This window comes from Chaetodon trifascialis, chromosome 5 (genome assembly GCF_039877785.1).
Source record: "Chaetodon trifascialis isolate fChaTrf1 chromosome 5, fChaTrf1.hap1, whole genome shotgun sequence".
Taxonomy (NCBI): Eukaryota; Metazoa; Chordata; class Actinopteri; order Chaetodontiformes; family Chaetodontidae; genus Chaetodon; species Chaetodon trifascialis.
In genome coordinates, this window is record NC_092060.1 from 19,138,314 (window position 1) to 19,191,026 (window position 52,713).

General features: G+C 43.9%; 5 protein-coding genes across 7 annotated transcripts; 1 reads left to right on the plus strand and 4 right to left on the minus strand.

Moving 5' to 3' along the window:
* Positions 1–369: 369 nt before the first annotated feature.
* On the minus strand, positions 370–14,406 carry ehd1a (EH-domain containing 1a). Its single transcript, XM_070962770.1, has 6 exons — positions 13,622–14,406; positions 8,226–8,323; positions 3,574–3,815; positions 2,869–3,039; positions 1,786–1,950; positions 370–1,506 (listed from the first exon to the last, which is right to left on the minus strand). The coding sequence occupies exons 1-6, from the start codon at positions 14,008–14,010 to the stop codon at positions 973–975; spliced, it is 1,599 nt and encodes a 532-aa protein (XP_070818871.1). The 5' UTR covers positions 14,011–14,406; the 3' UTR covers positions 370–972.
* A 5,638-nt stretch (positions 14,407–20,044) lies between these two features.
* Positions 20,045–24,147, plus strand: ubxn1 (UBX domain protein 1). Of its 2 annotated transcripts, none has more exons than XM_070963360.1 (10): positions 20,045–20,110; positions 20,665–20,729; positions 20,828–20,881; positions 20,970–21,100; positions 21,423–21,510; positions 21,720–21,911; positions 22,152–22,203; positions 22,324–22,446; positions 23,167–23,350; positions 23,494–24,147. In XM_070963360.1, exons 2-10 carry the CDS (start codon positions 20,671–20,673, stop codon positions 23,532–23,534), a joined length of 924 nt encoding a protein of 307 aa, XP_070819461.1. In that variant the 5' UTR covers positions 20,045–20,110; positions 20,665–20,670; the 3' UTR covers positions 23,535–24,147. The 2 variants fall into 2 exon arrangements, with proteins under 2 accessions (XP_070819461.1, XP_070819462.1); XM_070963361.1 differs by having other exon boundaries at positions 20,096–20,520.
* Positions 24,148–25,786: 1,639 nt separating this feature from the next.
* On the minus strand, positions 25,787–32,302 carry LOC139331776 (pre-mRNA-processing factor 39). Its single transcript, XM_070963402.1, has 15 exons — positions 32,235–32,302; positions 30,747–31,006; positions 30,437–30,562; positions 30,185–30,303; positions 29,872–30,039; positions 29,551–29,731; positions 29,360–29,464; positions 28,715–28,832; positions 28,451–28,608; positions 28,146–28,272; positions 27,790–28,061; positions 27,275–27,459; positions 27,088–27,162; positions 26,517–26,688; positions 25,787–26,409 (listed from the first exon to the last, which is right to left on the minus strand). Exons 1-15 carry the CDS (start codon positions 32,290–32,292, stop codon positions 26,338–26,340), a joined length of 2,196 nt encoding a protein of 731 aa, XP_070819503.1. The 5' UTR covers positions 32,293–32,302; the 3' UTR covers positions 25,787–26,337.
* A 400-nt stretch (positions 32,303–32,702) lies between these two features.
* Positions 32,703–45,482, minus strand: ganabb (glucosidase II alpha subunit b). Of its 2 annotated transcripts, XM_070962421.1 has the most exons (25): positions 45,434–45,482; positions 44,463–44,564; positions 44,226–44,334; positions 43,794–43,921; positions 43,086–43,265; positions 42,857–42,922; positions 40,636–40,693; positions 40,437–40,518; positions 40,180–40,276; positions 39,896–40,076; positions 39,619–39,772; positions 39,059–39,294; positions 38,779–38,905; positions 38,487–38,566; positions 38,033–38,173; positions 37,803–37,899; positions 37,577–37,678; positions 36,613–36,856; positions 36,354–36,418; positions 35,907–35,983; positions 35,695–35,769; positions 35,440–35,553; positions 35,242–35,351; positions 34,961–35,061; positions 32,703–34,298 (listed from the first exon to the last, which is right to left on the minus strand). In XM_070962421.1, the coding sequence occupies exons 1-25, from the start codon at positions 45,451–45,453 to the stop codon at positions 34,189–34,191; spliced, it is 2,856 nt and encodes a 951-aa protein (XP_070818522.1). In that variant the 5' UTR covers positions 45,454–45,482; the 3' UTR covers positions 32,703–34,188. The 2 variants fall into 2 exon arrangements, with proteins under 2 accessions (XP_070818522.1, XP_070818524.1); XM_070962423.1 differs by lacking the exon at positions 42,857–42,922.
* Positions 45,483–46,316: 834 nt separating this feature from the next.
* Positions 46,317–51,522, minus strand: ints5 (integrator complex subunit 5). Its single transcript, XM_070961925.1, has 4 exons — positions 51,278–51,522; positions 49,920–50,172; positions 47,721–49,697; positions 46,317–47,480 (listed from the first exon to the last, which is right to left on the minus strand). Exons 1-4 carry the CDS (start codon positions 51,370–51,372, stop codon positions 46,761–46,763), a joined length of 3,045 nt encoding a protein of 1,014 aa, XP_070818026.1. The 5' UTR covers positions 51,373–51,522; the 3' UTR covers positions 46,317–46,760.
* Between the last annotated feature and the right edge of the window lie 1,191 nt (positions 51,523–52,713).

The following is a 52,713-nucleotide window of genomic DNA, read 5'->3' on the forward strand; positions in this document are numbered from 1 at the left end:
AGGCGACTTGTTTCATGGGCAGATGGCCTTTTAAGTCCTGTGTCAGTGCTGACAATGAGTCTTTCTGTCCTGCAGGGGACAGTAGAGTGCATTGGAAATTATGAAAATGAGGGCATTTCAAAATAAAAGCCAGTCTGTGGACAACCTCTGGGTGGCACAGACCTTGATGTGACCCTCAATGACAAATAACTACAAATTAAAAGCACACAGGTCTAATTCTGTTCAAAGTTATGGAGAAAATGTAACTTATTTTAATGTTTTTAATTAGCAGCAGACCTTCTTCTCCAAAGTCAAACATCTAATGAACTCAAATTAGTGTCAAATGCGCCATAGAAAAAGACTGCATAAGAATCCACATAAGCCACAAGTCAGATGGTACAGTATTCCTTTTTATTTATCTGGCAAAATAATAAAAAGGGGAGCATTTGGAAAGAGTCAAAGTTAACAGTCAGGAAATACAAAAATATAGATAAAACAATTCAAACAGCTGTTTTGATTTATTTCCTCTTTCTCTCTCCAAATGGGAAAAACTATATTTCTTTGGATCAACATATAATAATATGGACTGTATACTCATAAGACATCTTTTACACAGGATGCACAAAGCCATGTTCAGCCACATCATGCAACCTGCAACTACCCATCAGTTCACGATCCAGTAATGTCCTTTCATCGCCTTGCAAATTAACCCTTCGCCCCCCTGTTTATTTCAAATAGATATCTCAACATTAACCCTAATTCACAAACACTGACGTCTCCTCCCACCCACCCCCGCCCCTGATCCCCTCCAGTCTCTCTCTGGTGAAACAGATCACAGCGATTGCTCCTCGTGGTGTGTTGGGAAGCCTGGAGACTCGCAGCTTGAAGGACGATGATGCTGTTCATGCCTGTGGTTGGACTTTCGTCTGGAGAGTCCTAAACACGATGCAAAGCGTTGACATGGCTGGTCTCCACAGGCTGCTCCGCCCTCCTCTATTCCTCCAGGTCTGTCCCGCGTTTGGACGGGGGCACCAGGTGATAGGGCAGCGTGGGTGGCAGCTCGTGGCCCTCCAGCTTCACCTTGATGAGGTGGTTGGCCAGGGCGAACTCCTCGTCATCGAGGAGGCCATCTTTATCCACATCTGCTAGCTTCCAGATCTTTCCCAGGACCGTGTTGGGCAGCTTGGACTTCAGCATCTCCTTCTTGGCTGCGGCGCCGGACACTTTGCCGTTGATGGGAGAGAGGGTGTAGAAGATCTCATCATATGAAGGCTTGTCGCGGCCCACCACCCACTCCAGCTCGTCGATGCCTTCGCTGGCGCCCTCTCCATAGCCGTGACCAAAGGGACCGCTCATGGTTCCCTCAAAGGCTCCACCCTTGACGGACTGGCTGGGCATGGCGGCCTCTTCCTGGCGCACCATGGCCATGAGACGGGCGATGTCGTTGGCGAGCATGTCCTCCACTGCCTCAAGCAGCTTGGGCTTCAGTGCTGCAAACTTGGAGAAGTCTTGGCCATTCAGCAGCTCCTGAAGGGATGGGGGGGTTGAGAGAAAACAGGAATTGGTGATAGAAATAGATCAGTCGTCAATGGCTACCAATGGGAGCAGCATACAAGAAGCAGGATTTCCTGACGAACCAGGAAAAATAAATCTCATCCCCGTCCTGGCCCATCCTGGAGGGCAAGGGCAGGAAAGAAGGGCAAAGATGTGAAGAGAGTAAAGGTTGGGAGGTCATTCTACTCTGAACCTTTGTCTCTAACCATTTATAAAAGACACCAAAACATCAGGTGGGCAGATTTATCTCACCTGCATCTTGGCGAGGTTGGGGAAGTCTCCAGGTGAAATCTGGTGCTCCTTCTCGATCTTATGGTAGATCTCTCCCAGGTTGGCTATCAGCTCCTTCTTCTTGGAATCCTTTCCAAACACACTCGGCATTTCCTTTTTCAGAGAGCTGATAATGTACGCTTGTACCTGGACGCCATAAAAGAAATAGGACAGACATGATTTCAGTTATTATTCAACTGTGCTTTTGCGGTAAGGCTGGGGAGTTGGACTGTTTATATTTTTTTCATTTTCACTTCTTTCTTCAAAGTAAATGTTGAGTGTACTGAGACGGAGAGAGGCCCGGCTGGAATATGAACATCTAAATCTGAGGCTTTCGGACATTTCCAAGAAAAACGTCCCGTCTCCTTTCAGTCAAGAGAGTTTGGATGTTTGAGCTTCACTGTGCAGAATGATGAACATGCAAAGTTTGACACTAAAAGTCTGCTTTCACATTCATCTGCTGAACTGGGAAATTTTCAACTTACACAAGTGTGATGTGGACATGTGAAACCTCCAGTATACATAGAGAATGAGGAATCTCGTGTTTGAGGGGGAATAGATGCAATTTTAAGAATTGCCTTTTTGTGGAAAAACCACATCAGACACAAATAATTATTCAAAGCAGAGTTTTTTCATGTGTCCTAAAACTGTCTGGAGGGGATGTTTTTTTTTTGACAGCAGGAATAACAAATAATCCATCTTCACTTCTTGTGTTACAAGGTTAGTGGTTTATCAAATTGCTATAATCTTCAGACATCCTCTATCATTGTACTCACTTCTGCCTTTGCTTGCTTAAATTAAACATGAACAAAGCTGCATAAAACAAAACTGCCTTTTGTGTAATCCTCCCGCTGTGGGGCTGGAGGACAGGGGGTAGTGGTGAGAGAATGAGGAAGAAAGAGAGTGAAAATGAGATGCGTCGATTCAGTATTTTTAATCTGGTGTTTTTTAGGCACTCTGGCAGCTTGGTATGTTAGCCTACTGACATTAGCCTTTAGCTCAAAGCACTGTTACGCTTCACAGAGCCGCTAGCATGGCTGTGTCTTAGTCTTGGTTAACACTGACCTTGGCGAGGCGTGCTCGTTTGATGAGGTCATTGAGTTTGCGTAGTGCTGCGTTACGCGGCAAAGACTGGATGTCCAGGAACAGGTCTTGCTCCTCTGCTTCAAACAGCTTCCTGTTGTCTGGGACCAACAGGGGCTGAGCCCAGAATGACCCAATGTATACGCGCACCACCTGGAAAAAAGTTTGCACCGGTTAATCTCCATTGTTCATCAGGTTAGACTTTACTGCCCACACCCACACAAGAGAAGTTCTTTGACAGGTCACACACATGACACTGCAAGCTGGCTAGAACGTGTAAACGGACACAAAAAAGCATTTGTATATACTGAAAAAACATATAGGATGGGTGACAATACAATTCAGTGCAGTGAGGTTGACAGCGATGCAATAATGCAAATTTTAAATGCGTGTGTGTGTCCTGTGCTTCAAAGCCTATCACAATACATTGCACTTTCAAAGTCAATGAATAATTGTCTACATGATCCAAAGGTTTCTTGTGAATCGGTTTATGACTATGGCCCCCTGATCAAACATTAACTACAGAGTCAGGGAAAAATCATAAGACAAGCTGGGTCACACAGTATCAGGCAGTACATAGCGTTTGAGACAGATGGTATAAAAAGCTGTCCAGACACACCGAAGATAGAATGGGATTGAAATGCTGTTCATTGAAATACACAAATGTCAAAAACAAATGCTTTTTACCTCTGGCGTGTTGATGATTTTTCCCAAAGACCACATCAGCGCTCCGTACACTCTCATCAGCTGCTGAGTGCTGATCTGGTCCGCTTTGTTCAACACCACACGCATTTTGTCCTCGTGGTTCTTCAGAGCTCGGATCACCTCGGAGAACTCGTCAGAGATGTCCAGCTTGTGTGCGTCGAACAGGAGGATGATGCGGTCCACGCGCTCTGCAAACCACTCCAGCACCGCGGCGAAATCATAACCTGGAGAGTGAAAAGGAAAGGAGATGGGCTGATTTAAGCTGTGCCCACAATGACTTGCACTACTGCTGGCTTTGTTTACAGTCGATTCACAGAATTTCTTCCCCACTCTGAAGTGACTGACTGACACAAGTTCCGAATAACATGAAATCTTGTATGCATTTAAAATGGAAACAACTATCTGACATTAGCTTGTCTGCAATAAGCTAATATTGACCAGTATATCAATAAAATCCCTTGTGTCAGGTCATCAGAGATCCAGGGTTTTGTCTTTAACTCTGTGAGTTCTGAGGGGAGCGTACATGCATCAGCAATCGGGAAAGAATATGTGTGAGAAAAATGAAGAAAAGCTAAATCAGGGTCTGAGGCTGGAACAAGGTCACTGAAAAGGTAAAATCTCTTCACAGAATAAAGTTAAAAGTTTCCTTAAGTGATCACTCTTAATGCAGGTTATTGCACAGTGTTCACTGAAATCTATTTTAATCTTAGGCCAACAGGTCTGCACATGTAAGGACAATTTGTCAATGTAAGATGTCTCTGTGTGCAGTGTAATGGAGTCCTTATATCAAGACTTGTTGGCTTGGTAATGAGCTGAGTGAGCTTTAATTCAAAACAGAGCTTTTAGTTTATTAGACCTGTTACAGATCCTGTCAGTCTCAAGATCATCCACAATAAGAAGTGCCTCACATATGGGGGGCAATAAATCCCTACTATGATCCAATGAGAGTCACCAGTGAAACATACAGGAAGATATTCATAACTGCTGAGAGCAATACACACTGAGGCCTTCAAGCATGTGTACTAAAATACAATGGAATAGTAAACAAAGCACTAGTGTGGAGAAACACAACAGGTCAACATGATAAAGCGCTCACTGGCTCCAGTCAGTCCATTAATTGTGTGTTGGAGCAGGTTTAATTGTGGGTTCTCTGTTAATATTCCAGTGTCATGTTGATCCAATAATGTTTACATAAGGGCTTTCAAGAGGGAGTGCTTTCTCCCCTGGTTACCTATTAACAAGCTTTACCGAGAGAGCAGGAGAGGCGTGTGAAGGTAAAGAAAGTTTGGGCCTAAGTGCTTTTGGAAAAACCTAACTTGTCAATCGACAGCATGTATTAACCGTAGGCACAGAACGACCTCTGTAGCTTTTCAGCAATGTGCCCTATAAACAACAAGCTTGCCTGCCAGTAATTACACATAAAAGAGGAAGTAAGAAAGCAAACATTTGAGATACGCAGCAAATATGAGGGGTAAGATAAAATGCTATACAGAGTCAGTTATGGGGATAACGCCAAAAAAATGTCATCTGAGCTGCGTTGTGCTACAAATACATTTCTATCATTGCGAGAGTACAGAAACTCACTGTACTACTTCCTTTGGCTTTTTGAGAAACAAGGGGACAAACCTAAATTACATAAAACAGGCCTTTCTTTCTGAGCTCTCCTTTGCCTCGAGGAGCTAAGGAAGCGAGAATTATGGTTTCGATTAGTGTCTGTGTGTCATCTGATCAGAGAAGAATGCAGTTGCTCTAAAACCTCATCTCGGCTGTCGCACAATCAGCGCCAGATCTGCTGCACATGCATTCCAACGTGGCCGGCTTTTGTCTGTGTTGAAGCACATGGATACAAAAGAGGGACAGAGAGATAGCGTCAGTAGATGAAGACTTGGACAAAATGAGAGTGATACAGAAAGCTGAAGAGGGCGGTGGGGAGGGAAAAAAAGAACAGGGAAAGGGTGAGAAGGACGGGGGAATAAAAGTGAAAGTAAAAGCAATGTAATAAGAGATGGACATGGAGGTTGAACACAGGACAACATCTTGGACTGGAAGGAGTCTGTGCCTGTTTGTGTGCATCACAGCATGTGAAAGTAAAAGGGGACGCAAGGGGAATATTTAAAGTCCAAAATCCCTGTGGGAGCCAGCTGAGGACATTTGCTCATTCTTTCTTAAGTCTGTTTTTAAACACGCATGACATCAGACAGAGGGACAGCTGCTCAGGCGGAGACTTACTTATAGCACATAGCATCACCAACTGCTATGTCTCTACCATAGGCATGGACATGCAGTGAGCCACCCACACTCACTGAAGACAAATTTGGACAGGCCTCAAAATCATCTGCCAATCATTGACAGAGAAGTGGGAGGACCAGGCTGAAGAGTCATTTTTCTGGACACATTAGAAAACACGTTTTCGATCAAATCTCCTGGATAATTAAAGGAATAGTTTGGCATTTTGGCAAACATGTTTTTTGCTCTCTTTCTGACAGACAGACAGACAGACAGACAGACAGACAGACAGACAGACAGACAGACAGACAGACAGACAGAGACAGATAGATGAGATCAATACCGCTCTCATGTCAGTTTTGCTTGGTGGCTAGCTGTTTAGCCTTGTTTCAAGTCATAATGCTAAGCTAAGCTATCTTCTCTGGTGGTAGATTCATATTTAGCGTACATAACATAAAAGTGGTATTAATATTCTCATCTAACCGTGGCAAGAAGGCATATTTACCAAAATGTCGAATCATTCCTTCAAACAAACCTTACGTTAAGGCCACATGCACTAAAAGTTTCACCTAAGCTTCAGATATTTGCTTTTCTGTCAGCCTAATCTGCTGAATCGCATTAAACATGTCAGTATTCATGTTAAGTCATCAGCGAGGACTATGAAAAAGATGGCAACCAGTTCTGCAAAATCAGTTTCATTATAGTTTTTGTCACTTCATGGTTCACAAAGGAAGACGCGCTTGCTGACTTCATCAAAAATGAATCCACAATCAAAGTATTATGCAATGAAAGGGCTTAACTTCCATGACTGTTTCTGAGCACAAAGCTCTTTCACCCCCATAGTAGACCTTCAGACCATACTGGTTGATTGAGCCAGTATGCTGAGCACTGACACACACGCATGCACGCACACGCGCCCGTCCGTCCGTCACACTTCAGCTGCACAATCCAATCAGCCCTGTTTTTATATGACATACTACAGTATTTCTGGGTAGTACAGTATCGTATCCGTGTTTATACAGAAACAGTTGAGAGGATAACGTGTGTGAGAGAGTGCGTGTGAGCTTGACAGAGAGAGAGTGTGAACGTGTGTGTCTCTGAGGCTAAGAATGTATAAGTATGTATGTACAGAAACAAAACTGTCTGAGGTACGAGGCATCACATTTTGTCTGCTCCTGCTCACCCGGACATGAGCCGGTCCTTTCATTCAGACAATCACTCCTGTTGGTTTATCAGATGCCACGAATTTACGCTGGCATGTTTACAGTCGCGTCTTTGGCCTTTTCGATGACTTTGCCAACCATCCGTACCGTTTCTGTCTGTCCGACTGTTTCATGTTACGCTGTAACTAAAAATACTTTCAGTGTTGATGAAATGTCAAAAAACGGTGAAAATTGCCAATAAAGATTTCCAAAAACCTAAAGCAATGTCTGGATTTCTTGTTTTGTGGATCCATAAGATCCATAGAAAAAAGCCACTGGTGGTGAGAGGGGGCACTCTTGGGAAACTCTCTGCTATGCTGGCCATTTTACTCCACATCCTTTCTCTAGAGTACACAAAAACTCTTCTGCTTGTGTGTGTGCTTCCTCTTAAAGGGGCTCAGATCAGGTAGAAAAAGCAGAAGCTGTGTTCAGCTGCACTGTTATCTTCTGCCCGCATTCTGTCAAATCATCAAAAGTAAAACTGTGTATGTGGCGTTTCTGAAGTGACCCTGTAGGTCACAGAATTGTTGGAGAAATGGATAAAAATATGAATTGATTTATTTCCACAGAGCACAGGGAAATGACTCAGATATAAAGTGATGAATGCCACAGCATAGGACAAATAGAGAGGGCACACAGCTACATAGAGGAAATATTTTCTGACTACTGCTGTTAACTTAATCTTTTAATATAAATCCAGCTGCAGGCTGAACTGATAACAGAAAGAAAAACATAAAAAGAGGGAAGGATGTGAAAGAAGATGGTGCTGCAGAAAACCGCAGGTACAGGGACAGGAAATTAACTTCAAAGTGCCTTCTAGGTGCCTGCTTGTCTCTTTGCTACTGTGAGCTGTAAAGGCCTCCATCAGATTCATATGACCTGTTTGGCTAAGCTTTGACCTTAGGGTGTAAACAGTTAAATACAGGTTTGACAGCACTATGAGCCAAGCTGCGGGAGTTGACTTTGTAGAGCACGTACCAAACAAAACACCACAAAGATGCTGTAGGGCAGGAAGGGTATGTAGGTTGCTTAAGCTTCCTTTTTATAGTTGAACCTTTTGCTTCCTGTGGGTTAATTATGCATGTCAGTAAGGCTCTCTGTTGTTCACTTATTTGAGCAGAGAGGGTGTGGTTCTGCTAAACAACTGTAGTGAGTGAATAGTTAGTGAGAGAGGGGTTAAAATGTGTGTGCTGACATCAGGCAGACCTCTGCTTATCCTCTGTTTCTCCCCAGACAGGATTCCAGGAGTATCGATGATACTGATGCTCTCCAGGACAGGGTTAGGCATCTGGGCACACATGAACCTGGATGAGAGAGGGGACAGAGGGGAAGAAGAGAAAGTAAAAGAAAACGAAAGGGAGGATAGAGAGTATGAGGCATAGGGGCGGGGGGGGGGGGGGGGGTGGAAGAGATGCAAAAAACAGTTGGGTGAGAGTGTTTATACATAAGCTTGGCATTAAACAGACATTATTCTGGAGGTTTTCAGTAACAACCACTATGCTCTCAGGAATACCCTTACTGGGAAAGATATACAGCTAAAACACAAAGTGGGTGGAAAGGAAAAATTTGGATTCAGGGTGCTGCCACTACTCCATTTTCAGAAGTCCCTGCAGTTACAAATGGTTCACATTTATATAATTAGTTGATAACAGAGGCTAACTTTTGAAACTATAATGCCAATTTTTTTTTTTCCACACTGACAAGCGTCATTTTTGATTCATCCGCCGACTCATTTCTCGATTAATGATGAATCATTTGGATTGTAAAATGTCAAAAAATAGCTAAAGATGCCTGTCAGGTTTCCTTAAGGCCAAGATGATGTCTTAAAATTGTGGGTGTTGTCTGACCAAGAGAGAAAAAAATCTAAGATATTCAGTTTTCCATGACAGGACAAAGAAAAGCAGAAAATCCTACAATTAGAGCAACAGATGGAGCCAATGAAAATTTAGCATTTTTTACTTGAAACATTACTTAGAATATTTACTTTGTATCAAAATCATTGACAATTAATCTTCTATCTGTCTATTTACTAAATTGATTGTTTCAGCTCTAGTTGACATATTACAAAAACAAACCACATGATGATACAGTCAGGTTTTTCAAACAGAGGGAGCAGCTTGCTTGTAGGAGGTCACCATTGATGTAAGAATGCCGGGGAAACACTGGGATAATACATTAAAAGCTCTGATCTGTAGGCCTGAGTCATTCCCAATGCAACATAATTCACCACACAATGGTCTCCTTGAAGCTGGGACACTGGGGTTTAAACTTTAAAAGGGGGACTTAAAAGGGGGACGTCGCTCTCTAACAGAAATGGAGCCAAGACACACACACACACACACACACACACACACACACACACACACACACACACACACACACACACACACACACACACACACACACACAAACAGATATACACAACATAAAGCAGGAGAAGATGAGTGGTTTTGCATAAACCCACAGCGTCCCACTCAGGACAAAGAAAGGGATTGTTAAGAAACCCCACAGCTCAGACTACTACTTCTCACTCTGCTGCCCTTTCACTCAATCTGAACTGATACTCCCCAACAAGAGCTTAGAGGCACCGGTCATAAGACAGGGAGAACCGTGCTTTTACATTCCTGCTGCAACCACACTGAAGGCAGGCAGACACACACACACACACACACACACACACAGACACACACACACTAACAGAGATGCCATACCTCACGCAGGGAGGAACAAGGAACAATCCAAGGACAATGAACAAGTCAAAGAAATATGAGAGAAGGGAGATCCTATGCATGGCATTACATTACAATAACAGTGACTGCAGAAAAATAACAAACATGCAGATCTTTCCACTCCCTCTCATAGATGATGCCGTATGATATCCAGTTGGAATCTTGGCAAAGGTTTTCCATTGAACTATCTACCCCTACATTTTCCACTCAGAGCTTGTAGGAAAAAATGCTCCCATGAACTTGAGCTGGAATTCGTAGAAACAGAGGACCCTGACAGGCACGGGGGCCCTACGAGCCTTAAACTGTCTAAGACCCTTCGCTGTCTGATTATGTCTCGAGAAAGTGAGAAACCCATCCTCGCTGTGAGGCCGCGGTCCTGGCACGAAGGCCTGGGTTAATACTGTACATCAGATCTCTCATGTAATTGAAGGTCTGGGTCCAGCTCATTATACAAGGTCTTCCTCTCTTGCGCCACCTCCTGACCTATGACCTTCCGTCACATCGTAATCTCAGCTTCCTGCAGAGAAGAGGAAACAGGGCGGCTCTCACCAGCACTGGGGATGTGGACAGACAGGTCACAACTGTGTCACTTTTCCACGTTTGCTTCCTCTAAAATCTCCTTGTGTGTGTAAATTATCTATATTTTATGTATCTACACCTCTTGTGTATTTGTTGTTGCTCTGTACTCTGTGAGGCTGTACATGTGTCAGCCCCTATCTCAATAAAGTGCAGAGTCAGTGTCCTTGAATAACAGGCCATGAGCAGGATGGGACAGAGTGGGACAGTGCAGGCCAGGGTGGGCCAGTGCGGAACTTAAACTTTGCTGACTAATGCTTTTACTGACTACTGGCTTACAGAGCACAAACACACTGACGCTTTCTACTGCAGTGGTATTTTCACTGGAGGGAAACAAGAGATAAAATACACGCAGGTTTATCTGGAGGTGGAAGGGAAGTTAGTTTTACAGAAGCATATGATTTAGGTATTAGTACAAATAGTGCACACATGCTGTGGGATGCAATCTGAAACCAGGCTGCTACAAAAGAGAAAAAATGGTAAAACTGTGAAAATTGGCAAGCTAGCAGAGTACACCAGCTGTTACAGTTAGCCAAATCCAAGACCAAACTGTAGGTGTGTGGATCACATGATTTCTGTTTACTCTCTTCATAAATAACTGATTATACTGAGGGTAAGTCCTATCTGAGGCTGATAGTTAAAGGCTAATCTGCAGGTTGAATGACTATGGTTAAAGAGCTACACAGTGGAACTGCAGTCATGCTGAAAAAAGCGCTGCGTGTTCCCCTGACATAGTATTTTCTCCTCTACCTTTAAATAAGCCAATTAACAATCTGATCCCCAATATCTCCTACCCTACCCTTATGAGCAAAAACCCATTCAACCAACTAACAGCTGAAGGCCAAACCAAATACTTTTGGCCTCCTGAGGGGAAAATGGAAAGCTGGCCCACTCTGAGCCAAAAACAGCCCAGTTCCAAGTGTTTGTCTGCATCTGTTTCTTCACAGACGTTTTATCAACTATAGGCCTGTTCTGGGCTATGTGCCATCACAACTGATTAATCATGAGGCCTATACATACACAGAGCTGTTCAAACAAGTCATGCACCTGCTATTGTCATATGCACATATTACGTTCCGGGTGAACATGTGACCCTTTCTCTAAGCCGATGTCTGAATGTGTTTCTGAGACAAAGATGGTTCTGTTTGAATTCAAAGAGAACCACAAGTCCCATGATACCACAGGATTGTGTCCAACCGTTTAACAAATGATGCTACAGTGGACAATAGCCTTTGTTTATACGCAACCTTATCTGGTTTCCCCTCAAGGCTGCAATAAACTCCAGAGGGGTGAATCGTGGCCTATGAAGTCTAACACCCCCCACCCTCTTAAAGTGTTATCGGAACCGCATGACTTCATTTTTCTCATTTTTTTCCGACTGATGCAGTTTGGCAGACCCTTGCACTCATTCAAGATAAAGCAAACACGCCACATAATTGAGGGAAGGGATCTCACAGGAAATAATGGGAAATAGGCCTATCAGGCTAAGTGTCAACTTGAGCGTTTGTACTAATACAGCATACGGCCAAACAACACACTTGATAATCTGAAGATAATAACAGATTAAGATCGAGACTGTCCACAAGATAGTAATTTGTGCACAGCATTTTCCCTAGGTTTCTAGAAGACCTAAGTGCACACATTTGGTGTGGGATTTAGGGGTCCTAGAGCAGATAATAAATAAAAAGCTTTAAGATAAAACTTGCTAGAATAGTCCACTGATGACCAACCACAACCATTACAGCTAAAAATCAATTAGTTAGTATTGATGCTCTCCACATTGATTTTACATTCATTCGGATGAGATGGCGCTGGCCAAAATAGCTTGGGTGCTGCACCTAAGCCTTATAATGATAGGGAAAACCATGGTACATGTGTCTGTTTGGCTGGCTACTCCTGTGGAGGGTGACACCACACTGGCCACTGTGGACAGAGGGGATATACCCACATCCTCTACAGGAAGTGACACCATCGGTGATCGGATGTTAGTCATCTGATGTCATCAAAAATCCACACACAATAGATTGGTGGAAGATGCTTCAGCTTCTGCCAAGCGTTGTCACGTTGGCTCTGACTCACAGCTTGGGCAGTCTCACCTTGCACTGGGACTGTGTTAGAGGGAGGCTTAGTTTATTATCTCAGTGACACACTGGCAGCTGTCCATTTTTGCAGTCTCTTGTTTTAAAGGCACACACCAACTAAGGTCTCTCGCTATACTATTTGTTTCACTTTCCTTTCCTGCTTTTATTTAGCTGTTGGTGTTTTTTTCAGGTGTTTGCCCCACCTGAGCAATACTGTAGCTGACTCACAGAGCTTTTGCCTCAAGAACATTTTTACATGAGGCTGAATAACAGACCTCAGTGTCAGTCTGAGTGATTCATAACACTTTAGGACATGCTCTGGGAGTTCCCTCAGAATCCCTGGATCATCAGACATGTGGATCAGACTCCAATGGGCTGAATGTGTTGACACCCTAACTATAACCTTAGTTAAACACCTGCTGACACAATGAAATGATACTAGACAGACACACCAAAAACCTTTAACCCTTTGTGATAAGATTTCACAAGGCGCACTCACAAGTCATGAAGGGAGTCGGCTCATCGGCTTCTACTGATGAAGTAACACTTATATGACCAGAGGGTACAAAACTTGTAGCACCAACATTTGAGGACAGGACAAGGTCAGCTTGTTAACTAGCAACATCACTTAGAGCTATTTCTATGCTCGGGGGTCCAGGCTGTGACACTAGGACAAAAGGATCTGTCACCGCTGACTCTGCCAGGCACTTTTCAGAAGGGCCTGGTGATGGTCAAGGTCCAGTGTTACCTGGAATAATCTGATTCAAAGTGAAAGCAAAGCATGTCAATGCAATAAGTGGATGGAAAGCACCTTCTTGCCCTTTGCTTTGGCGTACACATAGTGGCTCTTCCACATAGCTATTGACACTAAACACCCGCATTCTCTCAGGATGATGAAAGAGGGGAAACTCACACACACTTGACTGAAGCTGCTGGAAGTAGGAACATTGCGCAATAGCATACTGAGAGTTTACCTTGAAAAAAGTGTGGTACATGTAAGGACTTGCAGGGAGGGCATTTAAACCGTGGGTGATGAGTTGTTATGACACGTTTCTGAACACACAGCTGCATTACCAAATGATATTTCAAAAAGAGTATGACATTTATTAACTTATTTCACACATTAATGAATAACTGTAAGGCTCAGGCTCTATAATCCTAGCCCAGCACATTGTTCACATTGCTCAGTCTAAGCTCTTTACTGTGCCGTGTTTACCTGTTGAGGAAAGCGTTGCCAAAGGCGTTGAGCTTGCGGAAGGGCTTCTTAGGGTCGACAACCAGAGCATTACCCGGTATCACCCCATCCTGTTCACCGTGCATCACCGCGATGAAAGAGTCTGTGGTCGGCTCGGGGCCAATCCGCATACCGGGGAAGTCCTGCTCCATTAGGTGCCGGATGAAGGTGGTCTTCCCGGTGGAGTATTGACCCACCAGGAGGACCATGGGCTTGTTATCGAAGTCGGCATCTTCGAGTGCGGGAGAGTGGAAGTCGTGGAATCGATACGTGTCCTCCAGTGGGAACAGTTTGGTCCGGTAGAGCCGCCGCAGCCCCTCCGACACGTTCTGAAACAGCTCGGGGTCCTTCTTCAAGTTTTTCCTGAACATTGTTACTTTTTTATGCCCTTAGTTGACCCAACTGTGTCGGTCTCCCCTTAAATAATTATCTGGTTTAGTGGTGTGGGTCTCTCACACCGTTAACAGGGTAGCTGCCTGCTGGAATGAAGTAACGGCTGGGCGAGGTCTTGGAAGTTTTAGTCCCCACCCTCCTTTTCGCTAGCTAGCCACACACTACCAGTCAGTCATTCAGGGAAGACTCCCTCTTCAGCTGACGTTGGCTAACCTAAGATAGCCAGCTACACTCCACCATAAATACTTAGCTGTGAGTAGCTAGGTATCGTCTAATACTACACTGTTGGGACTGTAAAAACGCTACAACTCATTTAAGCTGTCGGCTAACACGCTTAGCAACCGGCTGTCTGTCGGGGAACCCCACTAGTAAGGGCTGTGTCGACACGGATACCGGAAAAAGTTACACATTTTTCACAATAAAAGCCTCAATGATTTCAGCCAAGCCACCCCTTTCGAGTCAATGGTGTATGTATATGCTCCCATCTTTAAATTCCACTGTTTGTAAGAATGGTCTTTATTTGCAATATCCCTCACATAAAAAGTACCACAGTGCTACATTCAGTCTCAGTGTTCTTTGTGTATCCAAAAAGTTTGCAGTCATACTCTGAATTGTTTGTGGGTATCAACATAACACACACACAAGAATTGACCTCTTATTATAGTAGCAGAAATAACCATGTACTAATTTTCAGTCTTAACCCAAACATCGTCTCACAAATACTTGTTTTCTATGCTGACACTGAAAAGATATTTTCCTCCCGTTCTTTAAGGTGCAATATGTCAGTATGAAAGGGCTGCATGTTTTGTTAAGCTTCTATTTAATGTACTATGTATTGACCTATAGCTTACGGACACTCAGATGAAAGCCTTCATTCATGTCTATGCAACTTCCAGTACCTTTTTACCATTACCCAAAAATGTGGCTTTCACATTCAGTTACATCCTATCAAGTTGTTTTGGTGGCCAAATTACACACTAATATGGTCATAACATACCAACATTTGTTTTCAGTTTTGTTTTTAATTCACATAGTTAATATTGTGTATTTCTCACACTGGGTAATGTGCATTTTTCACATTCTCAGTCTTCTGTTTGAGCTTAGAGTGTTAATCTTTGATTTGTCCTGTTGTTTCATGGGTATCAGCAGAATAAAACACTTAATCGACTTGTTATTAGCAGTGTAATTCATTCAAGTCATCCTCTCCTCATTTTCACTCTCAACGCTGAAAATGGAAAGATTTTTCTATGCCAGTTCTTTTAGATGCTATTATGTCAGTATGAAAGGCTGTCACGTCTAATTTGTTGGGTGTGACACGTAATACAGTACAGTTTGATATAAATGCACACATCCTCATGTTTTCTCTCACCTTCATATGTAATGTGAAGCCTGTGCTGTAAGCCCCTTGGATGACACCTGAAAAAAAGTATTTCATTCATTCATTCATTCATTCATTCATTCATTCATTCATTCATTCATTCATTCATTCATTCATTCAAACTTCCAGTAAATTCTGACCACTTATTAAACATGTAGGTGGTTTTGGGTTTGTTAAGACAGCCACTGTGTATGAAATTGCACATGCATGAAGCTCTCTCTCTCTCTCTCTCTCTCTCTCTCTCTCTCTCTCTCTCTCTCTCTCTCTCTCTCTCGCTCTCTCTCTCTCACACACACACACACACGCACGCACGCACGCACACACACACACACACACACACACACACAATGCACAAACAGCACAATATAAAGACAGGAAGACAGCTACACAGGATTGAAGGGATAAGCTTGGTTTTATTTCAAAGGGCAACCTGCACAGAAACAAGCACAAAATGGCACAGAATAGAAAAACAAGCAGAAGTCTTTACTGTACACAACACAGCAACCTTTGAAAGTCAGATATGTGAACTGTCAGCTACAGAGAGTCTCAGCAGCTTTTCGATGACAAGAGGTGTCCCTCCACAGATAACAGCAGCTCCACTGGAAGCCAGACTTTTTCCATATGGAGATGCTGTTACAGCTGGTGAGACCCACAGAAACAGCACAGCTGACAGCACATGCAGACCATGAGAACGTGGTGGTGGTACTCATTTCAACACAATTTTGGTTTGCACAGTTTTCTGCTGACATCAACCACTCAGTGACACAAATAGATGACGATTGCTGCAAGTGTTTTTATTTTTTATTTATTTATTTTTTTTAATTTATTTTCCCTTATGTGATTATGTTGATTTGACAGGAAAGATGCACATTGTGCTCCTCTGGCTGTCAACATGTGTGTTAAATGGAGTGTGTATTGTTCCAAGCAGAGGCCAGAATCATAGGATTATTATTATTATACTGCCTTTAAAAGTTTGAAATAGTGCTGCCCTCTTTTGGTCAGGCCTCACTTACTACATGATACAATTTTACTGCTTTGCTTTTTTTACCTGAACCCTTCACGTAATAATACCACCCACTCCTAATAAAGATCAAACAGGTCATTATATGCCCCGATCTTGGTTTTTACAGCTCTTAGAAACATGTAATCCTTTTGACACCAATAAAGTCAGGGTCATTCCCTCAATCAAAGTGTGCTAGGAGTCAGGAGAGAGTGCCATCCCAGCAAATAAAATTTAGCCTTTAGTCTACTAAAATTAATCTTTTACATGCAGGCATTGATATGGCTTTGAACACAAGTTGTAAACACAAGTGTGCATTATTTCCTTGTGTTTCTCTTAACTTATGCCAACTGAGCTTTGACCCTTAACACGCACACACACACACACACACACACACACACACACACACACACACACACACACACACACACACACACACACACACACACACACACACACACACACACACACACACACACACAGCTATAAAACAATTTAAGGATAGAATAAAGAGACCTTGACCCCTATTGCCGCCTTTGATTTTGCCCAGTCAGCTATATTTTCTTTTTACCAGATAATTCCAGGATTAAAGTGTTATCAGTGCATTCAGAGAATCTGTAGTGCTAAACAACACTGTTTACAATAGAAGCACCTTCATGCGAAGCCTGGAAAGAGAATCTGATCAGTACTGTGGCAGGAAGTCCAGTTTGAGCAGATATATCATGATTTAAACTTTAGACCTTTGTGATGCAGAAATGGTTCGATACTAGTACACATCTTAACTGTTACCCTCTTGAGAGGAGTCAAACTCTACCTTTTAGGTCCATGACAGAATGTATTTCAGTTTTAAGATTCCCCCTGAAACAGTTGTCATGGTTTATAGACAGATACAACAGGTACAAGAGTGAAATGTTGATTTTAACCCTATTAACAGCTGTGCAAATTGATTTTGTCGTAAACACAATCATGTTGGTTGCCTGGCAACCAATAATTCCATCTGGAGCTTAATTCAAGTTTCCACTCAATTAATGAGTTTTGTCAATCGACATTTTGGGTCTCTCTTTACAGCCATTTACTTGACTTCAAATGAGGTTGCAAAAGTGCACAAAGGATGATCTGTGATTAAAGAAAATGGATGCACCTCCAGTGACTGGTTGTTGAAGTTGCTTGTGGAATAAGTGCACAGGTAATGTTTAATCAGTGCAAAATACAAAACACATTGAGGGATAATTTTGGTGCATATGCAAAATATAACTGTCCCATATACGCTCCAACAAGGGAAATTAAAAACAGTTTCACTGATTACTAATTTTCAGTTCATTAGCTGCATTGAAATATATATATATTTAAAAAGTTATACTCACCAAGTAAATAATGCAAATGAGTCTCATTTCAGTCATTAATTCAGCAAGAAGAGTCAGAAAAGTGGAAAACAGACAAAAAAGATGAAGTGAAAGTGTGAGGAAAAGCAAGCAAAACAAACATTAATGAGGAGTGAAAAACAGGGTGAGCTTGTTTAAGAGGAGAGAAGGGAGACAGAAGTGAGCAGGCCGAGACAGAAGGCTGTCGCTGAGTAATGGTGGACTCCTGAATGAGGGCTGTTTAAGACTGCGTGGGGGAGAGAAAAATTAATCATTACTCTTACTGTAAATGTATAACAGACCCAACCTACCCATAAAAGTCAGCAAATTACATTGTGTTTGAACACCACAAACACATGAGGATTGGATATCATCATACAAGATGGAGAGCAGCCAATAAGAGACAACATCCAGCCTCAATGCGCCTCAATGCAATGCCTCAATGCAGCCTCAATCACATTTTTCCAAAAACACATACCTCTCTTATTGAGGAATTTATAATTAATTGGTTAAATAACTAAACAGACAGACATGTAATCACCACTGATGCACCCAAGAAGCACAAAAAACCCCTTCCTTTTCTTTCTTTCTTTCTTTCTTTCTGTCTTATGAGTCAACAAAGAATAATTTAGACTAAAGGTCCCTCTAAATCTGATAAAACTATAAAAACGTTTATGACATCTACTCTTTGGACCCCTTCTTGTGTACAATCAAGGTCAAGAAAACACAGTGAACACATCTATATCCACAAAACAATAAATCTACATCCCTGTGTAGTAAGAAACTGAGAGGGTGTTTGCAACTAAGTACATTTACTCAAGCACTTGCAAACAATTTCAAGGTAATTGTACTTCACCAAATTATTTACTACACTGTATTATTTACATTATTGTTCATTGTTATGCACATACAATTTTTTTTTATTAACTCTATCTCAAGTAGCGACAGAAATTAAATGCTGCCCACACATGCTTGCATCAATAATTACCCAATATAGCTGTATGGAACATACATGACACAACACACAAACACAGGTTTTAGTTCTAAATGAGTTTTTTTTTTTTTTTTGAACATTTATTAAAACAATGTCCTTGACAACAAATCTCACACAACATGATGTAGACAGAAATGACATTAGATAGTTGATTTATAAACAAGACAAAGAAGAAATCAAAATAGACGTGTAAAGACTTAAATCAAAAAGAAAAAGAAGGAGAGGGGTGTACCTTTACATTGTTAACCTTTATAATCACCCCAATTGTTCACCTTAAGTGTTTACCACACTTTCATTTTGCTAAATACGCTCTCACAGAGTCCCATTTTTCTTGATAAATGTCCATCTTCAACTGCAGTTTCGCCGTTATACACTCCATGCAATCCACTTCTCTGAGTCTTTGAGTCCACTGGTCTATGGTTGGTGGGAGGGGCTTAAGCCAGTTCATAGTAATCATTTTATGGGCAATCAACACAAGCGCCCTGAGAATATATCCATCGCCTCTCCCCATCCCCTCCAAAGGCATGTTTCCTAAAATTACTTGTTGTGGCTCCGGTGGTCTAACTAGGGGCAAAATCTTTTGAATTTCTCTCTTAACACTCTCCCAAAATGAATGTAGTTTGGGGCAGTCCCAAAAAATGTGAGAGAAGTCCCCTATCTGACCACAAATCCTCCATCAAAGAGGACTAGAAATTCTGTCATAGTTAGATATAGTTAGAGGAGTTTTAAAATATCTCATCCTCAACTTCCAGCCAAACTCTTTCCAGTTAGGACTACTTAAACATTTATGCCAGGACACCCAGGACTTCTCCCACTCATTGTCTGCAATTATTGTATTGGCCTCCAGTTCCCATTTACCTTTTACCTCTAATGTATTATCAGCTGTATCTAAGCGGATCCCCTTGTATAAACAGGATACTAGTTTTTTTATGTGTATTTCTCTCTCCACCTTGCCAATCCAGAACATTTCAAAATGAGAAAATAAATCCTTAATTTTGACCCATTCCTTGTGTGACATCAGATAGTGACGTATCTGAAAATATCTGAATAAGTCATTATGTGGAATGCCATACTTAGCCTGCAGCTGTGAGAAAGCCCTGAGTGTTGTTCCATCAAATAGTTGACTAAATGAGTTTTGTTTTTGTTTTGTTTTGTTTTGTTTTTTCTTTTATCTAGTTCAATTTTTACTCAAGAGACAGATCTGAGCGCTTCCTCCACCACTGGCAAATTAAATTCTTTGGAGTATAGAAGAAGAAGAAGAAGAAGCCATGATTTCGCTTTTTTCCATGCTGTTCCGTTTGACCTATGTGGGTTCCCGTACTGTTGAAGCGGCGTTGACCGATGTGTGAGTAGCTAACTAACGTTGTCTTCATGTGTAGATTAGCTGATATCGCCTCTAGTGTACATAAAATAAGACTTGTGTGTGAATTTGCATGTGTCATAAAAACAGACATTAATAGCTAAAGCGACGGAGCGCGTGGGAGAGCTCCTGGTCGTTTTAGCTAACGAGGCTTCACAGCTAGTTTTCAAGCTAATTTGAACGTTAGCCATATTAATGCTAATTTTAGCACTCAGCATAACGATAGTTATGGTGATATATAGCTACAACTAGCGAGCAGGGGTAAACGAGTGTTTTGTCCTGCTGTTAGTAAAGGAAAGCTTTATGTTTGTTCACGTACTGTGAAATGATAATGTAAGTGAACTCCTTCACACATGACTGAGCAAAAGAATGAGCTGCTGTGTTGACTTTAGACAGTAAGTTGGGTCCGAAGCGGGCTGGCTTCATTATTGTGCCTCGCCATCTGTTAACAGCAAATAACAATCGTGCCTCATTTTGTCAAGATGAAAGCTGAGAGATCGCTTGTTGATATAAGTGGTATATACACACATCTGTTTCAGGTCAAAATGGCAGAGCTAACAACACTGGAGAGCCTGCTGGAGATGGGCTTTGAGAGAAACAGAGCGTGAGTTACACAAATCCAAAAACCGATCCTGGTCCTGGTTCCTAGAATAGAGACTGATTTCAAAGACATGGAAGTAAACCATTATCTTATGTTTTCAGAGAGAAAGCGGTGGCCATCACAGGAAACCAGGGAATAGAACAAGCCATGGACTGGTGAGTCACACACACAGAAATGTGCTGCCTGGATTGACGTGGGCCTCTCCCTTCTCATGATCACCAAAGTGTGATGTGCCATCTGCAGGTTAATGGAACATGAGAACGACCCAGACATTGATGAGCCCTATGTGCCGCCTGTGGGGAACGTCCTGGGAGGAGGAGGAGCAGACAGCCAGTCCGCCACAGAAGAGCCAACGCTAGCAGACACCAATAAAGGTCAGCACCTTGTGCTTTTTGGGGAGGGAGGAAGGGTCCCAATCGTGTGGTGGCAGCAGACACCACCGTAAAAGTCACCTCGGGTTGTGCAGTATGACAATGTATGCCATTAGACAATATAGATCTGTCTGCCGTCAGATAGTTTGTTTATACCATGGTAGCTATCCCCTTGATGTCTCTGAGTGGACGTTGTGAGCAATATTGTTATTCTGTCAGCTTGTGATTTCTGCTTTGATTTGTGGTTGACAGTAAGACATTTCACCACGATACAACTCTTTCTCTGTTTCTTTCACTTTGTCACAAGAGTATGTTTTGGCTTCAGGGTCAGCAGATGGAGACAGCAGCTACAATGATGACGAGAATGCAAAGAGGCCGATGACAGAGGAGGAGAAACTTGAGCAAGTTAAAAGGTCAGAGTGCACACACCATTGACACCATCCCTCCAGAACTGTATGTCCAACTCACAGCTGCTTCTCCTGACATGACATGGTTACTTTAGCACATTTGGATGTAAAATATAATCTGTGACTGTTAGGTTGGTGCTCGTAGCCAAACATATCTGGAAACACTTAATTTTCTGGTAAGTAAGCTGATGCCTGTGTCGGTGTCTCTTTTTCAGGCTCGAGGAGCTGATGCGGGTGAAGCAGGCAGAGAGAAGAGCACGAGAGCGGGAGGAAGAGCTGGAGAGGGAGAAGCAGCGGAGGAGACAGGGCCAAGAGCTGCAGCAGATTCGCCAAAAGCTGCAGGAGGATGATATGAAAAAACTGGCCGAGCAGCGCAGGAGAGAGAAGATGGAGGACAAACTGGCGAGGTATGGGATCTAAAAAAAGGCAGCCAATTGATTGAATGCCATCCTTCCTCATATGTGAAATAAACTGGAAATAATTGAATCAGGGAAAGTTCAGGAGGGAATCCATAGAACGAGATGAGAAACTCATAAGACCAGAATGAAGTGACAGATTCACGTTAGACTGTCATAGTTTGCAAATCCTTTGAACTGCTGTACATTGTTCACGGCTCTCACTGTGCTGCTCGTCTTTGTTCCTGTCAGGCAAAGGGTCAAAGAAAAGATAGCGCGGGACAGAGAGGAGCGAGCACAAAAGGTAACCCAGCCATTGGTCGACTGATTTATCTGTTCACTTAATTTTTCACTTTTTTAAAAAACCACTACTGTTGGAACCAATGGGAACTTTTTTTCTTTTCCTTTTTTTAAACATGCTCAGTTTGGAGGCGGTGGACCTGCGAGCACAGCTGCATCATCCCATCCTGCCCAGCCTAGCCCCTCATCACCCACCAGTCATGGCCCTCCACCCACTAAGAAGGAGTATGATGAGTCCAGGATACAGGTAGAGGCTTCAGTTACACTCTGCTTCACTCCACTGAAGCACACGATGGAGAGGAGTGTTCCACATTGTTTGTTTTCTGTCACGAACGTGTCTGTTTCTGTATTTTGCTCGTCATATTGTGCCACACATTGTCAGTGGGAGACAGGTCTGGCCTGCAGGCAGGCCAGTCTTATATCCACACTCTCTTAGCCATGCTGGCTTAACGTGTGCAGAATGTGGCTTAGCATTGTCTTGCTGGAATAAGCTGGGACGTTCCTGAAAAAGTCATCAATTTGAAATGTGAATTCATCAGACCTCAGCGCATTTAGTCAGTCCATCTCAGCTGAGCTCAGGCTGAGAGAAGTTTCTGGATATTGATTTATGGTTTTCGCTTTGCATGGTGGAGTCTCAAATTACATGTATAGATTCAGCAACAAACTGCGTTTACCTGCAACCGAAGTGTTCCCGAGGCCACGTAATAATGTCCTTTATACAATCATGTCGGCCTTTAATGTTCCAAACAAGTGTTTTTGGAGCATTTCCCAGTCTTTTGTAGCTCCTGTCCAAACTTGCTTGAAACATGTTGCTGCATCAAATACAGAATAAGTGTATATTTCCAAAAATCAATGAAGTTGATGAGGTAGTTTGTAGTTTTCAGCAGCAACCAAAAACTCTCTCTTCCATCATTTCCCTCATCCATTGCCCACTTTGTCTCACCTCCTCCACTTCTTTACTGTAAAGGTCCGTCTGCTGGATGGCTCGACCATCACGACAGTCTTCAAGGCCCAGGAGCCGCTGGCGGCAGTGCGCGTCTACGTGCAGATGAACGGCAACACACCCGAGGGTCAGGACTTCACGCTGCTGTCGCCCTACCCCCGTCACGAATACACCGAACTGGACATGGAGAAGCCCCTCAAAGAACTGGGTGAACACTGGGCGGGGGACTACATTTAAATATAGAGCTCATTACTGTAAAATACGTACCTCAGCATATTCTCAGTGTCTTTTATTTTCTGTATGGACTTAAAACTGACCTTTTCTCGTGGCTTTCCATTCTGTCTTTTTTAGGTTTGGTGCCTTCAGCTGTGCTGGTTGTTACCAAAAAGTGAGATCAGGAGGATCTGCTCTGTGAGCCTACCTCACCACCTCCTCTACATCAACACAAGAGACACCAGAAAGAGATTGATCCAGGAACAGAGCTGCCACCCTGCAGTATCACCCATAAAGCCAGCTAACTGAACTAAAGCAGACAGATGCAGCTCCAGGCTGTCATCCGATTGTGTTAAACCACATGTAACAAGTTTTTGGACAAGTAACACTGAAAAACAGTTCGGTTAACTCACTGATTGATGTCTCATGCCATTCTGGGCTGACTGATGCCGCTTGTTACAGATTGTTTGGTGTGCAGTGAGATGGACAGTGACTTTTACAGTGTGAAGCTAGCTGGCTTCTGATGGATACTGCTTCATGGTTTTCAACAACATTTAGAAAAACCATACAGCACAAAATTGTCCAATTTTAACCTGATCCTGACAGCAAAGTACCACACAAGACCCACTTGATTGGTTCTGAAGGGGCCTTAAATGTACTCCCCATGATCTTCCTGATTTTGTGACATTCTACTTTGCCATTTTTTTTTTTATAATTTTAAATATATTGACAGTTATGTCTGCATAATCACCAAGAATCTACTTAAAATAAAGCTGACTTGGAGAATTCTGATGGTGGGCTGGATTTTCTACAAATCATGCACTTAAACTTTCCTTAAAATACGTCCACTGATATTCTATATTTTTCGTTTTGTCAAAAAAAATCTCATGAAAGGAACAAAACATGAATTGATTCAATCTGTGGAGCCTAAACCTGATTCTGTATATCTTATTCCTCTGTGCCATAGAGCTCAATTGTCCAAAAACTACAAAGTCCAGCAGTTTTAGGAAATTATTCAGCCTTTTTTTTTTTTTGGTAACGAAACTATACATTTGTGATCCCTTTGTACAGGTTTATGTCCTCAGTAGGAACAAAGACAGACATGTTTGACATTATTTGTTGGGAGTATTTTCATGTGATTTGCTGACAGTAAGAAAACTAGAATACTGGCAGCCTTATCCTTTAACACCACACACGACTACAGACAGCTGAACAAATGCACATTTAACAAGGTTGCATGGGAACTGTGGGAAGGTCCTGGGTTCACTGGTCACTGCTGAATATCTCGTTAGGATTGGTCAAACTGAGGATTGATATCAGAGGGGGGATTAATAAAACTGATGTAACATATCAAACTAAACTCTCATCCTAATTGAGCCACTGGTGAACTGCAACTCCATGACATGCAAAAAAAAGAAGTGAGATGGTAACTTCAGACATTTTGACACGTCACAGCAGGAGAAGCACGGGTATAAATAATGAACTGAATGATGGCTGCTTCAGTTTGATCCTGGTTTGTGAACGCTGGCTTAGTGAAGTCACTGGGGCACTTGGATAGAACAGAGGCATCATAAATATGAGCTTTCCCTGACAAGTCAAAATGTCTGCTGGGAAAAGGCCTATTGGTTTATTCAGTCAGCATGTTTAAGAAGCTCTAGTCTTCACCTTAATGTCAGAGTATCAGACTAATGGGCAAAAAAGAGGAAGGCTCATTTCCTTCTGAATCTCTTGCACTCCCTCAGTGCTACCAGCCTGAAGCACAAGTCCATTAAATTCACTCAAACTTTCTTCACCAGAGCCTCAAACGTCTGTGTACAAGTGAACTGTTACCGTTACGTGAATTTAACAGACATTTGCTTTTAGACAGTCTTGCACGAAAACGATTTAGGCTACGTTTACACTTAGGGAAAACACATGTTTTCATGCGGTTTGGCCTCTCGTTTTCACACAAACACGGAAAACAATCATTTTTAAAAACTCCAGCCAAAGTGGTGATTTCTGTAAACGCTGGTTATGTGTTGGCGTGTAAACAGGGTTAAACAGCGTTTTAGGTTCTGAAATGTCACAACATGCGACAGAAAATACTTAACGTCATGTGAGCGACCTTGTTTACGCTCGCGCCCATAGGTTTGGCATACTTATGATGGCGCTCAATGGCATATTTATCCAGGTTCATGTAAACGACAACATTTTTGAAAACGATGTCGTGTGCAAGATGTTATTTTTGAAAATGGAGGGGCCAAAATATCCGTTTTCGAAAATACCCTGCTACGTGTAAACGTAGGCTGAATGTAACAGGGAACCAGTCGAGCTTGCTCCTTCCTTTGTTTAGCCAATTAGCTTGATAATAAGACAGCTGACGCCCCTGAAACCTGCTGGCTATGTGGATATCCAAATTGGTTGACTTAGACACAGAGCCGAGCGCATGCTTCAGCCTTTCCTCCCTGACTGACCGGGAGTTTTCCTTTTTAATGAGCGCCACGCTTGATTATTACCTTCATTATATGGGAGCACGAGCAAACAAACACAAAACCTTTCTGTTGTGACACACTATAAAACACCTTTATATACATTAGAAAAACAACAAATATCCTACTCTGGAATGGTACAAAATGTCCATCATACACCAATGACTTTAAAACAGGAGCGAAGGGGGTCGGCTTTCAAACAAATACAAAAATATTTCTGATTAAAATGGAGAGACACTGATGTACTGAGAATGGGGTCACGGTTTCCTTTCATCGTCTTTCCACCTGTCCCTCAGAATCAATGCTGAAATGACACGACATGCTAAAACCGCTCCTGCCCCGTCTTCAAACCAATCCAGGACAGTGAGGAAACTCAGAGGAAGGACGGAGAGGAAAGGATGCTGGGATGTTACTTTAGCGGGTGGACCGGCAGGACTGTTGTTCAGCTGAGAAGTCATTCGGGGTCAAACTGCTTCCTGTGGCCTTTTTGGTGTCACAGTCGCCGTCGCCCACCTTAGCTGGGAGGATAGTAGCCCTGGTTGTAGTTCCAGGTGTTCTGGTAGCCGTAGCTGCCGTACTGCGGTTGCTGGAAAAGAATCACAACAGGTAATAAGATTCTGTGGTTCTCAGAAACAACAGCATATTTATAGACTTCATATATTCATCCTCTACTTTTAAAATCTCAAATCCTACCTGGTACCAGTTGCTGTACGACCCGTAGCCGGACTGTGCGCTCATGTCGGCGCCCATCACAGGTGGAGGGGGTGTGGTGATGGGGACATGCGGCATGGTAGGTGGGGCTTGTCCAGACACAGCAACAGCAGAGCCGTCGTCGCTTTTGCTCAGCTTCTCTGGGTCCTCATCCCTAAAAATCAAGATATTATAAACTATCTCCATAACAGCAAATGCAGACTTGATTTAGACACCAAAAACAATTTCATATGTGGACTTCAGAGTCGATTCTTCCGGTTGGGAGCGATAAAGATGTCATTAGAATTTACACATTAAACTCATGAATGGTTTATTTAGAAAATCTGATGTAGGAGCTGCCATTACGTCACTATTTTAAAAAGCTGCTCATAGAGAATAGAAGCTGAAACCATTTAACTGAATGTAATTAGAAAAGGAAGATTTGGCTTGTGGAATCAATCAATTCAATAACCTGAAACTAGTCCAACATGAAACAAGGGGCACAAACAAAACACATATTTATGTTGGAGTTTGATCATTTTCATTTTGAGTGGACTGCTCCTTCCCCTCTCACCCGTTCTCTGCTCCTCTCTTTGTTCCACCCAGCTCCCTCAGCAGTTTCTGGTGCTCCTCATACACAGACAGCACACTGCAGAGGACAGACACATGACACAGTGAACCACAAGGTGATGACTGGTTTGTTAGGTACCATCAGGGTTTTAATATCTGCCAATATCTGAAGCCCTCTGTTGAACTCTGACCTCTGGATAGAGCTGCTGTAGTCCTCTGCGAACTGCAGGCCTCTCTGCGAGAAGAGGATCTTGGTGTGTGGGGCGAGGGGAGCTGCCAGGGCTCGCGTCACACACTCCTGCACTGCTTCAGCTGAGGCCCAGGGGTCTCCAGACACCTCCAGCTCCAACAGGTTCAGGTGTAGTTTATCATTATCCTGACAGAGGACACACAGAGAGACAGAGGCAGTTAAAGAGGAGACTTACTGTGTGTCTTTTTACCTTTTTACCTCTAAAAGGTTCAAGCATGAAGATACATTTTTAGTTTGCTGGGACCAAACTGTCCGTGAGACAGAGCTGGCCTAGCTGTGTCACTGGAGCACCCCATGTAGAATTTACCTTTTAATTTATTTCTTCTTTCGTGTATAATCACAGTATGTAATATTTATAAAGTTTTATGTGATGTTGCAAACGTACATTTTTGGGGGAGGACAGGCTGAAAAGGAGATTCATGAAGAGCCTGTGATGGTGCTCATGACTTATCTCACCGGACTGATCTCCAGCGCCTCCTGTAAAACCTTGCGGGCTCTGATGGGGCTCCTGCCCAGTTTCAGCAGCAGACGAGCCAGCTTGATGGAGTAGAAAGCGTGTAACATGGGCTTCTCTTTGGATTCGGCCACCGCCTCCCGCAGCAAGGCCTCCGATTGGTCCAGCTGGCCTGCTCGTCTCTCTAAAGCCGCCCTGCGGAGACGGACCACTGCTAGCCCTGGCAGGGTTTTCTCCAGGGCTTCAAGCACTCGCCGGGCCTCGGTTAAGTCACCTGATGGAGAACATGAAGGAGTTTTCATGAATGCGGTGGCTACAAAATCTGGAAGATTAAACTACACATACACAGGCACCGTACCGTGCCTCTCCTCAAAGGTGGCCCAGTGCATGTGGATGTTGGGTTTGTGGGTCAGGTGGATCTCACAGGCTCGTTTGAAAACAGCCCGCGCCTCGTCCACACTCTGCAACTCCAGGTACTGAGTGTACTGAGCAACACACAGACGATACATGTTACGCAGACATCACACATGCACACATTGGTGATCATGTAGACACATGAACTTCTCTTTTTAATCTAGTCTCACAAGAATATATGCACACTAGACATTAACACACACTAATTCTTTCTCTAAATACAGGTTGCAAACACATCGTTCTCCTCACCCTGGTCCAGAACTCCTCATACAGGGCGCAGGCGATCAGGCAGCGCTCAAAGAGGATGCGAACCCTGTGGTCATCATGGACAACGACTGCAGCATCCTCTGATCCTTCCTGAGGCTGGGCTGTGACCTCTGACTCCTCTGTGGCTGCCTGGTTCGGATCTAGTGGGAGATAACAGTGTCAAGAATGAGGACGCTTTCAGATGTTGACACAAAACTGTGGAGTCACTGAGACGATGACAGAGGTGACAGCGGACAGCATCTTCACCTTGGTTGGGATCTTTGGTGTCCGGGTTGAGCTGAGCGATCTCCCAGTCCAGGTAGGAGTGCCAGGCCCGCAGCTGGAGGCGGTCGAGTGGCTTGACGTGGAAGTATGGACGTTTGATCTACGGATCAGAGAAAAATAAATCAGATAGAAAGTGATCAAAATGCGTAACAAGTTTAATGAATGCATATAAAAAAGACAACAAATATTTACAAGAAAATACAATCTGAATCTTTTCCTGTTAAACTGCAAACAATACTTAAAAATTACACTGGGGACAACTTAACTGAGAAGAACAGAAAGCATCAATACTTTGTTCAGCCCTGAGCACAATGGCAGAACAGAGAATTTGGTTTCAGTTGTCATAAAGTTCCAGACACAGAACCTCAAAACGATGTTTCTGTAGCACACAATAATGAAATGAGAAGTACTGACAGCTGGCATTAAATGCTGGTTCCAAGTACTTACTGTTTGATCGAAAGGTTTCAGATTTAGGCAAAGTTCTTGGACAAATTACTTGTTTTAGACCTTTTCCTGGAAAACACTTCCAATGTCGTGCCTTGATTTTGAGTTTTCAAAGACAGACAGCGGATGAATGAGAGAGGGAGGAAAGGCGCAAGATGGAGTAGAAATGAGACAAAAACTCACAGCGTCTTCAAAGTGCCATCTCTTGCGGACTTCTCCCTCGTTGTCCTGGTACACTTTGTCCCTGCGAACCAGCACTTGTTCCCTGATCTTCTGCATCAATTCCTCCTGAACGAAGAGAGCAGAAATCATTCATATAACTTCTTTCATTTATGTCTCATGAGCATATATATCCTCAGTCCGGTGTTACTGACTGTGTCTGTGTCCTCAGGTGTGGCGGGCTCTTCCTCCCCTGGCGGCCTCTCCTCCTCCTCCTCCTGGGCCTGTTCAGCGCGCTCTGCCTTCTGACTCTGGCGGCACGACGCCCTCAGCTCCTCGTACTCCTCCAGGGGAAGCACCTCTTTGGGCTCGTGGCTGTTCAGGTGTTCCTTGAACCTGACGGAGAGGGTGGAGGGGAAGATGGAGTAAGGACGTGAAATTTGATTAAAGGGAGGAGAAAGAGCGAGAAATGGAGAAAGAAAGAAAGTTTGAGCAAAAGGAGAATATTAGAAAGATCATAATGTGTGTGGTCTTACTTATCATAGTGGGTGTTATAGAGCTGGGTGGGGACGTTGAGGACTCTGTCCAGCACGGCGGTTGCATTCCTCATGTTTCCCTGCTCCTTCTCCCACTCGACATAAAGATCCCATAGCCGGTCTGAATGGAAGTCCAGACCTGCTGCCTGAACTGCATCCTCAAACACACTGTGGGTTAGAAAACAATTAAAACAGCAACTTATTTGCGTTTCCTTGATATTGTGTCTTCAATTTCTATTTTTATATCAGTGCTATGCATGAGGTGACCTGGCACAGTCTTAAAATGTGTATGTGCATGAGAACGTTCATGTACCCGCGAATCCGTGTGGGCGACTCAGGCAGATTCATGTCTAGTGTTCCCAGCAGCAGATTGATGTAGTGGATCCAGAGATCTACACTCAGAGGGATTGCCTGCAGACCCTGAATACACACCTGACACAATGTACACAACAATAAACATTATCTCATATAAACCTGTGAAAAACACTGAGGCATAAAACTATTCTTAATGGTGTGGGGAAGGAGAAAGAAGGGGAAGAATATCGAAGTCTTTCTCCTGTTTTACCTCCTCTGCTTTATTGTTGTAACCTGCGCGGCGCTCCAGATCAGCAAATTTCTTCCAGTAGCCGTAGCAGAGTGGGTAACGAACGAGGAAGGCCTCTAGTGCTCTGCGTGACGCTGTGACATGGCCCTGAACAGTTGAGAGAAAAATTAAGTCCTGTATTGTTCAAGACCAGAATGTTTTGTGGCCTAATGGGGGCGCTAGAAGTCAATATTTCACAGTTTAGGGTATTAATGCATCACTACCTTTGTGTTTTTGTTCTGAACCTCACTACTTCTCCTGTGTCTCTCCAGTCAAAACAACAAACAGTCACCTCTTGCTCGCAGTACTGCAGCAGGTCAGTCCAGGCGGTGAAGTCTTGAGGATTGTCGTGAGTGGCCTTCCACAATCGCTCAAAGTCTGCAGGCAGTTCTCCCTCTTCATCTTCTGCAGCTGGGGGCATGGAGAAGGAAGCAGGGTCGGGGTCTACAGGGGCCTCGGTGGCCTCGGGGGCCTCTGCAGCACTGCCATTCTCGTCCGACATCTCAACCATCTCAGTCGGAGGAAATGCAGGAACCTCAGCAGCCTCCATAGCTAAAGAGGAGGAAGATCAAAGGTAAAGAGGCCCAAAAAATTTCCATTTACATAACCGAAGGGCATTATACAGGTATGCCCTCCTTGTTTGACACAACCATTCATGTGACTGACTTCATACTTGGTTGGTGTATTGCTGAGGACCCGAGAAAGTGCAGTGCCAGCTGTGCAGTTTGGATGACTGACGCTCAAGAAAACTGCAAGCAGCAATACTGGAGGCCAAACAATCAGCCCGGTATGAACAGGCAGGTTTTGAAGAGGCAATACACCGGAGATAAAAACAGGAAAAACTACTGAAGCACTGAACGTACTCTTAGTTGTTTGTTTGGGAGGGACATCATTATTTATCTCATCAAGCTTGTTCTTTGTGGAGGTTAAACACGCAAAACTACTAAAAATACAATTAAGCTCCATAGGAAAAAGGCACTAGCCACATGAATGTGATGTGATGTAATTCATGACCTTTCCAATTACTTTGTTTAGTGGACAGTTTTGTAGAAAATGGCCAACGGGTGTCCTGACAATAACAACCTCAACCATGTGTGGAAAAAAACAACAACATTTTGCTTACACACACAGAACAAATATTATTGTTACAAACTGGAAGTAAATCAGTTCAGAAACTTTAAACATTGATCTGATTTAAGCTTCTGGTCAAATCCAAACAGGCTGAGCTGTGACTGATTTACAAAATAAAATCTTTCCAGATTACACTGAGCAGTCACACCATCTGAACAAGGAAGTAAACAAACTACTACCCGCAGCCTGTGATTCACACGTGACTAACACATTCAACAAAACAAAACCAAAACGGAAGTTTTAGACTTTTATTCTGGAAACATCAGCCATCAAACGCCACAGCGGTAGGTTTCATTCATTAAAAAGCTCACTGCATTGAGTTTAGACGGGCTGGTTCTCGCTGCCTTCAGTACCTTTGAGTGCTTATGAACATAATTGCCTTAAACTGTGACAAGGGGTGACATGCATCCGCAAAACACTTAATTGAAAATATTAACGGTAAGTTTGTTAAAGTTAGTCAACAGAAAACTGTACTGTTTCGTGGAGTGTGGAAATCACGTTAGCCTAGCCTAGCATGTCACGCTTGCCCCTTAAAACAGGTTCAGTTGGAGCCTTTATTCAAAACGCTTGCAGATGAAACTAAAGCAAATGAATATTCATGAAGCGGCAAAACTGTATATTGTAAATTCAGTAATGTTAATCAAACTACCTGAAGATTCTTCAAGCTCCCCGTTGCCGCTCATCTCCTCACAGCCTTCCGCCGCCATGATGGGAAAACGTATCGTTTACGTCATTAATGCGCGACAAGACACCGACGAGGTAAATGAACTGCTGTGGAAGTAAAACCGCTTCATTTACTAATTACTTACAAACAATAACCTGTTTTTGTATCATTTTAGAAAACTTTGCAATGCAAAATGTACTTAATTAACCAGATCCAGTCTTGACATTAGTAGTTTTTGGTATCTCAGAAGTTATTAAGTTTACCAGGGCACAGGGAAGGGGAAAGACCTTGCAGTTTACATGTGGCTGAAGGAACTGATCAATAACCTGCCCTTGAAAAAATAAGTTGTTAATCCGGTGTTTAAATCTTAAATTTAAATCTCAGCCTCATTTAATCACTGAATTGTTGTGAGGAAGGAACTATCTTATTTCAATCAAAACCAGGGACTTGTTTTACATTTGGTCAACTTTATTTTCACTTGGTCTCATCTTTTAGAGTACATCTGACAACTTTGATTGACAGCCGAAGTCTGTTCCTTCACTTCTGTTTCCACCAGTTCAAGCCATCACCAACAAAACTGTAGCAACATGTACATTTATGATCATAAAAACAATCAAGGAGACAAACTCATAGAACAACAAAACTCCTAAAAGGTCAGATGATTTGACTAGTCAGGACCCAATCCAGAGTCTCCAGAGAATCATCTGGAAATTCACGACTGCTCAGTGTGCATTTAGGATTTTGTTCTGTGTAAACCAAAAGAAATTTATATTTGCTTGTGAAATACCATTCAAGGATCAGATGATACTTGTTCATTAAGATCCAAATGACACACTGGAAATCCTGGGCGGTCCTGACGTCTAGTAACATGAAAATCTAAACAACTTACAACTCACTCTTCCTCAAGTGCATTAAAAAGAATCTAGTAAACAACGCTGGAAAAAGAATTTGATAAAACAAAGAAAGCACGGTGACAGGATGATCCACAAACATCAGTGGTTCAGTCCCCTGAAATCATTCCCCGTTGCCAAGTTTGTTCAAAAGAACAGCTGAAAATCCCCTCTCTGCGCAGCAGCTGAACGACCTGATCGCTCCCAGTGTGAAGCTATGATAATGAATCATTGCCACACACACACACAGACTCATCACTGAGAAACTCAGGGAGAGGCCACACAAGAATGAACTGGCCATGATTGGCAAGAAAGACGATTTCTTTCCACTCTGTGGCATCAAGAAATGTAAGTACTGCAGGATTAAAGTTAACAGTGGAGCCACACAGCTGATTGTTGGCAAGCTCTCCCCAAATATATGAAATGTGGCACAGGTCAAGACGGCAGAGCTCTTAGCTGACTGAAGTGCTTCGTTTAAAAGAGGGATGGAATGAATTTTTGAAGAGTATCAAGTCAGAAACAGATAGAGGGAATCACCAGCAGGTGGAGCATGTGCTTTGAATGTGAACCTTCATTTTCAACTACAAATACAGTCATCTTTCTTCTGAGGCTGACTGGATGGACAACTAAGTGGACAATTAAAAAAATACAAGAGTGCCTGAATGTTTTCTTCCTCAACCCTAAAGATTCATTACAATGACATGAGTTGAGCTGCTCAGCTGTCATCCATCTGAGAAATGAGACAAACATAAGTATCTATCTAGTAGTAATCCTTTTTTGTTAGGTATTACGGTGTGACTGAACACAATAGGGACATGGCAGAGGTGTTATGTGGCTCAGTTTGATTAACAGGTCTGGTTGGACTTATGTACGTGTGTGTTTCAATGTGTTTGTGTGTTTATGTTCTTTGTTTTCCGTGATGGCTATCCTGTCGTCTTGCTTTAGTTAGTTGTAAGTATCAGTGTCTTGTGTCTGTTCTCTCCTCCTGCTCAGTACGGTTCAGTCATTGTCTCCTGCTCCTCCTTCCCCTCCTTCTCCCGTCTCCATGGTTACTGAAGCGTCACGGTCCAGTCTGCCCCTGCGTTCATGCCGGGCTTACGGAGCGTCAACACGGACATGGAGGCGTCAAAGTCAAACTCCAGCTGGCTCTCCTGACCACCTGCAGAGCAGAGGAAGAGACAGAAGAGCGCATGTGAAGCACAGCATTAGTGAGTGAGTTTTGGCAGCAGTTGGCTTGTTGGTGAATAAAGGAGACACAAGAAGATGATATTCAGGAGCTCAACACTGTCAACCACCTGTGTTAACACAGTTTCATTTGGCACAAACAGGGACACATTCACTTCATCCTGTCTGAGTTACTGTATAAAAGATACTCACCAACTATTTAACAACCATCTCTTTCTAAAACTGCGTTCACATGACATCAGCTCGTTCCACTGCATCACAGCACTGACGTGTGTTTCAAAAACCTGTTGAACGGCCTCTTTTCAAACAGCTAGTGGACATTTAAGTAGATTCCTCCAAGCTGCATTCAGTCAATAGCTTTAAATGAATCAGCCCGAGAGATTTAAAAAGGTGGGGTGAATCACTCTGGAGACAGATTGTTGCTATTGCCATCCCTCCTTCACAATGTGATTACACGTTAGCATCCCAGATTTACTGTCCCTCTCACTTTGCTTGCTGCCCCACTAACAGAGCAGAGCTGTGTACAAATGCACACGCAGAACGGACAGTTAGCAGACTGTGAGGAGATATTCCTAGAATTTAAAAATCTTTCTCCAGAAAGGCTCACTCCACATTTAACATGAATAATGCACTCACCAGCAGTCTTCAGGGTAACCTTGCTGGGCTTACTGGCTCCCAGTATGACGATGCGCTCGATCCAGGAGTGGGTGGAAAACTGGGCGTCTGGAGCCAGGTTACTGTGGACCAAGCAGAGACATGGATTCAATAATTAAGAGGTTTACAATATTAAAATGATCAAATAACCCCTTTTATTATGTTTGAAAACTGCACTGAAATATGCGAAAGCCTGCTTGAGGGTGAATTTCTACTTCAGGAGGTTTTCCACTGAACTGAAACAGAGAGCACTCATCACTCACACGGACGAGAGGACGTTGTTGGCAAAGGACAGCCTCCTGTGGATGAACGCCTTCTTTTCATAGTTGAAGGTGTGACCATCGTCTATGTAGAGCTCACCGTCTGCAGTTCTCTGCCAGACAAAAGGTCAGAACTTTAAGTGTGGCAATGGCGCTTGGCATGCAAACGTGTCAAAACAGCAGTTTGTACAAATGAGTTACCTGCGGGTTAAGAGCCACAAATAAAGTGTAAGGATCGTGCTCCATGCAGGTGGAGGACCTGCGAACTCGAAGCTTCCTGGGAATGATCGAGCCGCCACGCTGGAACACCGGGATCTGAAAAGAGTTTCATATTGAAACCAGAGAAGAGGAGGAAAAATATTAGCTATTAAAGGATGTGGAGGACCTAGAAATGTCAAAGTTTTTTGATGGTAAATCGTCTTCAAATCATTTAACAGACATCTCTGTGAGTCTTACAGAGCTCATGGTGACAGGGATGTAAAGGTTCTGGGCTCCATTGTGCTTCTGGAAGGTGTGGACGTCAAACCAAACCTGAGGAACCAATCAAACACACAAGACAAGGTTTCTTCAAGACCAAGAACACCTGAACCTGCAGTCATGTTACTGACACCATGTCCCATAAAAACACCTTTTCTTGACCGAAGGATACAGAAACTGTGTCCTCTTACCTCATCTTTGCCAGGTAGGTAGGCGGTGACTCCCCTGGCTCCCTCCTCAGTAACTGGGTGCACCAATAAGTCTCTCCCTGCAGAGAGTTGAGTGAAGTCAGTGGATCTGAAAATCGTTTAGAATCATTCCAGCTTTCTCTCTTGTACCTCGGCTGTTCCCACACTAAAGAGAAGTGATCCACCCCAACACATGGCATCATTATATCAGCACCATAACAGCAGTACTCAGTTTTTTGTGATTTGGACACTTAAGCTGCAATTCTGCATCAATAATTGGAGGCAACTTTGACCATTAGATATAGATTTTTTTTTTTTTTAAAGGAAATTTCAACCCAAAATAAAAACAAAACAAATGAAATACAAATGATGTATAACAACAAATAAAACAGATCTCTTGATGGAACTCAGCTGAGGAACACATTAAAGTTTTGGTGTTTCGTGTCTCACCGATCAAGAACTCGTCATCCAGAGCAAAGGTAGCAGGATCTTTGGGGTACTCCACCCACAGCGGTCTGTCACAGAGATACACACATCAGCTGAGTGCCATGACTCCACAATATCTTCATCTGCATTAAAGCATATTACTGAAATCTGTATTTGATAGATTACACTAAAATCACGCCATTTTTGTAATGATTTTGTCACTCAACACTACAGACGTGAGAACAGGAAAGAGACAGAACTGTATTTCCTGCCCAGTCCTCACCTCATGACAGGCTGTCCAGTCTGGTGTGCGTGGTAGAACAGCTGGTACCAATAGGGCAGGAGGGTGTAGCGCTGGCGCACCGCCTCACGGATCAGCGCTGTGTTCTCTGGGCCAAACAGCCAGGGCTCGCGGCGGGGTGTGTCCAGGTGGGCGTGGGCCCTGAAGAATGGCTGGTATGCCCCGGTCTGGTACCAACGCACCAGCAGCTCAGTGCTGGGAGACTTGAAGAAACCACCAACGTCAGCTGTGAGACAGACGAGGTCAGCATTAGAGTCAAGTCTGGGATGTTCAGAGCCTGATATAAATAAAATGTCACGAACAAAACAACCTCTTGAGATCTGTTTATGATCTGATGGCTGGAACTGCAGAAGTAAATGTGAGCTTTATTTACTGAAGGTGCATTGACATAAAACACCTGATCTTCAGACTCAGATCACATGACTGTTATATATAACTGCAGCTGATTACCCGGGGAACCTGTGCTCTCACCATAGTAACACCTCTCAGTGCCCATTTCCATGACAACAGTAACAAACACTCTTGGGAGGACTGAGTCAGATTATCTTCAAAATAGAGATTTTAACCATTTCGTCTCTTCAAAAACCAGTGAGGAGCACAGTCCTGCTGTACTGTTGTTTCTATACTTCAGCAAATTTTCTGAACAGCTGAAGCATGTAATGAAGAATATGTCCAAAGACCCACAGGGCATTACAGTTTGCAAGAGGTTTTGATGTTAGGAGTTGTTACACTAACTTAATTGGCTAAACTCCGTGTTGTATACATGATATTGTAAAATCTTTAAAAATAAAAATAAAACCACAAATACTGATTTAAAAGGCAGCCTTACAACTTTTCAGCAGCTCTCTGAACACTTTCTTCTTGGAGCACATTGGTCATTTTAAAGCGAACAAAAAGACAAACAAGCAGTGAAACAGCCAACTGGAAAGCTTGAGGAAGGACTCACCACCACAGAAAGAGATTCCAACCAGACCCAAGCTCAGACACATGGGGATAGAAATCTTCAGATGGTCCCACTCAGCAGCATTATCTCCTGTCCATACAGCACCTACACACACACACACACACACACACACGCACACTTACTTAACACTCCACGTCGGGTTGTAATTGCTTTTGTTATATGCAAACACGCATTCATTTCAGTTTCATGTAAAAACTTAAGGGCTTACCGTAGCGCTGTGAGCCAGCAAAGAAGGCTCTGGTCAGGACAAATGGTCGCTCAACTCCCCCCGACCTCTGGATCAGACCCTCTGCTGTGGCCATTTGCTGTAGGTTGTGCACAGGATAATCAGTGGAGCAGAGGACGTGCTTTTCTCCATGTCATCTGATTTTTAGAGTATAGTTTTGGTTCTCTTTCAAAACAAATTGTGAGCTATGACAGACAGCTGTGTGCACTCACCACGTAGAAGCCGTACAGGTTGTGTACATCACGGTGCTCCCAGGCTCCGTGCATTGCATCCTTGTGCATGGTGACCTCCGGCCCGTTGAAGACCGACGGCTCATTCATGTCATTCCACGTATACAGGTTCTCCATGCTGCCCTGGTGAGCGGAGCAGATGTGTGGATGTTAAGTCTTGAGGCCACACCAAACATATTGTGGAAAATGTGCCATTTTAAATCCATGAACAGATTCAATAAATCTGCACACTGAAATTGCAAAAGAAAAGTGGCCAATCGCAGAAAGCTGGGGCTGTGGTTGGCAGCTCCAGAGTGAGAATATGCTGACATAAGATATTAAACAACAGTTTAAAATAAGGAACTGGTGCCATTCTCATCAATGTCAGTGAATCTGTATCTCACTTGCATATGCGGTTGCAGTTTAATGACTGAAAAGAAGTGTCCTGGAAACTCACCTCGTACTGATCGTAGGCGAACATGCTGGCCCACCAGGCCCTCATGTCTGCACGGGTGAAGTCTGGATAGCCGGCACTACCTAAAAAGGACATCATGAGTCCCAGGGAAAAACACGAAATACAGACAGGCCATGTGAGAGAAAGACTCACCATAATAATGAGTATCTCAGCTCACTGAGAAACATCGCAATAAATCATTTTCCTCTGTAAAGATCCCGTTCCTAAACATATATTTACAAATGTATTTTTGACACATTTTCTGGTGATTGAAGTTGAGTCGTCTGTCTCTTACCAGGCCAGCACCAGCCCTCATAGTCTCCACCGTCTTTATTCTTGATATAGAAACCCCGAGAACGGATTTCATTGTGGATCTTGTAGTTGCTGTCTACTTTAATATGAGGGTCCACAATGGCCACCATCTATTAAAAAATGAAAGAAATATGGGCCAAAAGTGTTAAAAGTGTAAAAAATGGCTGCAACTGTCCAGAAAGGCTGGGTTTTAACTGGTAGTTTAAATGAATAGACATGCCCTCCGCCCGCCCCACAGTGCAGCCCTAATCTGCCATCTGTACCCTGCGTTTCTTCTCCATGAGACCCTGCAGCATTTCCTTTGGTGTTGCAAACTTGTGTGGATCCCAGGTGAAGTAGCGCTTGCCATCTGTGTGCTCGATGTCAAGCCAGATGAAGTCATAGGGGATGTCGTGCTCGTCAAAGCCCGCATCCACTGCCTGCACGTCCTCCTGGTCATTGTAGTTCCAGCGGCACTGGTGGTAGGCCAGAGAAGCCAGGGGAGGGAAGGACTGGGTGCCTGATGGACGACGGGAGGAGAGAAGACAAGTGCTGGTCTTTTATTGGGCTACAGATACTCACACTGGCATCAGGTACTAAAACATGTTCAAACTTAGTCTTGACTTCATCGTTTGTGATTTTCCTTGTAAGAGACTTGACTTGTTAAGACCTGTTAAAAACTGAGCAAATGCCTCTGTGTTTAATGTCTCAATGACCGCGGTGCTCTCCTGCATTCAATCCTGTTCATAAGTACAAACTTGATTTAAATGAAAAAGAAAATTTTAAATGAATGAATTGTGTCTCCTCATTGAAAGTGTCAATGGCCAGTCATCCATCCTCCTACCTGTGAGGGAGGCGTACTGAGAGAAGACGTCGGTGGGTGTTGGTCCAAGCATAATGAAGACATCAATGATGCCGCTTTCAGAGATCCAGCGCACATCTGTCTGTGGTGTCTCACTGGAGCCCTGCACATAATCCAGCATTTTCCCAAACACAGTCTGGGATGAGACATGAGTGAGTCAGTGAGTGAAGCACTGGACATTTGGGCAGCAGACATTTCCTACCAGCTATTTTTGACCCAAACAGCAACAGGAACTAAGGCGAAAGGAAAAGCGGCATACCTTTCCAGCGGTGTTGGAGCTGATGTCCACCCAGGTCTCAGCAGCGTTGAGCCAGAAGATGCCTGTGGTCCGCTGGGCGTTGTGGGCCAACATGACTGGTACAGCACCGTAGAGGGCCATAGGATTATATAACTCGTACTGGAACACATCCAGGTTGTAGAGCCGATACGGATCTCCATTACTGAAAGACAAGACCACACACTCAGGCTTGATCCCGACTGACTGTAGTCAATGTAAGAGAAATCTCAAACTGTTCATGTACAATAAGACTTGTTGACACTCACTCTGTTGTTTTGAGTCTGAGGGTGTCTGCGTGTTCTGGGATGCCGTAGACGTGCTCAACCCCCGGCAACGAAAAGTCTAAACTAATAGCAGATGGACCTGTGAGGCGAGAGCAACAAAGCATCAATTAGAGGAAGCAAAGTAGAAACAAAAACCACCATTTACTCACAAGATGCGTTTCAGACATAATACTAAACCCACTCACTAAGACACTAACAATTCAGTTCAAATTATGAGTCAAAATACAAGTGGTACTTACCGCTAGGTTTGCTGTCTGAGTGCGATTTAAACGTTTCCTCCCACATCCCGTCTTCTACTTTCTCTTCCTCTTCTTTTGTTGTCTGGCAGGCAAACAGGGAGAACAGAAATGCAATTCATAAGAGGAGACATAGGCTGAGATACAGCACAGAAATTTTAACTAAAGCGAGGGAAAGACTGTGTGCTTCAGAGCATAGTACCTCGGGCTGGTTTGCCGGATCAGCCTCCTCTTTCTTCTCGGCTTCTGGGTCTGCCTGACTGCTCCATGGCACGGAGAATGGAAGGAGGGGTGAGGAAGGGGATATGGGAGAACAAAAAAAGATGTGTCACTTTAGCAAAGTCATGCTATCCTGTGACGAGTAACAAAATATGGGGAGTATAAGAAACTATGATAAAAAGGAAAAGGACATATAAACAGGGAGGCTGATGAATGCCCCCTGAATAAACAATGACAACTAACAAATACTCTACATGGTCTTGAATTACTTAAATGACAAAGGGGGACTGAGCAACTCCCTACCTTGTGGCTATTTCAAGCTAGACATTATGGGATAGGACCTCTAGAGGCTTTGGCATGCAATGCCCACGAGGCTCCTTACACAACGAACTGGCACCAAGTGCATCCACCATATAACATGGGGTAATTGAGGCCATGGCCCTGCAGCAAAGATCCCTTAAAACAAGCCTCAAACTGCTAAAAATTTGGTAGTCACGTACAACTGGGGATGTGCATGATCTGCGACAGTGCGCATGCAAGAGGCAGTGGTGCCAAAATGGGTTTTGAAAGCCTGTTATGCCATATTCATATTACAGCGGAACAGCTAACTTAGAGACGAACAGCAATTTGCAAATAATTAAATAATACTTGACATATTATAACTTTGGCAGGTTTAAAAAAAAAAGGGAGGGGGGAATTAACATTGATGCAGCAGAGCCAGCGATATTGTCTTTTTTATTCCACAAACTCTTTCTGCTTGTCAAATCAAGACCACCAACAGTTCAGCTAAAGACTCAGACGTGTTATGCAAGTAGCTGCTAATGTTCCCTTGAACCGCTCGCCTCAAGCAGAGTTGAGGAGTGGGCTGCAGGTCTGCTAAGCTGACCACTCTCTAACTCCACATATCCAAATTTTGTTGTTTTTCAAACTTGTGGTCTTCAGGCCCAACTGACACGGACTCAAGTGACATCACACAAGGCAAACCATCAGTCGGCACACCTCCCTCAGCCACGCTAGCCTTCATGCAACTTGTTTTTCTCCATATTCAGTCATACTACCTAAGAGCTGTAAACACATTTTGATGCATGAAAGTGGAGTTCCTCTTTAACATTAGGTTATAAATATACCAAATATATCAAAGACCTGCGGGTCACACCGTGAACATTAACAGTAGTTTGTCACTATTCAGACTCAAGCTGATTGTTCATCCACCAAATGTTTTCATTTGGTCTCAATATGATGATATATTTGTACAGGTTCACTCAGTAACACTAGTCATTAATTTAGCCTCTAACTTAAAATGCAACCACACTGCACAAACCAGTGCAGGACTGTCACAACACACCACAAACAACAATGATGAAGGCTCCCACAAAAGCTGCTTTTCCACAGTAATGCAAATATGGCTTAGAGCTCAGACGCAGCACTGTCTCAGAAAAACTGCAGAAACTGTCCCAGTTAAGAGAATTATTACTCCTCAAACTGGAACGCAAATTAAAGCATAACCACAAAGAGAGATGTTGCTGTTGGGTTTGGGAACTGGGCTGCATTATCTGAGAAAAAGATGGACTATTTGGTGGGACAAAGACTACATGAGCAGGGACAGAAAAGCTTTCCTCGCTTTTATGTGCCTTCTAAACTGGTCCACACCTGCTGCCACTAGCTTTATTTTTCCATCTACGGCAGTTAGCTCTCACTGTGAGCTGAGCAAGCGTGACAAATCATTTCAGCTAACATAACTGGTCAAGAAACACAGTCAGTCATGCAGTCGTGTTAGACCTGCTGTAGTGACACTATGTAGATGATTTTGTTAATCAGACACTGATCTGACAAGACGGTGGGGCACAGTTAAATCACTGGTAGGCACAGCAGAGCCCACGTCATTCAGGTGAATGATCAGGATGATTTTTTCTTTGTTTCATGAAATAAGACAAAAAAAAATCAACACCCTAAGTGGCGATTATTGTTTGAATGGTTCTTTGAAAACATGAGGATGATAACAGGGGGCTGGATGACCCCTTGATTCTGGATCGAATTAAACACAGACATGCACACACTCAGCCACACGCCTCTCTCATTCTCAGTCACATTTATTTCAGGGTAAACACTGAGCTTGGTGTGATGGGAGTCCCTACACTTTGTCACTATTGGCAGCATTAGCACAAGGAACAGAATACACACTTACAAATCTTAAGGGACTTTACCTAGAGAATACCCTCTTGATATTATCCCACACGCTAGCCACTGTGCTAGTTACTTTATAGGAGAAACTAGGATGATAGGGAGAAGAGGACAGAACAACGAGTCAGAGACAGTACTCAAAAAAACAAACCATTTCATGGGAACAAAAATAGAAATCATCCACTGAGTGATGACGTGGATTAAAAGAGACGGCTGGCATTTGTAAACGTGTGTGCATGCGCGGTTTCTCACGTGTCCTTGCGCATCCTCAGGTGCTCAAAGGCCAGCAGGCCGCGAGAGTTCAGCGACATCAGCACGTCTCGCCCTTCCATGATGTCCAATCGGAAGGGCCGGGCGCTGACGATGACCCTCTGGGACTCCGCCCCCAGGGACAGCACCACCCCGTTCTCATCCTGAGACAAGAGAGACAGGCTGAGGCAGAGAGGGGGGGGGGGGGGGGAGAGGAGAGGGAGTTAAAAAAAGGATTCGGTTTAGAAAAAGGACAGAAGCTCAAGAACTTATTTATCTACTCACTATCTGCTCAAATCTTGTATATGCTGTAGGTTTCCCTTATTAAATCCTGAACATTTGAAATGAGATTCTGACAAATGGAGCCAGAAAGCAATTATCTGGAAAAAGCTGGCTCTTTTGCTCCATCCGAAGAATTTATATTCAAAGTTTCAAGCCTTCCTGCTCCTGCTACCTTTCAATAGAGTCAAGTGCTGTGGGTCTCATTCTTCGACCCACAGGAGAACAAGTGGATGTTAGCCTTTTCCTTATTTAGATCTGTGTGTGCTGTTTGTTTACGACACATTTTCACTAAAAAGGCCTCTTTCACATTGTATTGTACACTTGTGCTTTCCTAATGTGTCTACTTAAAGACAAAAATCACTGTAAATCTGTCCGTCCTGTGAGAGAGCTCTCACACCGTACAGCCTGTAACACCCTTGGGAGACTTACGGCTCAGTAGGTGGCTCCCTGATGAGCACGTCTGGGACCTCATAGCGAGGCTTCAGAGGCTTCAGCTCATTAATCTTCACCCTCGTTATGTTTCCCTGGAGACGGTAGAGCTCGAGCAGGAGACGCACCTGAGAAACAAACACAGACAGAGGGGGACAGGGGTGAGAGGGGTACAGGAGAAGCAAAGGATGGCACACAGGAGGTCAGAAAGTGGGGTCAGCCAAGTCTTTTCACCACTACTGTCCATATTAGGCATTTGGTTTTGATAGCAAAGAAGGGAAACTGGGCTATCATGAACATTCACTAAAATTATGGACGGAAAGGAAGATCCAAGAACAGGCCTAACATATGCCCATATTCATAAAGACATAAAGTTAAGCAGTGATCGCCCATTAATTCCCCAACTGTGAACTGCTTTTCTATGTGATTTACCTTATTGTTGTCATTGATGAGCTGCAAGGTGAGTCTGGTGTTGGTCAGCTCCATGGTCTCCAGCAGGGCTCGATAGGGAGACTCACCAGGCTTCAAGGCTCTCTGACGCCTGTTTAAATGTAATAACAAGAGTGGACACCAGTGATAAATCAGTACCTGTGTGCTTTTCCTCAGCCAACACTCACTTGAAGTAAGCAAATGTATTATTGTTTTCCATATTTTCTATCTTGCACTCACTTGCAGAAGGCACTCTGGTCACAGGTCTTGAAGTTGCCCCTGTCCACAGCCCACGTCCCACTGAGAGACACAGCCAGACAGAGCACCAAGACAGGCACCATCCTACAAAGAAAACCAAGCAGACAGCCTAAACTTAAGAGGGATCAGGCTATTTAGCGGTTACCTCTCCAATTCACTGACTTTTTGGCTGAGCGATTACCAAAGAGGACCCTAGACTAACTACAGCACGTATACAGAAGGTCGACTTAAACAGGACACACATGGACAGGAACACACACCCGGACTTTGGTCTCTCTGTAGTGATAAAATGTGTCCTCCTGTGAAAGCCAGCGCCACACAATGTCACCAGCAGCTTAACATTTAACCATTTCCTGTTTCCTCATCCTGCTGCAGCGACAGTGTTCATATATTACTCTTAATGCGTCTTTCATGTTGGACCTCGAGCCCGAATGTAAATGTAATTAATTTCTAGCCCCCATAACGTTACTTCTGTCAAACCCGGGGGATGAGAAGTACATTGAAATGATGCCAACAGATAGCATTAGCTAACGTACCAGCTAATGTTGGCTAAAGTTAGCTAGCATCCAATCGGATTTCTGGCGAAATACGTCAGAAAATGGCCACAAACTGCTGACTTGACAATAATAGGGCGTCAGACTTTCCCCAGACAGACTAACGCCTGATTGTCTGACAGCTGCGCTATCGTTAATTATCTCTTTGGATCAGGATATCGTGCTAACCTTGCTGACAACGGTACAGGCAGCCTCTCAAGCCGCTAATTCAATTGGGGGGTGATCTCGACTTTTCCAGTATGATTTTCCTTGGAGGCAGTGAAACTCTGAAACAGTAAATTTGCTTACACGCTTACTAAGTGTGTACCCACAGCGATAATCTCTGCCCTCCCACGCACCGATAATAAATCAAACAAATGTTAAAAATCGCGATGAAACAGCGGACTTGCTTTGTCTTACCTTTCAGTGAAGGTGGCCATCTTGATTATGCTTCCGTTTGACTCCGCCCATTTCACTCCGCAACAAAGATCGTTAAAAAGTAAGATCTCAACCGACTGAAAAATTTGAGTGTTTCTTTAAAATAATACAGATAATGGAAATGAAAATATCCAGATTACAGTCTCCTTTGTGTATATCATGATGTTATCTTTTATCTGACTGACGATAAAGGGAGGATGTTTGTGAACTTGGTATGAATATTTATCCTCTCAGGCACGGACACGTCATCGCCAGGCTCCAGTCAGTGAAGTGCACGCACTGATCCACTGCTTTCACTTCACTGATTCCCAACCAGTGTAACTTACAACACAACGTACGTGGAGGGAACACGTGTACAGTCTAACGCAATGCAACAGCACTTCAATAAATCTTAACTCTGTGAATATGTAGTCATACATTCAAATTAGGATTATTGACGTGGATCCCAAAATGGATCAGGCATCACAAGATGATGGATTTTTACTTTTTAATCTCCTGATATACCATCTCCTCACTTAGGCCTCTGAACTGATATGGGGTTACAAGCAGACATCCATCACATTATCACAAATATATTCCCCTCACAATTATGTTTTATAATATTTTCTGTAAAAACACTCACTACATTCTTTAATTGCTTTTTTTCTTATGAACTACATTGTAGTTTTGTCTCTTAAAACCTTTAAAAATTATTCACATGAAACAGAAGAACTCCTCTACAATTTACTGCTTAGTATAAAGGGGTAACAAACAAGAGGTTGGAAAGCACTGGCTTAGGGGATTTACAGGCTATAAAGAACATAAGACTTTGATCACTTTAATCGCCAACAGACTCCTCTGATAATACAATTCCCCACACGTTCTTGGACCAAATAAAAGATTTAATTTGTAAAGTGGTCGAGACAACAGTTTGCTCATATGACGAGATGCAAGGTGTGTTTGTAGCCACAATTTTAAGACAGGAACAATCTGAAAATTACACAAAGCAATCTATAAGCGATTTAGCAGAATTAAGTGTATTTTGTAACCGAAATGACACATTAAGGCTGTGTTTCGTGTGGAGCAAATTCTGCATGAACATAACATACATGTGTCATTTCTCTTGTCTTTTTCTAACAGAAAGAATTAGTTAGAAACATATCAAGTCTAAAAATATGGTACAAAAGGTAACACACGCACACAGCTATGCTTGTATGAAGTACAGTGATAGCAACTTTGTAGTCCACTCTTAGAGCAATGTAACAGTATTCTGTCTGTTTTATAGTCTCCATGTATTCGCTGTCACCTGCTCCTCACAGTCTGCTCTGCTTTAGAGCTGGAAGCGCCAGCACAGGTGTCCCAGTCTATCTATGTTTTTATGCAGGACACTGTGGATCGGTGCCACGTATCTTGCCACGTCACCATCCCGTGAGAAATCCCTGCAAAACAGGCCCTTCTCTGAGTTGAAGACAAACTTCTGGGGCATGGGCCCATTGCCCCTCACGTACTCCCACACAGCCAAGAGAAGCAGCCTCACCTCGAAGGGGGTGAGGTGGGGGAACGCTTCGTGGACGTTGGCAAGCACGGGAGGCAGGAGCTGGCCCTCTCCCATGCAGGACACCAGGAGACAGGAGGCCTGGAGGTGCCACTGGGAGTCTGTGGACAACACCTCACGGGATGCCTCCCAGTGGGCCAACAGAGTGGCCAGGAGGCCTCTGAGCACAGCTGAGCAGTAGCAGAGAGCCGGGCGTCCAGCTGCCACCACCTGAAGCAGAGGGAAGAGCACCGGGTGGGCCTCGAAGCAACGCCGAATGTGGATGTCTCGCTCCACCGTGGTGCGGGCGTGCTCTTCTGGGGGCCAGGACAGCTCACCATTGGCCACATCCGGACAGACGTTTTCCACCAATGTGACCGCAACAACCTTGGCTGCCTCGGCGTTGATGGGCATTGGCTCGTCAGGGTCAGATGGTGCTCGGGAGCCATTGATAGAGCCGTTGAGACCAGAAGAGCTGCAACACTGGACTATGACAGCCAACAGAGTCTGGACGTTCTACAGGGAGAAGAAAATGAAGGTGTCACATTTTCAGTCTTTTATGCTGCAGTACATCCAACATTAAATACACCCACTCACACAGATCTACTTCTGCCTAATAAGAATTTGGTTTTTCTTCCTGTCAAACGTTTACATGAAAGTGTAGTTTCAAGTTCAAACTGATCATTGCAATGATTGCAGTACTGTCATCTAATTCACTTCGCTTGATACTGAGCTCTGCAACAGCCCTCAACTCACCTGGATGACCCCAGATGGGTCAGGCAGGTTGGTGGCAGTGCGGACCTTCAGCCCCTTGCCAATCACCCCGGCATGAAACACAGACCACACGCTGCCGGAAAAGTTGACAGTTGTACCAAATCGACAGTTGATGTCCAGCAAAGATGCTCCGAGGTCAGGAGACACAGATGGGGAAGTCACGGGGGCACCAGACATGTCTGCGATCTGCCCTCCAAACAGATCAGCGTTGCCTTTATGTAGCGCTCCCTCAACCAGCTGCTGCAGCACAGCTTTGAGAGTGAGCGGAGAATAGGCTGCGAAACGGGACAGGAGCTGGACTGAACAGTTCACTGCATCACATGCCTGCCCCCCATCTCTCCCCACTTTCCCCCCTTCAACTCTTCTCCGCAGTGTCAGAAAGAAGTGAGTGACAGCAGCACGGGAGAGCAGGAGCAGGTGTGCTGGGGAGGAGGTGCGAGGGAGAGGGCTACAGGATAGGAGGCGCACTGCAGCGTGAGATACAGCCGGGTCACCATGGAGAAGGAGCGGGCCAAAATCATGGAGGTGTCCTGAGACAGCTGAGCCCACCTGGACGGCCATGGAGGACTGAACACCTGCTGCTCCTCTTCTCTCCTCATCCTGACTCTGGATGGCTGTGGCCAGGTTAAGCAGCAGCTGCCTCAGCTGCCGGGGCCCCAGAGTGTGTGTGTGGATCTGGGCCACACAGCGAGCTACAGCCGCAGTAATGAGTCCCGCCATGCAAGAGGACAGCGTGGTGTGGAGCTGCCAAGCCAGAGCCAACTCCTCTGGGTTGCGGGCCTGCGTGAGTAGCTGGCAGAAAGCCTCAGTGGCCACGCTGGGACCTCCATACACCGACAGCAGACACAGCAACTGGTGCAGCCAGAGGTGACGCTTCCTCTCCAGTCGCAGTGTCTCGGCACAGAGCTCACCGATGTGAGACTGCAGCTCCTCCAGGAAGGGGATAACCCTCTGGGGCTGAGAGGAAGCAGAGTGATGGGGGTTGACCTCCAATCCATCTGAGCGGTTGAAGACCAGTTTGTGGAGATGCAGAAGGAGCATCTGGAGGAGGCGATCGCAACCTTCTCTGACTCCTTCATGAGGGGAGGGTGTAGGGCCGGAGATGATTACCGAGGCCGGCGTCGCTGTGTCTGCCAGAAAACGGAGTACCCGCGCACCTCCTGATGGGCTCTGGCTAATAAGGTGGACCGCCAGCCCCAGCATGTTATCCAGTTCCTCTCTGGGAAGGCCCTGTAGCAAGGCCTGCAGGTGGAGCAGGACAGGAGGGCGTAACAGTTCAACCAGCTCTGCAGACACCGCACCAAAGAGATTGGGCGACATTGCAGCCAGCTGCAGCAGGAATGGCACAGCAGCACGACGGAGTTGAGGGGAACATTCCCAAGATGTTGAGGATGAAGTGGGAGATAGAGGGCTTGAAGGACTCAAGCTTTCCTGAAACATCCTGAGCAGCTCCTTCCTGATGCTGTCGGAGTGGTGCGCTGCAAGATGTCCAAGGATTCCCACCACTGAGCCAATCTTGGGCACTCTGCTGCCTTTATCCACTCCCATCAACATTAGCCCCTGATCCTTGGCACCATGAGAGCAGAAGTCCTTGAGTCCACATGCCAAGACTCGGCTAATGATGGTCCCTGGGAAGGCGGAGCCGATGTGAGCCACCACCCAGTCAAAATGTGGGGAGTGCTGAACTGAGGTGTCCAACAGTGCATCCACACAGGCGTCAGGGCACCAGGCCAACATGGCGGCCAAACACTGGGAGTAGGCCTCCATGAGGGAGCGGGTGGCAGCACAAGACATCCAGAGCTGCAGCAGCTCGTTGAGGCTGGAGGAGTGGGGGGCCACGCTGCGGCCAGCGTGCTTGCTGCTCAGCTGGCCCAACAAGTCCACAGCCCAGGCAGATACCAGAGGGGCCCAGGCCCGGGGGTTGAGACGGATGAACTCCGACAGCACGCCATGAACCTCCTACAGACAAACAGATATAATTACATTTACAGGGAAATTTTGTGTTTTGTTTTGTCTTGTCTAAAACCCAAACACATTCAGGTTTATTATCACATTAGCAGCAAATCCTCATGACAGAGAAGCTAGAAATAGACGATATTTGTCATTTTTGATTATAAAGGGTGATTATATTATTATATTAAATACTAATCCTTTCTTATGCGTGTCTTTGTGTCATCGCACCTGTATGATGTCCTCCAGGTTGGAGCTGACCCCCGAAGTGGCATCACCCTCTGTCTCCAGGTTGTGCAGGAAGGTGGAGACGTGCTCATCGTAAACGCCCCTCAGATGCTCCAGCACCGCCCCCCGACAGGCCGGGACCGAGCGCAGCAGGCGCACAGCACAGCGGGCGTGTTCCCGGACACTGAGCTTCCGGCCCTGAACGGTGTCGACGCCACTGATGAAGGACTTGATCTCCTGGGACAGTTCCTGGGTGCTGGAGGAGAAGGGTGGACATTAATGGATGGGGAAAATGAGAAGTTCAGCATCCACAGGCAGGAAACGATGAGGAAAAAGAATGAAAACAGACGTCTGCACCTGTATGTGTGAGAAGGGATCCAATTCAAAATAATGTTAAAGATGGTTGGCAACTAATTTCAGCATCAATTAACTGGGTCTATGTTATGATGCACACTACATGCTGTGGCAACTTAAATTATGAATCTCAGACGAAGTCTCCTATTGTCAGGGCAGTAAGCCAGCCAATGACCCGCCTAGTCTACCTGAAAATGGTGGTGATTGATTTTTGAATAAAATAATTAAAATACCTAATTTTTCTTTTTAATCCAAATAATAATGAACTAATCTAAGACATAGCAAGCAGTATAATCTGTAAATAAAATAGCTGTCAGTTACAGCACTAATTGGCTGATTATCATCCTAATTTATTGCTTAGTCTACCTTTTCTGAATGTATTGATTAATGACTTATCCAAAGTGGACGTCTTCATCATGTTGTAATTGTTTAATTTACTATCGCTTACCGAATTGGTAATGCTAGGCATTTTTTACACGTTTAACAATCGATTATCAAAAAAAGTTACAAATGATTATTACTTGAGCTCAGCAAAAATATTAACAATGGAAATAATTATAAAAAATGCATTTCAGACTTAAAATATAATTCACTGAAATGTATAAAATAACATACTCAACATTTGCTGGATTCTACTCCTCTAATATTAGCTTTTCTCTTATCGATATCAGTTCAAAGTGTTTTAGGGACGTTGTTCTGGACAAATGAACACTGTAAAACAATATTTTGGGCTCCAACAACTTGTCATGTGTAAATGTTTTTGTTTAACCTTTAATAAAGCGAATGAATAATCGATTAACTGAGAAGTCCTGAACGCAGCCCGGACGTCTGTTAATCCAACGACTTTCAACATGAGCCGGCTCCACACACCAGTTCAGTACCAGTGGCCCATTCATTTCTGCGCAGTTAACTTAAAAACAAAATTAAAAACCATGTGCTAAACTGACTTTATGGTCTAAATGTACTTGTTGTGTCAGTCCAGCCGCTTCCTCTCCAGCAGCACTCACCTCAGGGCAGTCTGCGGTGTGTGAGTGTGTGAGCTCTGCATCGCTTTCAGCGGACTCCCGTCAAACACCAAAGACATCGTTTGGTCTTTCAACATGAAAGTGTCACATGAAATCCACCTCTCGGGTCCGGGGCTTCGACGTGAGCGATGCAGACAGCTTTTTCTTATTTTCTCTGGTCAATTTCGGAACAAAAATACAGGGAAAGGGCGCTCCACAGCCGGAAGTTGGGACTTCTTCGTCGCTTTAAAAAAAAGCGAACCGTCATTGACAGTTGACGTCATTTGCGACATCTAGTGGTGCAGAATGGCTTTGTTTATTTATTTATTTATTTATTTATTTATTTATTTATTTATTTATTTTCAATACTCCGTCACTGCGGGGCAAACTTCAACATTGTTTCATTATAGTCATAATAAATAAAGATTAGATAAAGCGTTATTAATTAGTTATTAAATTATTTGTGTACGTATGTGTATAACTTTTCCTTACCTTGCTGCATTGATAAGCTTGTGTAAAACTTGCACAAAATTGATAGAAATATATTTTCGTCTGACAAGTAATAATTCTGTTTCCTAATTTTGTCTGTAAATTTAGATTTTATCTAATTCTCAAAATAGCAAAATGCTAATATAAAGCTTTTTTTGCGGGGGGGGGGCTATCCCAAGGCGAAAGGCGGGGTACACAATGAAACCGGTCGCCAGTCGATTGCAGCGCAACATACATAGACAATCAAACAACCATTTACGCTCACACTCATACCTAAGGACAATTTAGAGTCACCAATTAACCTAATGAGCATGTTTTTGGTCTGTGGGAGGAAGCCGGAGTGCCCGGAGAGAACCCACGCATGCACGGGAAGAACATGCAAACTTCACATTAAAAGGCCTGTGTTGTGGCCTGTGCTGTGAGGCATCCGCACTACCTGCTTGCACCACCGTGCCGTATCTCACAACACGTGTGCTACATTTTCATGTCGTTATCGCTTTAATCTCAGACTGTGTAAGCAGATCCTCACCGAAATGCCAACCCACAGAGCAGGACCTTGTTTGGGGACAAACGGTATAAAAAAAGGAATTGTAACATTAGAGACATGAAATGTAAATATTTGCCTGTAAGAGGGTAAACAGTTGAGCAGCATAGTGGCAACATTTCACTTAGAGGATAAAATTAATGTAAGTCAATTCTACTAGCAGAAGTTACAGACTTACAGAGTTTTAGAGAGGTGGTGATTCAACTTTATAATAATCATGGAGGCTGCTGTTTGTGGTGCTATTGAACTGTATGGCATCATACTGACAGGCGTTTTAATAATTAGGCAAAAAGGTAGGCTAAATAAGAGAAACACCTCACTGTATAATGCAGTATAACTCAACAGCACCTCAAACTGCAGCCTCCATAAGTATCACAGTTTGAAAGAACAGTATAACTCTCATGAA

Excerpts from the sequence above, each read along its gene's own strand:
- ubxn1 (XM_070963360.1), top strand. The coding sequence starts at position 20,671 with ATGGCAGAGCTAACAACACTGGAGAGCCTGCTGGAGATGGGCTTTGAG. Across the intron at positions 20,730-20,827 it reads GGCTTTGAGAGAAACAGAGC|AGAGAAAGCGGTGGCCATCA; the intron begins GTGAGTTACACA and ends TTATGTTTTCAG. Across the intron at positions 21,101-21,422 it reads GCTAGCAGACACCAATAAAG|GGTCAGCAGATGGAGACAGC; the intron begins GTCAGCACCTTG and ends TTTTGGCTTCAG.
- LOC139331776 (XM_070963402.1), bottom strand. The coding sequence starts at position 32,292 with ATGGCGGCGGAAGGCTGTGAGGAGATGAGCGGCAACGGGGAGCTTGAA. Across the intron at positions 30,040-30,184 it reads TCGCCCACACGGATTCGCGG|TGTGTTTGAGGATGCAGTTC; the intron begins GTACATGAACGT and ends TCTAACCCACAG. Across the intron at positions 28,609-28,714 it reads CACCAAAGATCCCAACCAAG|ATCCGAACCAGGCAGCCACA; the intron begins GTGAAGATGCTG and ends ATCTCCCACTAG.
- ints5 (XM_070961925.1), bottom strand. The coding sequence starts at position 51,372 with ATGTTGAAAGACCAAACGATGTCTTTGGTGTTTGACGGGAGTCCGCTG. Across the intron at positions 50,173-51,277 it reads ACACCGCAGACTGCCCTGAG|CACCCAGGAACTGTCCCAGG; the intron begins GTGAGTGCTGCT and ends CTTCTCCTCCAG. Across the intron at positions 47,481-47,720 it reads ACCCATCTGGGGTCATCCAG|AACGTCCAGACTCTGTTGGC; the intron begins GTGAGTTGAGGG and ends TTCTCCCTGTAG.
- ehd1a (XM_070962770.1), bottom strand. The coding sequence starts at position 14,010 with ATGTTCAGGAAAAACTTGAAGAAGGACCCCGAGCTGTTTCAGAACGTG. Across the intron at positions 1,951-2,868 it reads AACGAGCACGCCTCGCCAAG|GTACAAGCGTACATTATCAG; the intron begins GTCAGTGTTAAC and ends TATGGCGTCCAG. Across the intron at positions 1,507-1,785 it reads CCAACCTCGCCAAGATGCAG|GAGCTGCTGAATGGCCAAGA; the intron begins GTGAGATAAATC and ends CCATCCCTTCAG.
- ganabb (XM_070962421.1), bottom strand. The coding sequence starts at position 45,453 with ATGGCCACCTTCACTGAAAG. Across the intron at positions 43,266-43,793 it reads AGGGAGCCACCTACTGAGCC|CCTGTCTCTCTTGTCTCAGG; the intron begins GTAAGTCTCCCA and ends TCTCTGCCTCAG. Across the intron at positions 40,077-40,179 it reads CTCAGACTCAAAACAACAGA|TAATGGAGATCCGTATCGGC; the intron begins GTGAGTGTCAAC and ends CTTGTCTTTCAG.